Consider the following 65,565-nt stretch of genomic DNA (forward strand, 5'->3'; position numbering starts at 1 on the left):
GTAAGGTTACCTGCCATACACACAAAATCCGTGTAACGGCACAAGATTGGAGGGGTCCGAGCCAAAACCCTCTCATAACATTAACACAGACGTATTCTGTCGCAGACTCATACGCACAGTGTCACAGACATATTAAAGAATGCACAAGCATTTATTAACCGTTCTACAATTAAATATTTGCAACCCCAACCCGTTACACAATACAAAAACTAATATGAACACTAATGCACGTACACATTCACGCGCTGGAGGTTGTACAAACGGTCTTTGCGGGCAGTAATGTTTCAGCACTGTGATACTGGACAGCGCAAATCTCGCGCCAGGAGCGTGCGAGTCTGACGTGGACTACAGATGTAAGTACTCTACGTACTCGGTGAGGGCGACTGAAGGGAACAGAACTCAGCTATCAGCGCGGACAAGAATATGCAGAAAAACCCACTTACTTCATCTGTTTGACAATAGTGCTCTTCCCAGACTCTCCGCCGCCTGCGAAAGCACAGGCTGTTAGCGTAGGTCTCTGTTCCACACACACACTCACACACACAATCCTTCGAGAAGTACTTATGCACACACCGGGAAAACTCTTTATGCGACTTTTCTGTCAACAACAATTAATTTTTCCAACAGTTCGACAACCGCGACATCTTTCCCCCTCTGTCTTACCCAGCAGTAGTAGTTTAACTACTTTGGCGGCATGAATTCCATCTTCTTTCAGGTTTTTCTCGATCGCTTTACTCCGATCCAGAGCCTCGCGCTCCTCTGCACTTAACGTGCACCCCATGGTAAGACTGAGACGGAGCACGAGCGGTATAGATCCAAAATTGCGTCCCTGTCTCCCCCCGACTCTCACTATTAAGTTCAGCCTTCGTATAACGTTGTTAGAGCATCCAATATGAATTTGGGGTCACTGAAGCTCGCGCTCCGGGCTCTGGGTAGGGAGGTCGTCCTGTACTCGCTCGCGGGATCGCAGGACTCTATTGGGCGGCGGCAATGACAACCAGCACGAGCTAACTCATCCTGCCGTTCTCTCTCGGCGCGAGAGAGGCAACCCCTCTCCCTGTGCTTACGTCAGAGCTGGTACTGCATCGCGCGAACGTCTGAGCTCCTCGAGCTGTTTGCGCTGGATGTGGCTGACTGTTGCAGGAACCCGTTACGGTCCGTTACGGTCAGTCAGCAGCTCCCGAGTCATGTGGACTTTAATCGCGTCTAACGTGTGGAAAAACATGTTTCACAGCTGAATTTAAAAAGTGTTTGTGTGCGGGGGGGGGGGGGGGGGGGGGGGGGTTAAAGCTAATGTGGTGTGACTTTAATGTGCATAATTAGGTCTGTTATGGACACCGTACGAAGTGTAGAATATGCAAACACAAACAATAACTGTTCAGCATGAGTATATTCCACGAGTGATGGAATCTCTACGGTTAGAGAAAAGAAAAATCCAAAGAGTCCTGTACCAGCTTCACCGGCCAAACCTGCAACCCCGCTCGCTCGCTCTCACACACACACACACACACACACACACACACGTTACTCGGATGGATTACCTCTCTGAGATTTAACCATATTGGTGAGCATGGTCTGCTTAACGTGCTTTTATGTTTATTACCGTCGACCTCGCGGATGCTCTTTGTAAGCTCAGGTCACACGCACGTCGAAAAGATGTTACATAAACGTGTAAACTACAAATGGTTTGTTGTCAGTGATCGAAATAATCGCAAACATTACAACAGACAAATAATATAGAGTTACAGTGCAGCAGTATCCCTGAGGTATTTCGCATCGCTGATCTTATAAATACAAATGTTAGATTTCACTCGAGACAGCGCCCGGAGAAGCTAAATCCCCATATCTGAAATGAATGTGATCGCTTAACCGTCTAATACTTTAATGGCAGAGCCACGTAATGCTTTAATGGAGAAGAGCCTCATCCATTTCATTAATCTAACAGCCCTCAACAGATACCATTAAGCTAAAATTAATTTCTAAGAATAATGGCAGGTCTCATATCAACCCAATAACGGGAGTAAAACGAGACATGAGTTGAATTTCGATTACCTTAAAATCTAAATAATACCTAAATATCTAATAAGTGTCAGTAAAGAAATGTAGAAATAATTCCCAACTAGACGAGCTAATTCAGTTTAAAATTCAGTCCAAAAATGCGACCATAAAACTTCCCTTATAAACAGGCAAACACACAGTCGTCCTATTAGTGCGGCAGCCCCACCACCACCCCATATTATGGCTGAATAATAGTCAGAAAGCTAAAATAGACCTTTTTATTTATTTATTTTTGAAATATTCGGAGTGGAATCCGTCATCTGTCATTTCATAGTCCCAATAATGAAGTCAGATGGCATAAAACTTTTTTTAATTGCTCCAGAGCGCGCATGCGCATGTAGAAAGGTTTTTAGACATCAAAAGCTGTAGAAACTACGCTGACATGATAAAAAATCAAATATGAAAAATGAATTTTAAAAAAAAGCTCAAACATCAAATTCTTTTGAAATCACAAACAGTATAGTTGCAGGTCTTTAAGTGGAAGTAGGGAGGATTGGGAGAGAGATGCATCTCTACAACTGTTCAGCAGCAATTTAGCCTTCCTGAGTTCTGACCCATTTCTAGCGATGGATGGATGTCAGAAAGTGGTTCACACATCTGTTCAGTCTCCTCTGTACATTAGAAAAAGGAACAACGGCCGGGTTGCTCTGATTAGCTCCAGACACCAGCGGGTGGGGTTAGAGCCAACATGTTACAACACGCTCAGATCCTGTCTGCCCAATCCCTGATGAGTTAATATTCCCTTTAAATTATGAACTCATTGCAAACAACTTCTGTGAGATTAATTGTACACTGAATGTGGGTGTACCAATCAAAGTAACAGCAGACAAAAATTAACAATGGATTATTATTATTATTATTATTATTATTATTATTAACAACAACAACAACAACAACAACAACAACAACAACAATAATAATAATAATAATAATAAGAGAATAGTTGCTGTAAGACTGCAGTTACCAGCTTTGCTGAGAGGATTAGAGTTAGCTCAGTTCCCATCTTCCTTCAAGGTTCTTCAGGACTTTACAGCTTTGCAGCTTTCATTATTTGGCAGGAAAGAATGGCCAGTGGAATGACTGTAAACCTGAGGTTGGGAGAATCTGGTTTAACTGGTTTACCACACAGTCACAGAGGACAATACCAGTACTGTACAATAACACAGAGCTCCTGAAAACTCCAAAGCCATTTGGTATAAAAACACAGACGCTTTTTATTCATCATTTCAGGTAGAAGACCAAACATTCAAACTGAGACCTGCCTTACTGAAAGCACAAGCTAAGGCCTGAGGACTTTGCTGATGAAAGTCAGTTGCTATATCAGTGAGATCGAGTAAGCTGGAACTGAGTAAGTCAGTGCTGCCTTACTTCCCTTAACACCTGACTCAGTTCATGAAGAACTTGATATTCACCTGATAAATGGAATCAAGGTGTGTTAGTGCCAGACAAGTGTCCAGAAGTACCAGCACTGTAGGATCACACACCCTTAAATGCAGCCGATTCATGAAAACTAGATATAAAACATGTCTGAATGCCCTTATAAAGGCCTGAAATACTAACATACATCACCATGGTAATCCTTAACACCTGCTACAACAGCTCAAAAGGGAACCAAGGTGCAGTATCACTTGTGCAGCTCAGATTTGAGAGATGATGGAATGGGAAGCAGCCGTAGAACTCACCGTGGAGAGGGATAACTGGAAAGGTCCAGTGTGGTACATGAGCCACCCAGCCTCCATTCAGTGACAACACCTGTGCACCCCATTTGAAACAGCAGCCAAAAGTTTAAAAGAGCAGAGTATGAATGACCTACTTAAAGGACCAGATGTCCTAAGTCCAATCAGAGCAGTTTCACAGAGGTTCAGAAAGAGTGTGCAGGCAGTCCTGGGTGACATCAAGAAAATGTATAACTCAGTGTGGCTGGAGCATCTTACACTGCAGGTTTCTGAGAGAATCCAAATGAAGACTTCTGTGCATACAAAATCACTAGGGTCAGTACTGGAGACTGGCCAGCAGGATGTATTGCTCAGTTAGCCACTCAGGAGACAGTGAAACTGCCAGGGTTTGCTAATCCAAAGAATCCTTGAAGAGGATTGCAGTGTGGATATTCTCACACCTCATAACAACAAAGAAAGACTCAAGGGGATAGAGATTTTTCCTTCAACCAAGGGTCCAATCAGGGCAGAGTGGAAGGAAGAAACAGCAGCAGACTTTCTTGGTGCTAAGAAGTCAACAAGGAAAAGCAGAACCGCAGTACTGCCAAACCAAAGGAGAGAGAACGATAATGGTAATATTATACTGTGGAGCTTTTGCTCATCATGAGAAAGATTTGTTACGATGAATAGTTAAAATGGCCCAGTGAAGTCCAGTCATGTGTCGATAATCTGCCTTGGCCTTCGTTACAGGACAGAATCTTGTGTCCACATGAAAAGAAATCCTATTTACAAACATGGCAGATGAGACATTCAAGGGATAATCCAGGCTACATGTAACAACCTTTATCTACCACAACCTCCTATTACCACAGAAATTTCACATATTTCTGTATAATAACAGAAAAGGAACCAAATCATTTTAAGTGTGTGGTCATTACTCCTAACAAAGTAGTGCTCAATATTGTAAATACACTTAAATTATGAGACTGCACAATCCTACAGTGAAACGATAACCATTACACTTACAAGTGCCAGAATAAGACTGCTCAAACAGAATCTCAAGATTATTCATACTAAAATTCTGTTGCATCTCTGAAACAATGAACTGCTGTTTTTACAGCTTAATGTACAAATACTTTGGACACAACATCAGAAGAGTCTTCTACAGAATATCACTTTTTGTTTGAAGTGTTTATTTAAAATACTAGCTGGTTTCTATTTTGAATATTTTTTTCTCCTTAATTCATGGAGACATTTTGAAAATGTGTGTCTGTGACAACAGACAGTTTGTTACATAGATAGGGGTTAAGTTACAATTAGCCTGTAAAATACCTTTATGTTAACAAATAAATATTTTTTAAGTTGCAAGGAGTTTACAACTCCTGCACATTAATTAACGTTCCCACACATTCAGGAGTGGCCAAACACTGAACAATCCACGGACATGATGCCCACTTGCAACCTTCATGTACTTAATGTCACTTGAAATTAAAGGTAGAAAACAAAATTTCAAAAAAAACTTTTAAAAATACAAAACCATACCCCTAAGTACCAGATGGAGATGCACACGTGCGCGCGCATGCACACACACACACACACACACACACACACACACACACACACACACACACACACACACACACACACACACACACACACACACACACACACACACACACACACACTTTTCAAGTCTCTCACTCTCGTGGCTGGATGTCCAACATGATCTCAGCCATGCTGATTAACTTGCTTTCCTCCAGTGCGTTGATGAGGCGTCCAAGCCTGGCACTCCGACCCTCTGATTGGATGAAGCGTCCCATAAGCTGATAGGCCTGTTCGTAAAGCCCCTCCCTCTCATACTCGTAGGCAAGGTTATCGATGGCAGGGCCCTTCAGGGCTCTGCAGCTCTTCTGTAAAGCTCTACCCACTCGCTTCCAGTCCCGTCCCACATGAGCAGCGAACCGCTGCTGGTCTGCAGATGTCAGAGGCCTGTCATCTTTACATTAGACACAAAAGGGAACACAAGAATGATTAAAAATGCTGGTCAACTGCTGGTCCTCACCAAAAGGGTGAATTGCTCATACTCACCAAACACACGTTTCTGGAACAAGAAGCAGTTCTTTGGCACTTCCTGTGATGTAGGAGCAGGAGAAGCATAGCTATTCTGTAGCTGCTGCTCCAGTTGTGTGACCTCATCATCTCGCAAATGTACTGGCTAGAAAGAGCCAATTAGACAAAAGCATACACTATAAACAGCCAATAAGACAAGTGTACAGGCAACAAGGCAAGCTTCAGGGCTTGTGAATCAGGTTCTGATTCACAAGACAACACTGCCACAGCATGACTGCTGCAGTAGGATTGTATTCCACATAAACCTGTTAATCTGGTAATCTATTATTCTAGTAAACCGTTTCACATACACTACGAGAGCACTTGCACATTTCTCCAACACATTATCCCACGCCCAATGTCTCTACTGACTGCATATGGGTGCTTCTGTGACTTTTCTGAACAGAAAGGTCCTTAGTTTTAATTAATGTCACATCAAAGCATACAATGAAAAAAATATATCCATAGTCTTATTGGAGTTCATGTTTCACTCCATCTGTTGGTGTAACTTTCTCCTCTGACGCAACATTCTACTCTCGTCCAATTGGTTAGATGCAACGCGGAGGCCATGCTCATTTGCATAAAGTTGAAATCTGATCCACTTTTTCATTGAGTGACAAGGCTTCATTTGCCAGAACCCCTCACGCATGGTGCAAATGTGTCACTGAAACCAAGAGCATGTGGTGCAGTGAAGTGGGCAGTGTGCTCGCTGTCCTGGGTGTTCTGATGTCACAGAAAAACTATGAAATTTATAACAGCAATCGCTTCTATACTAGTAAAGCTATGTGTAGGGTTGTTTTACTGTCTTGTTGGGATGTAATGACCCACTTGATCCACAAATGTGTCTGGCTGGGATAAAACAAACATTTTGCTCGGTAATAGCGCAGGACATGGTCAAAATAATTAAACCAGAAATATTTTGGTACAACTGATTCAGCAAATATGACAAATTCATACCTTGAAACAATAAAGTGGAAAAGCTGAACAGAAGCAGTGGAGCTGACATCTAGGGCTCATTCTATGCCAACTCACCTAGACCTCCTAGTTAATGTCACAAATTGTGAAGTCTTCTATTAAAGGATCAATAAGTCACCTTTACCACCAAAAGATAGCAAGCAATATTTATGAAGGTGATTATGTATCAATTTTTAAAAAATATTCCATAAAGTGCAGCTGATCTGACATTAATCACTTTGCAGCCCTTAAAGTTTATGCTCCACAGGGTAGGTCCACACGTGGAAACTGTCATGTTAAACATAGAGCTAGTACTAAATCTCTGAAATATACAGTTTACTATGTGTCAGAGTAATGGCTGTTTCATGATCTGAAGAATCACCGGAAAAATTACTTATTGATCCATTAAATTCATGAAACCTTGCAAAATCCTACAGCTCTACTTGAAATACTTTTTTTAGTTATGAATTTCTGAAATTTAGACCTCTGAGGTAAATTCAATCACTTTTTCACTAGCTTGGGTTGACATTTGCACTGAACATCCAAAAAACCCTAAGAGTAATTTGTAACGTTTTCATGTTAGTATTTGTTGCAGGATGTTTTACAGTAATCAAATAAACAATTTCTTTTCTCTTTTACACGCCCCCCCCCTTTGATTTACACTACCTGTTTTTCCTAAAATGAATCTCTCAACTAGTTTTCACTTTCTTGCAACTAAATCTAGTTTCTGTAAGGTATGAATATAGTTCTGTCACATATCGTTATTGGGTGCAGCATAAATGAGTGCTACAGATCTTGCTAAATGTACCCTGAGCGCTGAAAAAAAAACCACACAAAAGATTACTCCAATTTCCTTGAAACCTTTTTAACAGGAAAGAGTTATTATTCATTGTTAATATATAAAAGAATTAAAACCCATTAAAAAGTATTTGTAGTAGGGCTGTTTTGCTATTCTCATGAATTTAACAGGTTTTCACAAAATCTTCTTTCAAGAAAACCCATGACATTAACTAGGAGGTCTAGGCGAACTGGCAGGGAATGCCACCCCCCAAAAAAACAAACAAAAAACCCAAAAATAAAACAAAACATACCAACCACGTTTAATTAAAAGGCAAGTGTAATGTTACAGCAGAATTAACAAGCACTTGCTAGAAGAAGGATTCCCACCAGGGAAAGCAAGAGTGACTCCCGAGATACCAGTAAGTGCCTACCTGAGACTGGTATATATAATGTAAGCAGAGGTCTGGGTCTTCAAGGTTCTGGTCCAAGATGTGTGTTCCTGCCTGCAGCCTGGCTTCCATAGGAACGCCATCTGCGAGTTCGAGCAGACGTGAAGCATGCTGGGACAGGAACTGCAGAAGCGAGCCACACGCATAGCTGTCCAGGAACCGTTTACAAGAGAGGAGGGTCATGAACTTCAGCTCCACCCCCAGGAAGGGGTCAGCATCATGCAGCTTCAGGATTTCATACCCATCAAGCCCACCTACAGCATCTGTTCCAGCCTCAGGCGCACACACAGAAGCACAAGTACGTACACACAGTGAATGTCTTATCCTCCATTTGAGGAAACCACGCATGCACACACAAACACAGTGAATGTCATGCTTAATTTGAAGAAATCACACACACATATATATACACACACCTCTCTTTCCTTACACCCACCTGTAAGAGTGAGTTTGATAACTTTAAACAGGCTGAACTTTCCATGCTTATCTTTGTAGAAGGTGAGTAGGTCACATCCTGGATTTCTACACTGCAGGAAGAGCACAGCACATCCTGACCAAGCACAACTGTTTGTGCAGTTCACTGCCAACTTCTGCAACCCAGAGAGACAAACAGTGATGCACTAAACAACAGCAAACATGTACATCACACCACTGATGACAGTAAACACTGCTGCTGAAAAATGCAACTGAATAGCTGAAAATGCATGCATACCCTGTTTTCTGTACTGTCCATTCTGTGATCATCCCAGGCACCTGCGCTTGTCTCAGTGCCTGCAAAGACAACTTCAGAGGTAAACCAGGTGAGGAGTCAAATTCTCTCTGCCGAGGCACAATGTAACATCATCCATATCTGCACAGGGGTCATTCCATGCCACTTCACCTAGACCTCCCAGATCATGTCATGGATTATTGCAATTTTCTTGAAACTTTTTTTTTTAATGGGAAAGTGTAAATATTCAATATTCAATCCAAATTTAGATCAAAGGGACAACTTAAAAGTTTCATAACTGAAAAGGTATTTGAAGTACAGCTACAGGATTTTGCAAGTGCTCATTAATTTAACAAATTCCCCCACCCCCAAGAACATCCATGACATAAACTGGGCGTTGAGCTGGCATGGAATGACCCACAAGGATCAATAAACATGTTCACATTGTTTATTAATTAAAAAACACAACTGGCTCCTGCCACAAAAATGTGAAGGATCTTTGAAACAAAGCAGTACAAAGTTCTTTTTAAGGAGATGAATCATCTGATGTTTGAAGCTGAAATGTGAATTCTAGACTGGATTCTTGCTTGCACTGAGAGCAGGTGCAATCAGGATTGAAGTCACAGGTGAGGTTTTTGAGAGGTAGCATTCTGGACACTATAAAAAAGAACAGTGATAAATGTTCCGTTCCCTCCCACAGTCCAAAAACATGAAGATTAGATCATTTGTCCTGGTGTGCCTGAATGCCCAGTGCCCTAATAAAGTTATCCTTGGGTGAGTGTGTGTGTGTCTGCATGCCCGGTGGTGAATGGTGCTCTGTCCTGGGGGTTGTCCCCTCTTCTCTCCCCTCCCTGCACCTGATTCAGTGCCCCAGAGGGCTGAGGTTTCTGGCTGAGAGAACGCTGTATGTATGCGTCCCAGGGGGTTGAGGTTTCTGGTTGAGAGTACGCTGTGTGCAATTGGCTGCTGCTTCTCACTGGTGTGTGACTGGATGTAAAAACTGTGTGTTAATTGTAATGCAACTTGGGTTCATTGAAAGGTGCTGTATAAATATAAGTTCATTCATTCATACATTCAACGAAGACCAAAGATGACTAGTGTCATCTCTAATGTTGCAGAAAAAGAGAGCCAGCAGGTCCTATGAGTTCATGTACCCAGTTTGGAGAGGTTTAGTTTACTGAAGCCATTCCAGCGTTCCAGACATGTACGTTTGGAAACAGTGAGGTCCTCATTAGTGTTGGATGGATCAAGCATCAAGAGAGAATTCCGAAGGTTTGTCAGCCAAATTCCACTTAATCCGGACTAAAAATTAGGATCTTCTGGCAGATTTGGAATGTGGGTAGGATAACGATCCTCTATTGGTAGGGAAAGTCCATCTTTCTAGCAATAAATCTACAAAAATTAAAAATTTAAATTACATTTGTCTATACACACTGACAAACAGATACATAAAAGCCCCGTTTTCATTAGATATCTCTTACGATGGCAGGCAGAAGCAGAAGAGAAATTATTTCGCATCAACAGCTAAATCTAACCACTTCCTCCAGAGTCAGAAACTAAGAGGTATTCATTAGCCAGAATGAACTGGGTCACGCTGGCCTGGGGAGACAACTGTCACGTGACGACGAAACTGCCCGCGTTACGCGGATGTCGGTTCCAGGTGGTTAGCCAGCTAGCTAACGCTTTAAAGCTCTCGTACACTTATCTCATCTTTGGACGTAGCTTTGACATTTGATCACAATCAATGTCTGTATTTCATTATTTAAAATATCTTAAAGTGAAAAGCTAGCAATAAAACACAAAGTTTTGCAGTCGTATGTACTTTTAATTGTCTCCTGCTCTGAGCAGTCTCACACAGCTAACAAAGCTAACGCTAGCTAGCCAGCTAACAAAAACGTTCACTTCAGAAGGACCTAGCAAGGTAACAATGTGCGTCGACAACCAAATGTAATCAAAACTGTCTAAATGTACTTACACAACGTTGTAAAGAGCCGCCTTGTCCACCTCACACGAACACGTTTGTAAAGTTTGGTAACTAAGTCGAGTAACGAGAGAAACTTTCTAAAAACTGAGAGTAGTTGGTCGATTAGGCCACACCCACGTCAACACAGGCTATTCTGATTGGAGGAGGTGCCCACACTGAGCAATCCGATTGGCTGAAGGATCTGCTCTCGTTCTGCAATGTGTTTAACAACGGATCTCTTGGCTAAGAGGAAGTGAAGAAAATACTTGATGGATTAGAGAAGAAATGCCACCTTCGTAGCTTGTAAAAACGTCCAAGTTTAATAAATAAAGCCATCTGTCTAGCGTCTTAGCTGTTGGAGATTTTGTAATGGACGTGATAATATCGTTCTATGTATTTAACCTGAACGTCCGCTAATGGCAGTGCCAGAGGAGATCCTTGCGCACATTTTCTCTTTCCTGTCTTTAAGGGATAAATGCAGCGCCTTCGCAGTGTGCAAAGCATGGTCCAACATCATGACACATCCCAGTGCGTGGACGCAAACTGAAATCAAGTAAGTAAACGACTGTGCCAGAAATGAAAAGGAAATTGATATTACTCGAAGTTCTGGCAGATCAAACTTCATTAAAGCTCTTTAACCATCAGATGTTTGTGTCGACTGAAGCTTGTTAAACGGTGCTTTTGTTGCTCTGCCTCTACCAGTGAAGTTGCTACTTTTTCTGAGCTGTAATAACATGTTAAAGCAAGGTGATATGGTCTTACAACCAAGGCCATGTCTTCTCTTACCTTATCATATATCCCCGGACTGAGTAATGTATTAAACTAGACAGGCAAGGCTTTTACCTAGTTTCTCTCTTCTTTTCTCAGGTGTGATTCCGGAGCAAGCATCCCTCAAAGATTGTCAGTCCTGCTGCCAATGGTCAGACACTTGAAGCTGTGCATCAATGTGACTGAACCAGCCAATCGAGAGGCAGGACTTTGGGTCCTTCGGCAGACTGTTGCCAGAGGTGACAGTCGGCTGTGTGCGTTGTGTGTCAACTGTTTGGGAAATCCACCCCTATTTTATGCTGGACAGGATCTGCTCCAGGGTTTGTTGGACATTCTGACGGATGGGTCATCACTCACTGTGCTTGACCTGAGGGGTGTTCCCTTTACCCTCAACGATGCCTTCGTCAGGAGTGTGTCCACACTTTGCCCTGCCCTCCAGAGTCTGTTCATCAATAACAGTTCACTGGTGTGCGGTGTTGTCGCGGAGACAGTTAGGGACGTGCTGAGGCTCTGTCCTGCTCTTACTACCATTGGCCTTTTTCAGGCCAGCCTGTCCCACGATGTCCTCAAAGATCTCCTGTTGCCCCAGCGACCAGCACTGAAGCAGATTGAACTGCGTTGCGAGCGTTCACTAAAGTATGTCATGCCCCTCTGTGACCAAATATGGGCAGAGGTGAGACAACGGCACCCTACTCTACGGGTAGATCTCGAGCTGGACCACACCCTCCCAGAGCTGCATGTTACAGGAGTCCTGCAGCCCAGCATCCCGGTCCGACACCTTCGTCTTCTCACCTGGACGTGGCTTCTAGATGAGGTGTGCCTGGTTGGGCGAAGTTATGCAAACACACTGGAGACGCTTGAACTGCAGACCACGCCCTCCCCAGAACTCAACTCTGTGCTGATCACATTGGCAACACAGTGCACAAAGCTGTGTGAGGTGCATTGTTTCTGTGTGGTGTCCCAGGAGGTGATAACAGCATTCTGCACACATTGTCAAGGTCTGCGGAAATACACACTCAAAACACGCAAAGAGCCACACCCCTGGACCTGTACCACACTTACATAACATACACAGGCACTGAATGGTCAGTCAAGTAACTAGCAAATAAAAAAACTTTTATTCACCAAAGTGTCACAAATGATGTACAGTTCAAGGTCATCACACTGTACCATGTTAGTTACAATTTTTATTGATTGACACCAGTTATAACTAATAATATACATTTTGAGACAGACCTCAAAAATATTTGTAATTTACAAAACCAAATTGCAATCAGCAATCTACGATGTCCCCTATGTTACCTGTTACCTGTATGTTAGACTTGCTATTAACGCTCTACAACCTGGCACGTAATGTATTTTAAGTGCTGTATGAATTTAGTGTATCTGTATAACAGATTTGAATCTTTATTGTCCATGTTTGACATGTAGTCCCATTCACTCGTAGTAGGTGAATGAGAAGTCATAGTAGGCTGTGTGCTCAGACTGTGCACTGCTGTGGTTGATGTGTTTAATGAACTTAAGAGTTTCTTTGTCTCGGTAGACTAGAGACAAGGAGTTATCCTCTGGATACACAGTGAGGAGCTGAAAACACAAATGTGTGCACGCACACACAAACACAAACATACATGAAAGTTTACAGATTGTTATAAAATATTTGACTAGTATGATAAGCTATTGGTTTAAGCTTTTGCCTATTTAGCATTGCCTGTTGTGTTTACAGTGCAAAGCGGAGTACCGTTTTATCTTGATGAATAAAGTGGATATTTGATGAAGTTGATAAGAGCACTTTGCCAAATAACACTAAATGAAATTATTCTGCTTAAGAACAATTTCCAACACCATCACTGACCTCTTCGTCTTCGTCGTGTGCAACATAGGAAGTAAAGCCTCCAAACTCCGGCTTCCACCCTACAAACAAAGATGAATAATCTCTGCTCTCTCGTACACTGTGGTTTAGATTAATCTCTGTTTCTAGTACACTGTGGTTTAGATTAATCTCTGTCTCTAATCTAAACCACAGTGTACTAGAGACAGAGATTAATCTAAACCACAGTGTACTAATCTCCGTCTCTAGTACACTGTGGTTTATTACTGCTATGGTTTGGGTGTTTAGAACAATCACTGCAATACCAGAGTCTGACATATTTGATCATGACACCAAATGAAGAGTGATGTTGCAGACATGCAGATCAGTGGGACTACAGTGAAATCTCCCCACTGACTCATATCTGCTCATAATGTTACCTGTTAAGGTAAGTGTGATTGAGCGGTATCTGTTATGAGAGGAGCATGTGAACAGGTGTTACCTGTGCAGCCCAGGTGGAGAAGCAAGTCTAGTGCAAACTCCCTTTTTGTGGAGTCGTGCAGGAGAGTGTAATCACCGTGAGCCCAGCGTCGCAGTTCACCAACACAGCTAGGAGGGCCTGAACCAGACACAACCACACACACACACACACCTAGTACGCAGCCAGACAATCATATCAGCTAGAACAGGTCAACTCAGGCATCAGAAGAACATTTCAGTACGTGAAGTAGGGCAGACTACCATCACCTTTGTCTTTTTTCTCAGCCGGTGAAGAAGTACTACTTGTGTCTGGTCCACCTGTGTCGTTTTCCTCCGCGTCCTGTTCTCCATCCTCGCTGTCTCTCTCAGCCAAGTAGTGCAGAGAAAGACCCGTCAGGTTGGACAACAGCAGGAAGAATGGCTCAGAGGACAGCAGCTCCCAGCATTCCTTTAGGCATGCTGGGACACTCTGCAGCTCTGCAGATGCATAGCACCTACACACACACACACACACAGGTTAATGTAGCCAGTGGCGTCCTGCATTATCATAATAACTATGAACAGACTAATTAATTATTGCACATAGAAACAGACTCTGTACGGTCCTACCCGAGTAAGACAACTAAATACAATAAATTAAACTGGCCTTAAACTTTCAAGAGTCAAACAATCAAATTAGTATCGAATTAACGTATGGAACAAGCACTTACACGTCTTAAACCCTTCTCATATTAAAATAATATATATGTAAATATGTGAGATCACATTAAACACAGACTCCTCTGTATTAGTTTGTATGTAAGGAAACTAACAGCAAAAAGGTGTTTAAATGTTGCTCCTCTCAGATAAGATTCAGGGCAGGTGTGAGATCCCCTCCATGGACCCAGACCTATCTAGGAGACGGGCCTTTATATGAGCCATGTCAATGTGGACAGGAGTTTAAAACAGAGGATTATGGGAATGATTTACAGCACGTTTACAAGCTTCAGTGTGTACAAGTTACAACAAGATCTCAAAATAAAGAATCTAAAAGATACCTTGCTTATTTTGACTATATATGAGTTGTGTGTAAACACAAGACTGTCATTTGTTCATAAAAGGAACAAATAAATTTTTGAAAAGGAAACATCACTGAGGGTAAAAGGGAATTAAACAAAACTTGCTTTAGATGTCTCTGATCTCGGCTGTAATTCCTAAAACAGAAACACATTCATACAGAGGCATGACATTCTTGATAAATGAAACTTGGTGCTACACAGATCTCACCTCTTATTGGGTGGACCTCTTCCCTCCCACTGGATTTCAGCCAATCGCAGAGCATCACACACTTGCTTCAATTTCTCTTCCTGATTAAGTGAGGAATGAGATGTGAATGAACCAATTACTTTCCAACCCAAAAACACGGTGGTTTCTAAGTGTGTCTGCTTTATTTCTCCATGGAAACAGTTGCCATGTTCAACCTTTTTACACGTGCCTCCATTTTATTTCATTCTCCTGTGATCACTTCCATACCAAACAGAACTGAACACACACTACATGGACTAAAGTCTTGTCTATACAAACGTATTTGTTTTCACATTGTTTTAGCACCCAGGGGATAAAGAAGTCTACAAGGTGCATTGCACTGAACTATAAAGCAGTATTTAAATATTTAGGTGTTACTCCAGCTCCATGCCTCTAGCAGAAGTGAGAAGTGGCTCCTCCACATACATTATCTATGAGCTTCCTCAGAAGTAAGTAAGAAGTGAAATAGTTTCTCCTTCAAGTGTGACAGTAGAAAAGACCAGATGTGTTCTGAACCTTTGAACCTTGCTGCCAAGGGTAGTTTGTTAATAAACTGTAATCAGATCATCACTGGTGTACTGTGAGCTAAAACCAATGTACAAAGATGTGTAAGTTTTTGTGTGACACAGACTTACCTGTAGGAAATTTGGTAAGCGAATTTCTGAACTGCTCTCAAATTCCTGCTGCACTTGTGCCTGATACAGCGGTTCCAGGTACACCTCATTCACCCACTCAAATAACACACTTTGCTGAACACAGACAGAACTGTATTATTTGACACATCCTACAGAACACTTGTGAGCACACACCAGCCTGGACTTACATCTCTGGGGATGTGTGTGTGACAGGGGACTGGGGGCTCTGTGTAGCGTGGGGGTCTTTGTAGGGAGGGGCCATGAAACCAGCCACTAATAGAGAGTCTGCACTTCCCTTCTGCAAGCACCTCGGACACCTGAGAGACAGGGAGGTTTCTGCTGAATGAATGAAGAATCACACAGACAAACCTACAACACATCAGGGACAGGGCTACAGTGTACTGAGATTGCTGCGGGTATAAGTAAGTCAGTGTGTTTCTAAAATGGTTAAAGTTACCTGGTGGAAAGAGACAGGAGACACTTCAAAAAACATCAGGGTATTCCAGCATGGCAGGAGAGACTTCACTACGCTCACTGGCTGGTAGTGCTCTGCACCAGAAACAACCGTGGCATGATGAAGAGGACACACACACACACCTACACTTACAAAATTATAAAGGCACCGCTCAACATCGCCAGAACATCCTGACCACGCGTACATTTTTTAAGTCTTTAAAGTCCCAGTAAGGGTGACCAATATACAAAATTATACATAGCATAAAGAATTAAACACATTCCTTAATTGTTGTTAAGAGCTATGCTAATCCAATAACAAATCATTCATCTTAAAAGTCCTAACATTCACGGCATTAAAACGGGACAGTGCTGAGCTTACACCGCACCCGACGCTTTGTCTCCAATAGGAACAACCACTTTAGAAATAACAACAAAGTTCTTCGTCGTATTAATTCCCACATACGTGGGCCACCCGCACACACCATCAGTGCTGTACAGGTCCAGCATCCCTCCATCACACACGTCCCAGGTGGGCACAAGGTAAAGGATGAACGCCACCCTCCGGCCTTCCAGCTCATCATCGTGACACAGCAGCACATCTGCAGGAAGAGGGGGAAAGAGAGAGAGAGAGACAGAGAGAGAGAGAGAGAGAGAGAGAGAGAGACAGAGACAGAGAGAGAGAGACAGAGACAGGAAACAGAGAGAGAGAGAGAGAGAGACAAAGAGAAAGACAGGAAACAGAGAGAGAGAGAGAGACAAAGAGAAAGACAGGAAACAGAGAGAGAGAGAGAGAGAGAGAGAGAGAGAGAGAGAGAGAGAGAGAGAGAGGAGAGAGAGAGAGAGAGAGAGAGAGAGAGAGGAGAGAGAGAGAGATGCTAAGAAACGCCTCCCACTGCGAACCTTCACCTCACCAGCTCTCCACAGGTCACTGACAATTACCTGTGCGCTCGTATTTAGCACATGATAGGTCAATGGTCGGCTCAAAATCCACTTCTAACACCTCAGACAGCCATGAGCGAAACTGTACAAAAATGAGGGACCTAACACATGGGTGCACACACACACAGTGAAATTGGTTGAAACAAACAAACAAAGGTTATAGTGTAGTCACCTCATGATTGGCACCGACACATACCTCATCTCAGAAATATGATGATCATTTCGAGTCTTTAGATCGTCAGACTGTAAACACAACAGTTCATGTATTCACTAGACAGGATCTGGAATTATGCCACCAATGAAGAACATCTGCCCATCAGTAGTTAGTTAACTAAGTACCTGTTGGAATTTGTACAGGTCGTTTGATTTGCCGTTGAAATTAACCTGAAGTAGCTCATTTTTCAGTCCCTCAGCAAAACTTTCATTGTGAATAAAGTTACTGATTTTACAATGTGGAAACGGCTCACAGTCCAGCTGGACGCTTCCTGTACACAAAAAGACATCGCATTCTCATCTCTTAATCAAATTACATTTATGGCAATTAGCTGAAGCTTTTAACCAAAGTGACTTACAGTTATGACTGAGTACAACTAGAGTAATTGAGCGTTTAGGTTCTTGCTCAGGGGCCCGACAGTGGTGAGGCTTGAACCAGCAACCTTCCGATTACAAGTCAAGTACCTTAACAACCACTGAGACACCACTGCTTTCTATGTCTGTTATTACTGCCCTTCTTCTCTTTAGTCTGTAGACGTGTGATTACAGCTCAGTAACAACAAGCTAACGTGAGTCACCCGCACGTGCGTGAACTACACACGAACCGTGTGAGTAGCGCGACCTCTTCTTCCACGCGCCTGTCATCCCGTTCCGAATGACAGTGTCCTCGAGGTCGGGATTGATCATGGCAGACTCCCCCCGTTTGTCTTTTTTGATACACGCTCCTGTGCTTGTTTCGCTCGACCGCCGCTTAGCAGACATAGTTAACCACGGAGCTCGAGATAAGTAGGTCGCGTGTGTATGACGTCATCAAAACACAAAACTCAACCCTTTCCGTTCACGCCACAGACCACGTGCGTGTGCGGTCTGGTTTGTGCGAAATAGATTTTTAGCGCAGCAACAGTGGGAGGGAGGTTGATGTTGGGGTTAGGGTAGTTATTGTTAGTGTTGGTGTGATTAGGGTGGTTAGAGGTAGGGTAGTTAGGGTTAGTTAGGGTAGTTAATGTTAGGGTGGTTAGGGGTAGGGTAGTTAAGGTTAGGGTTAGTTTAAAGGAAGCTTCTGTTGACAGAGATCTTTAAAGTTATTCCGACTAGTATGAGTCTATGCTACATTGCCATTGCATCTTTTTCTTATCACGGCATTATTATTTAGCTCCGTTTGTGAACGCAAGACGTCGTCGCCTTCAAAGTGAGAGAATCAGAGAACTCCGGTACAGATGATAGTGACTGGTAGACAGATATCCGTACAACACACAAAAGTTGCCTGACAATACATACAATAAAACCTGATTTTTAAAAAAGCCAGTCTTTAGTTTCTGTTTATATAGTTATTACATTTTGGGAAAACATTTTTCATTAATGTTTTATAAATGTAAGATGCAATACTGTACTATAATTGAGAAAATGTACTGTAATGTTATAAACTTTAAACATATAATGACCTTGAATAGTACATAGCTTCAGTTGTAAGGTGTTCTGTCAACAAATCGCAATTCATTTAATATTGCATTTCAGATTAAAATGATAGATTTAAATCCATATTTTCCATCGATGTAGTTCATCAGTGAGGGTTTTGATTTTTTTCTTTTACCTGAATGAAAAAGAGTACTTTTACTTGATACATTTTTGTGTATATGATGGCATGTTCCACTCCAAAAAGTAAGAAGTTCAGGTGGCAAAGTGATGCACTTTGTGCAACATTGGAATTTTTCATTTCCCCCCCTCACCAGTTGTGCACTTGTGTTATAAAATACAAATATTTTGAGGGTACCGTATCACAGCTGTGATCTGGGCTATATCGGGCATATGGGCACTAAAGTTTAGATGAAACTGTTACATCCATTTAGCATGTTTATTTACCACTTTACTCTGTCCCCATATCTTACAGGTACATTGCAAATTATAGCCCATCTATTTATTATTAAAATGTATTATTACAGTCCTCAGACCCCAGTATTTCTTAAACCACAGCACTAGAATATTAGTAAACTATACATACATTATTAAAATAAGGACATTTGTTTTAGCACCAGTAACAGTGAACATAACACTTCATTGGTATAGTTAACATATCATAAAACCATGAGTCCATATAATACTAATTACAGAATTCTGACATGTACAAAATGTATTGTTTCAGTGTTTTCCATTTGTAATTGTGTGTGGCAGCAGGGCTCTGTCTCTGTGCTCTGTTCCACCACTATGGTCCATACACATACGCCCAGGGACCCCGAGGTAAGCCATCGCCCACTGCACTAACTCCTCTGGGACTCTAAACACACACACACAGTCAAGTCAATCTACTCCAGATACTGACTAAGTCATAATGTCAAACCTGCCAACACTCAACCAATTTACCGCACCCAAAGAATTCATGGAAACTCATTGTAATTTGTTCATTCACAAAAAATAAACACTAACGTGTTACTATTTCTAGTATTCTTCCAATGCTCTAATTATGTTTAAGTCTGTTTCATAGTTTGCTTTTTCATTTCTATTCAGTGAAGGTAACAAATCCTGAGGAATCTTGGGCCAAACAGGCTAATATGTTTTTGTAAAATGGCAAACAAAGACAATTGTTTTTACTTACTTGAAGTGGGTTAGAGCAGAGACGACCTCTGGACTTGGTTCATATGTATATGAGAAACCGCTGCCATCTGAATGCACCTGAGGGGGAACAGGTGGTGAGGGCAGTGTGCAGGGTAGTTCATTGCCTGCATTAACCTCTCTCAGTGTAAATATTAACACAGCACTAATTATTTTAACGTACTCTAAGATAATGACTGCTTGTGCCCACCTACCTGGCCTGTTTTGGTGGGTGGGGATACAGGAGGGGTCTTATTGTGAATGGGGCCCCCTGGAGTGTTCTCTTGAGTGGACAGCACTGTACTGTGACCAGTCCATGTTGGTGGACTCAACACCTGCTGCTTGACTTGACCCTCCTCAGGTGTGTCTGTGCTGGTCTCATCACTCAAGCAGGTGAGGCTGTGCAAAGGTGGGTGTGGTTTCTGATAGGGTGTAACACTGCTCCCTGATGTCTCTCCTGTGCTGGGATTGGAGCACTGGGCTTGGGTGCTTGTTGCCATGGGCACTTGTGGCTCTGTGATCATCAGTGACTGGCTGCCATGTTGTGAGAGGGGCTCGATGCTGACTAAATGTAATGAGAATCATAGAAAAGGGGAAAAAACACATTCAAATATTATACAAACCCTGCAAGATGGTTATTTTTTTTTATTAATGAAAGGTTACAAACAAGAGTGACGTTAAAAAGAAGCTCAGATATTCATCAGGTTGTTACTTTAAGGTTAATACTTTTCTTTTACCAATGTTAGTTTAGCAGAAGAGTGTGGAATTGCAGATTTTGATCTCTCATTAGCAAAGCAAGCAGAGACAGTAGGTGTGTAAACACAGACAAAATGTCCATAATCTCACTAGCAATGTACATTTGTGTTATTGTGCAGATGTGTGTTTAGAATGATGAGAGTAAAGAGGAAGTCACTTTCTGAACAGGAGGACGGGGTTCCTAGCAGGTCAGGGGCAGGGCTGAACATGTCCCATGGGTTCACCATCTCTCCACTCACGCCTCCACTACAGCAGAACCCTGAGAGACCAGAGCAAAATACAATAACACCCCAACTAGGTCCCTGGAGTGGCATTTATTCTCCTCAGCATTTCCACCTCACTGCTTGGTTCTACTACCTGGTCCCATGTGGTGCAGGGTGGGACGGTCTCCATCTGTTGGCCTATCAAATGCCATGGTAGGGGAGTGTCTCTCTTGCTCCTGAGCAATGATTGGCTGGCATTTCATCACATCTGTATGGGGAGGCAGCAAGCCACTTGGAGTTTCACTCCCACTAGACTTCCCTGGGTACAAGAACATTTAAGGGAAAAACATGCCCCATGAGCCTCATGTGCACGTCTAGTGGAATTCTCAAGGGATCTTAAAGATAAGGAGCAATTAATTAGATGGCAGACAATACCAAGATCAGCTGTCAACAGCTCCTTCTGCTCCTCAGGGATTAGGAGATGAGACACAGGAGTGCTGAAATACTCCTCGCCCTGGAAAAGAAAAACACACACACTTGGATGGTGCTACTGACATCTGGCGCCACTTGGTAGCCATGGATACTCATTTACCCTGCAGCGAAGTCTCTCTCTGTGCCAGTAAGTAGGCGTGGCCACATTTGAGTGACACACAGTAGATGGGGTAATTCTCTTTATTGCATCATTCAACAAATCCATGATGATGTCACTGTGCCATGCTCCCATTAGACAGGAAAGAGGGAATCCTGGAAAACCAGGAAGACAATATTTTTGTTGACCACAATAAGGTGTGTATTTGATTGTCCATACAGGTAAATATTTAATGAATCAGTTTTTTTTTTTTTTTTTTTTTTTTTTGGTGGGGGGGGGGGGGGGGGGGAGATACCAACCTGACTGGGAGCTCATTGAGTTGAGAGAACATTGTTTCCTTAGGGATCTGAGGTGAAAATAGGAACTTAAGATACAGGCAACCTCACACATTACTTGCTGAAAAGTCTCAAGTAGGATCGTCATAGCATGTTACACATAAACACACATTGACCTACCGCCATGTTTGTAAGATTTTTTGTTTAACTGAGTGGAGTGTTGTGCTGAAAGACAGAAGAACACATAGCTAATTCAATTAAATAATGGGGCAAATGAATATTTGAAAATGCAATGTTTGTATACTTGCTCTGCATATGGACATCATACCAGCTGGGTGGATGGTAATGTCTGGTGACTTTGCCCACAGTGATGACTTGACTCATCCTGAGATAAAACTGACATGACGTCTGAGACATACAATCAAATAAACATCAAAAACCCAAACAGATAGATCAGATGTTTACTGGTAGTATCTTATTTCATCACAAACACCTTTTAAAATAGTGACATACTAATATTTGATGTTAACAATGGCATGACTGACAATGTACTTTTTGCCATACCAGCTCTGGGTCCATGTGAAAGTTCAGCTGAAATTTTCGCACAGACACTGTTGTGTTATTCAGCCCCGAAAAGGTTTCTCTCTCCTCCAACCTGATATACAACCCACAAGAATTTCAAACATCACATTTCATTAGTCAGGCTAAAACAAATGACGCTGGCTTCTTTTCCACATCAAATAACCCCTAAAATAACCGTTCCTGATGTGAAGTGAGGACTGGATCGATTCATTTGACGAAATAGACTGATGACCTAAAATCACCACGAGGGCTCAGGTGTTTAGTCAGTGGTGTCATAACATCTAGTCAATAGGTGCCCAGCCGTGCTCACTCCTGCATACGTTCCCAGGCGGCTGCGCTGAGCACAGCAGGGATGAAAACAGCTCCGTCGGACAGGAACAGCATGCAGGCGTCAGGCTCATCCGTGCACTGTGCCGCAGCCACGTCGCCGACCTATACTCGGACAGAACAATTATTTCAGGGACTATTCTTCAAACGATCGAGTTTATAAACGGAAGAATATTATAAAAGGTAGCAGCGCAATCACCCCCACAACATGCGCTCTGAAGCTGATCTCCGGCTGGTATTTGTCGTAGTTGTGTATGAGTTGTTCGATCCATGGCTCCATTTCCGTCTCCGTCCTTCTGCTCCGACGCATAACGCCAGCGTTCACCAGTACCCGCAAACCAACTGGACTTAGCAGCGCTTTTACAGCAGTGCGATATTATGTATACAAGCTCAGCTGTGATGTTTAATATCCGCTTATGTTTATATTAACAGAAACATTAGTTTAACGTAAATTCCAACTGAAACTCGTCATTTCGCGGTTCTCTCGAGCCGTACGTTCATGTTTGCATTCCGTGCAGAAAACAGGCTGCAACATTTCGAGTTCCATGTGCTCGCGCGGGATTAACACACTTTGGATGCCCCCTTAAGGCGAGTAAACGCACAGCCACGTGCGACCCTGCCCTGACTGCAATAGTGCGAACACAATAATCCTTATTTCATTATGCTTGTTTGGATTTTTATTTATTTGTATTTTACAATTTCCGAATCAATATAAATGATTAGCAATATTAACAACTGAGAAGAACCAACAATGATGAAACAGAAGCATATAAACAAAATATTAAGTAAAATATCAGAATTTAACATTACATTTCTTCACCCAGTGTGATTAAAAACTCTAAGCACATCGCATTGTGTTAAACACTGAAACACACTTTAATTTGTCATTAAAACCATCTTAAAGTTCTAAACATGAACATAATGTCTAAAAATCCATCGTCATGCTCACATTGGCAGTGTCAGCTCCTTTTGGGCTGTTCCAGGTTTACCTGTAGGAAAACACACAAACACACACACACACACCTGTAACACAAACTGGACCACACCCACACATTTCTTTTCCACCCTTGGACATGCAGGTCTCCAGACGCATCTCAGCATGCTTGACAGACATCACATCATGGATGACAGCCCACCACTTGAAGCTCAACCCCAGTAAAACAGAGCTTCTGTACATCCTAGGTACTCCCAACCCTTACCATGACCTCACAGTTCCCTACAAGAACTCCCTGGTATCATCATCTGAAGCTGCCCGTAGTCTGGGCAGAACTTTGGAAAACCAGTTCTCATTCTCAACTCATGTTTCTAATCTAACCCGGTCTTGCAGATTTCTCCTTTGTAACATACAAATTTGGCCCTTTCTCTCCCAGGAAGCTGCCCAGGTGCTTGTGCAGTCGCTTGTGGTCTCAACGCTTGACTACTGCAACTCACTACTTGCTGGTCTTCCTCCAAGAGCCTCTACAACTTGTCCAGAATGCAGCAGCATGCCTGGTCTTCAATCTTCCGAAGTTCACACGTTACTCTGCTACTGTGCTCCCTTCATTGGCTTCCAGTAGCTGCACGCATCAGATTTAAAACCTTGCTGCTCGCCTACAAAGCCAAAAATGGACCAGCCCCTTCATACATCAGGTCAATGGTCAAAACCCAAGCCATACCTCAACTACTTAGAACCTCATGTATGGCTTGGCTTGAAATACCTTGCCTCAAGTCTCTTGGAAGATGAGCATCAAGACTATTTTCTGTTCTGGCTCCAAGATGGTGGAATGAATTCCCACTTGCTGACTGGACTGCAGAGTCCTTTGCAGTCTTCAAACATAGACTGCAGACCCATCTATTTGCAGAATATTTAAAGGCCAAATGATCCTGCTCCCATATTGACTGACTAAATTTGTACTTAATGTAGGGTATTGTTTATGTTGTTTAACAAATTCTAGCACTTATTGTTTATTGCATTTATCAATCATTTAAGATAGACCTTATGTATTTTGTATATCTAGGTATCAGCATTGATCCCTGTATTCTACAGTATTCTAGTTCATTGGTATGTTTAATTCTAATTTACTGTACTAGGATATATTCTATGAGTAAATGACAGCACTTTTGTAAGTCGCTCTGGATAAGACCATCTGCTAAATGCCATAAATGTACATATTAACACAACTGGACCAAACGTGGCTTGATGGGTGTAAACTGGAGATGGAGGCAGAACGTTGGAGTATTTACATTACCTGTAAACCAGCGGATCACTCACTCTTCCACCCATCTTCTGCAATGATTCATTAAGCCCAGTTTTTAAAAGTGAGTAGTTTGGCTTTTCAGTATAGTTCAAGCCCATTGCCTGAGTCAAGTAGCACTGCAGCGCTCCTAGAGACACATTCATCCCACGACACGAATAGAGAAAACGTACTCCAGTAGCATAAAGATGACCACACTGTGTTCAAACATCTGATAACTTATACTGGCAGAATAAGACAGTAATTCCTATATCTGTTAATACAAACACACACCTGAAACTTTCCTCTTTTTAAAACAGTAGCTCATCAGCCCATGAATGTCAGACATATACCTGTTTGAGGAAGAGAGACAGCAGTTTACTTACAAATACATGAACATAAGAACATACAGGCCTTAGGAATGTACTACACTACATCCAAAATCTTAAGAATTCTGTAGCATTGTTGTCTGTGCAAGGTTTACCACATATATGATTAGACATCTTTCATGCCATGGATGAGAAACTGTGTTTTGTTTTTTTTCACCTCTCCTTCTCAGCAAAGATGGCTGAGTTCCTCTGAGTGATGCCACCCCAGGGTAGTGTTCCTGTCATCCATGAGAGCAGGCAGTAGCCCAGAGACTGCACATCACTCCGGCGGGAGGGACCTGCAATGAATATGTACACACACACACACACACACACACACACACACACACACACACACACACACACACACACACACACACACACACACACACACACACACACACACACACACACACACACGACGCTGGCTGTGAGTGGGCCACTCAGACCATGCCGCATGATGGGGCCTGTGGGATCTACTCACCAACCCCTTTGTGTGAATCAACGCTGATGAAGTTGAGGTTTCCTTGGTGGGGGGTTCTGCTGCTCTCACGGTACTCCACATGATTCCCTCCTGGACAGAACCTGAAGGCGTGACCAAAGCCCGACAAGAACACCTGAAAGTACATGCACGAGACACACATTCTATAAGAAAAACTGAATCCTCCATCCCTGGAGTGGAGCAGCAAATTTAGTAACAATGAACAGTACACAGAACACGCTGACCTTTGTCCTCTGTCCGTTTGTGGTGACATAGATGTTGCCAGCGTGGAGGTCTGCATGGGCATATTCATTCTCATGTATGAACTCCAGAGCATCCAACTAAAACATGAACACAGAAATACACACTCTTAAAACTAAACAAGCATCCTGTATACACACTTTGGGGAGCAATAAGATGCAATGACAATATTCACACAGATGCATAACCTCAAACACTCACGAGCTGTATTGCCAACTGCAGGACAGCCCTCTCAGGCAGGGACTCCTCTCTGTCCACAACTGACTGTAGAGTTTGGCCCATGTCAGGAAATATTAAAAATCTAGAGGGTGAAAGAAGGTGATCTAACAGTTGAAGGGATTTTTGTTCTCATCACAAAAATACACACACACACACCTGTATGTTTCATAAATCCCAAAGCCCACACAGGCTGGAATTCCTAGGAAGTCCATACTGTATTTTTTCATCCACTTCTCCACTGAAGAGAAACACACACACACACACGCAGATCAGTGAGAAGTCCTAAATAATTTTCTGACAAAGAATCATGTGTGCAGACAGACCTGCAATGGGTTTGGCTGCTCTTTGAAGGAAATTCTGTTCAACAAACATCTGTCCATCTTTAGTGCCCTACGGAGGACGCACAGACAGATACACGGATCCCTCAGTGTGTTTACACGTTCCCTTTTGAATGGGGTCACATGTTGGGGGCTAATCTCACCATTCTCAAAATGTGCATCCAGTCATCAGAAGTGGTTCCCCTACTGGCTTGCTGCACTACACAAAATATCCTGAGTTTAGATCCTTAACCATGTTTAATATATGAACAAAGGACAATATATTTTAAATTGAGTTTTCACTACACTATCCATTGGTTCAATAAACATCAGCAGTAGAAAAATGTTGGCCTGGTTCAAGTGAATATTCTACCTTCATATGTCAGCTCCACCTCTGTCTGATACAACAGTTTCACCAGCCGCCATTTTTTGCCTGACTGGTCACAAACCTCCGTCCCTTCCTGCACAGGCTCCACGGCACACACTCTCTTAGCTCGCTTACCTCTGCCTTTGGCTGAGAACACAGACAAGAAAACATTTACTACACAAAACACTCAAGACTGTAGGAGAACTCCTCAAATGGAGAATCCAGAACTTTATGTGTTTGTTTCACTGCTGACCTGAAGGAAGACTCTGTGAGGATGGAGAAGGTGGAGTCTGAGATGGCTGTGGAGTCTGAGGGGAGGACACTTCATTTGGCTCTGACTCCTCCAGATTATCAGGGGTTGTCTTTCGCTTACGTGGTGATTTCAGAGTCTTCTGGTCTGAAGGAAGATGACAATGTTTAGCTTTTTTTGTGGTTATCTGGACTAACAAACCAGTTAAGTCCATCCTCCCACTTCACCTGCATGTGGGGCTGTCTGAAGCAGAGCCACAGGTGTCGGCGCCGGGCTACTCGGCATCTTGATGGATCTTCGGCGTGTGGTTCGGATGGGTGAGCGAGTTAGTGTCGAGCTGGCAGAGGCCTTAACAGCTCCTAAATTAACTGGCCAGAAAGAATGTAAATCTAATCGCAGATTTCTATTAATGGGCTGTAAACCAGTGTCTTTCTTCCTCAGATCTGAATGACCTCAACACAGTGTTCTCTCTGGCAGCGCTCCCCAAACTAGTCCTTGCTACCAAAAGGTGTATGGCAGGAGTGTAATGACACAGATATATTCAAGTTCAAAACAACTTTTTATTATGAAATGAAAATTAAAACAATGTATTTATTCTATAAAGCACTAATTATATACTACACGGGTTGTTTTGGTTCAAAGCTTGTATTTCTCAGGGAAGCCTGCAGGCAAACGTAGGCGTTTCTAATAAACTATGGTTTATGCGTTCAGAGCACGACCGCCGTGTGCGGAGCAGTTTACCTTCTCTGGTACCGGCTGGGTGCGGCGGGCCGGGAGCAAGTTCGGCAGGCTCAGCAGGGTCGACCATCGGGCAGGGGAGCTTTTCCCCGCAGGCTGGACAAAATTTAAAGCCAGGCTGCAGCTTTGAGCCGCACTGCGGACAGTAATGCAGCAACATGCTGGCTCTGATATAAGCAGGGAACCGTGTCGAGGTTTCGCAGCACCTTTGACAGACAGGAATCGTATTATTTCAACGATAACGTCGTTAGCTGCAGAGCTATAATTTACCTCAGGGTTACCTGACTTCTTCTTGTACACTGGCTTGTTCAAATGGATTAAAAAGGGAACCTTAAGTGCGGAAGTGAAAAACTAATATGTAAAAACTATTAAAATATAGCATTAAAATCAGTAAAGTTAGCTATTTAGACTCGTTAGCCATGTTGGCTACTTTTTTTAGAAACGACGGAAACGGAGCGTATGACGGCATAACGGAGGCCGTTGAAGGCCAGTTCAAACGCGTTTGTTAAAGGACTGATAAACGTCTCACTCTCCAGGCGAGAGGCGCAGGGGATACATGAGAAATATGAAACGCAGGGAAATACTCACAAAATAGCAGGGGACACATGAGAAATATGAAACGCAGGGAAATATCCGCAAAATATTTACAGATGGACAGGCAAAGTCTGTGGCGCAGCTCGAGACAATAGCGGAGAACGTCTTTGTCGCTTAGATTACCTCCAGATCTCTAAATGAGAGGGCAACACCTGACACTAAACACATTCATGAGCAGGTTTGAGTTTGCTGGAGGATCAGAAGGGGTGAGATGTGTGTTTGATGCCCACGGACCTGCAGCTGCAAAACACACCCAAAGAAACCTTAAAGCTCACTGACAGTAGACTCAATGTGTATCTTAACGGGGTGACTTTCACTAGGATATTATGTACACGTCCATTAACTACTGTAAACACCTGAAGCTCACAAGTTTTTTTTTAAGCCTTCACTTGAAAATATCCTTTTGCTGCTCAAATATGCTCAAATTGTCTGGCAAGCAGTTTTGTAACAACACCAACAGTCTGGAGAGAATGAACCCAATTACCATAGGTTTTGCAATGACATCTGGGTATGGTATGTTGTCATTTTACTGCAGAAACTGAATCTTACGAAAACTGCCTGCTGCGTGCAAAAGAAAGTAAACGTCTTACCACTTAGCATTTCTCTTTTCATTACTAGGTTTAATGCAACAGTAATCGAACATACACTCCAAAATGTAATTGCTGTTTTTGGGTCTGTGCAGGTGGAACATAATTGGCTGTAAATTGAGATTACCTCCAACCTAACAATCACACACACGCACTGGTTAAGGTACTCAAATTGTAATCGGAAGGTTGCCAGTTCAAGCCCCACCACTGCCAAGTTGCTACTGTTGGGCTCCTGAGCAAGACCCTTAACCCTCAATTGCTCAAGTTGTATTCAGTCTTAACTATAAGTCGCTTTGGATAAAAGTCAAGATAAATGTAATGTATAACATTATATTACATCTACAGCTGTCAAGGGTCATTAGCCTTACAAACGTCACTACAGACATAATTATTCGACTTTCTCAGCTCTAGCACTGAAGACCTCTACCTACCAATAAGGGTTTCTGCTCTCAAATAAAAAAATACCAGAACATACTTGTAAAGTATCACTGTTTTTAAGTTACTGAATAAAGACAAAAGATCAGCAGAAAAACAGTTGTGTCTGATAGTAAAAAAGATGTTTACTAAAACACTGGCTGGAAAGTAGATCAACTCTTAAGTGGCCAAACTTTATTTTGTTAATAAATAAATAAAAACCCTCATCAGCATGAATGTGTGGTAAAGTTGTATTGAGTAATTACTTTTTATACAGATCACTGCAATTCTTCCTTTACATTAAATACCCTTCCCCCACCTTTTCCTCTTATTATGGATCATTGTGTCCATAGGAAAAGGCCAAAATTACTAAATTTCTCATCAACTACTCTCGCTAAACTTTTATTACCATAAAAATAGAAAATCAATTTTTGTTGCCATAAACCAGACTGGTGATGTACAAAGTTGGATCACTGGATTTTCAGTCAACAGCTGTACAACCTAGAGACCTGGCCCTGTAAGTGTCCATCTCCGGAGGCCAGCTCCTCCCTCGCTCTGCTCAGCTCCTCCCTCTCTCTCTGAAACTCCTCCTTTGCTTTATACAACTCCTCCCTCTCCTTTTGCAAATCCTCCCTCTCCTTCTGCAGCTCCAGTCTCGTGCTCTCGAGCTCTTCTTTTTCCCGCTTCAGTCTGTGATGTTCGTCCTCCTGTTCGCGTTTCTGGGTCGTGAGAGCCCGCCTCTCTGCTTCTAACTCACGGATCTGTTGGATAAAATCCCTCTGCTGCTGTAAGCTCCGCCCCTCCTCCTGCTGCACGCGCCGGAGCGCCTCTGTCAGCTCGCGCTCGCGCTCCAGTAACCTGCGCCTCTCGCACCATTCGATACCTGGAACAGGACACTCAACACATGAAAGTTCAGTCGAAGTCAAAGGCGATTTTAATGTAGCAGCACAAATGTGGCCCAAATTAGATCACATTTCTGTCTTTCTTTTAAACTTTATGGAAATTATTAGGATTCAAATGACAAATGTGTAGAGACAAAGACATGGCCATATATAAATACCTTACACCATATGAGGAAAAATATACCAATCAAATTCAGTTCTCTGAGCTAAAATATATATTTAAACACAATTGCTCTACTCAGGAATACATTTAGAGGCCAATATTAAAATGAAAAAATGTACACATTTGAGGCACTTTTAGCATATATTTACACTACACTGACAACCACACACTTTAAAATGTGATGAGAAAATAGGGTTCAAATAAGATGGTTAGGATTTAGGGTTTAGGGGTAGGGTTTAGGGGTTAGGGTTAGATGCTCCTGTTTGGATCCTGAAATATCCTACATATGACATGGTAATAAGGTGTAGGTTTTTGAATTTTGACTGTTATTCATACTTTAAATTCAGGTTAGATTTACAAACATGAGGGTAGAGGGATGAACACATCTGCAGACTGTACCTGAATATTTGTCTGTGTGGCTGCTGTTAAGATGCGACTGGATGCTACGATCCGAAGTCACAACACGACTTTTGGCACGACTGGTGGGGAAGTAGTCCAGCTCTTCGGGCTTGCGTTTGGGGGGCCGTTTCTGCGGGTGGTCCTCCAGCTGTTGGTACTCGGCCGGGTGCTTATTCTGCAGGTGTCGGATGAGGTTGCTGGTGCTGCTCTGATGCTGGATCTTCTCCATGCAGAGGAGACACAGCGCTTTCTTCTCCTGGTCCACTTTGCGGTAATGCACCCACACAGCGCTCCACTTGCGGGTACTGGGGTTGGGGTACCGGGCACTGGGTGTTGGGTATTGGGTACTGGGTGTAGGCGAGGGCACGGGGCTGCCCTCCTGTCCTCTTGTCCCCTCTCGTTCACATCCAGACCCCTCCCCCTCCCCCGCCGCAGCGCACAAGATCCCTCTTATGGCTCCGTCCATCTCCGCATCGCCCACCTCCGACTGAACCTCCACCTGTTGCTCATCCATCACTACTGTAACTGAGAGAGGGAGTCAGAGACATGGCTTTAATCAAGCGGCTAATACAATCAAGATCCTTCACCCCTATGTAATTAGACAAATGCTACAGCCTGGAGAATCTTTATTTGCTCTGCTTTAAATGCACACTTTGTGAAAAAGCTACTATGGTTTTCAAAAAACAAAACAGCTACATTGTCTCCAAACCTGCTGTTCTTAGATTTTTCCACTTAAACATTCTACCAGATGTGCAGCATGACAGTTGAAGTTTAAAAGCATTCAGGCCTTAAATTCAGGCTTCTCAGACCTCAGTCCACCACATATGTATTTCTAGTGCACCTGAACCAAGGCATCAGTCACCCTGAATACCTGTTTCAGGTATGTTAGGATCTGGGTTTGAGAAAAATGTGGATAGTCTGGTTTGAGAAATGCTGGTACAGACCGCTAATCTATAATTACAAATACATTTATCATACATCAGTGCTACAGACTGACGTTAATATATGTGGTGAGAACTGATCCTGTAATGCTCGTGTACACAGACAACCTTTGATTCGGTTGCTCTAAAGAACCGATTCGTTCAATATTCATTCATTCAGGAAAAGCACAACCATGGAGAGTAATCCCTGTCTGCGGATGAAAACTGGACCAGATCCTTGCGTGGCTTTGCCGTTTCTCGCCACCAGTCCCCATCAGAGCAGGTGTGTACAGCTGTCTGATAACGGACCGGTCAGGATAAACCACGGACACGTTAGGAGACAAGTAATGCTGAACAAGTTGGTTAGCCTAGCTACAAACAGCTAGCCAAATGATCTCGGACCAGCTAGGACAAACGGGACCAGCGGTAATGACGCATATATTTAAAAAGTTTATTCAGCAAGAATTCACACAGCTAGTCAACGTCAGACTGATGTACAGTGAGGACAGAGCCATGGGTTAGCCGAGCTGGCTAGGCTATCTTAGCTAGATCTGACCAGCACATGGAGTAAATATAAACACGTGTTAATATAACAGCGTGGTTCAGTCAGACATGCAGGACCAGTATCCAGGACCAGTATGAGACCAATATGAGTCCAGACCTTCCACACAGCCGCTGTTGTTGTGGTGAGCTGCGGGTTTGTCGGTCTCTCTCCTCTTGTCCAAAGCCGAAAAATCATTCGGGTGTTTCGCTCGTAAATGCCGAAGCATGTTCGTTGTGTGACCGAAGTACAAAACCGTCTTCATACAGAGAAGACATAGTACGCGCTTGTTGTCCTCAGCTTGGAAAAATGACCACACTATGCTCCGCTTTCGTGCCGCCATTTGTGAGTCGGTTTTGTTGCGAACACTTTACCATTTACTGGCGTGTTGCTCTCTACTGCCCCCTTACGGCGGGAGGGGGAGTTTTCGGTCATTTCGCTCCTGTTGCAGGTTCATTAATAACGATCACTTTGCATGGAACTATAAAATGTCTGAGATTACAAAGATTAGGGTTTATAAAACTGGTAGGCGTGTATTCCTATTATGTTATGGCCACAATTTTGTCTAGTTTACAACAACTGAAGTAACCTTTTATATAAGCTGTGCCTTTAACTAAGCCACAGAAATGGGTACTGATACTATATGAACCTCTTTGCAGTTAGATACAGAATTTACAGTTACCTGGAACATCCTTGCAACACAGTGCATCATACACAAAGAGTATGGTTTATCCAGCCTGCTCTTAAAAAACAAAACTACCCATTGTATCCTAATTTAGGTACAACACAATAAGTCAACACCATTTTATTAAATTAGGAAAACATTTATTAAACCATAAAAGAAAAGTTACTGACCTCTCTGGTATTCACAGATACACTACATTTGTGTGATGATAGTCACATATATACACACACATACCCATGTACACCTTAAACAGTGCAGACAATGATTAAAATCCTCAAATAAAACTTAAATACATTCTGCAAACTCTGCAGCTTATTAAAATATTAGCTTCTAAGAGACTATCAGTAGACTACAAGTCACAGCCATAAGTACATTACAGTCACATAGGTGAAGCTCCATTACTGCTACACATCTTTGGCGAGTCCCCCAAACATACAGCAGTGCTGAGATCATAAGATAATATATAGAACATAACAATTCTTCACCTCTCCCGAACCACTAAAGCTCTGGTTTAGCCAACACAGCATGACGTCTTATTCAAAATAATAGCATCAAACCTCACTGTCAGTGTCAAAATATTCTGGCCTGTCATGTATTACATGGTTATTCATTTTTAAAACTGTGCAAATAAAATGCATAACAGACCTTTTTCACAGCTGAACTTGTAGGCTACGGTAAAACGGATACAAAAACTATAATAAAAACTTGCTTCCAGTGATGTGACTACAGTGTTTCATAAGTCCCAGTCAAGAAAACAGCAACAAAAAAAATTGTTTGCACCGAGTGTTTTTTTTTTTACACTTTCAGAATAAAATCAAACCAATGTTCTGAGTCTAAACAGAAAGTGGACGGTAAATGTAGAATAGTTGTGCCTGTTTTTCTGCTTTAGTTTGTAGGAGTTCTGTGGTTCTGGTTGGGATCTACATCGTGGTTCCTGACCTCTACAGCCTCCCATTCTCCAGTGCGATTTGACCGTTTGATAGCATCGACGACGGTCTGAACGTACAGCCCGTCCTCAAAAGTAGCTGCCATGGAAACCGGATGACGAGCCCACGATCGCCTGTCATCTTGCGCCTGGAAAGACATCCGTAACTGTGTCACCATAGCGATCATTCCCATGACCGCAGGCCCTGCCCCTGACGGACTGTTGCTTAGAAGAAGTTCCTCGTGGTGCACGGTGTTACGCTGGCCGTACAGCTCGGTTCCACGGGCCACTATTCTCCCAGATGACCCCACCAGCATGACCTCATGCAGGTCGGCACCTGGGAGGTTAAAGTTCAGCGTAACGCTGCAGACAATGCCCCCACCCATCAGCAGCTGGAAGCAGGCATAGTCGTCGGCTGTAACTGAGCGGATGCCGCCTCCTGTGCCACCCTGGCGCACGAAGGTCCGCAGCATTCCGTGCGCACGCACGGCTCGCTCGCCCGTCATGTGGCTCAGGAGGTCAATGATGCAGGAACCAATCGTATGAAGGCCGCCGCCCCCCATCAGCTCCTCCCACGCCCAGCCGTATGACTGACTAAGCAACGAGCCTCCATATACCCGCGCCTCACACACCTGTCCAAGAAAGAAAACATGTTAAACCTTTAACTGACTTGTCTTCACATCCACAATGGATTTTTGAAGGACAAGATTACAAATGTATGCAAAATAACCTATAGCCCTTCAAACAGCCATGAAACTGCGTGCACCTGCAATGTCCCACAGTAACCCTCTCCAAGGAGACGCTTCATCAGGATGAAGGCAGGAAGGAAGCGCAGGGCATTGTTTATGATGCTCATGAGCTGAGGGTAGTAGCGTGCTGCCGTCAACATCTTACAGGCGTCCGTTAGTGTAGCTGCCTGCCCACTGATCACATTCTTTCCTATCCCTGCAGACACAGACACAAACAAGCATAAATGTCTGTCTGCTTACATGAACCACAGAATGAACTCTTATGTTAGTAATAAGAAAAAAAGAACAATCTTTTTGTGAACAGTTAAATCAGTTCAGTACTTTCATTACGTGAAGAACTAACAGCTTGATAAAAGTGCAGTTATGTAAAGGAGTTTCACAGCATTCCTCCTGAGGAACATATCCTATCAGCAAAATCTCTTAATCCCGATGAACTCAAGCATGGTTGAGTTCAGGAAATGTTCCATGAGCACTGAGGAAGCTATTCCCCGGAGCAGCAGTTCCATGTTTGTGTTTGGTAAAGTATTCAGTCAGGTGGGGTCCAGGAAGGAACCCAACCTAATCCGCTCAGTACACAGATGGTTAAGATAAAGTGAGCGTGTGAAGTCTTACCTAATGCTTTCACAGCTATCTGGCGAGTGTGTGGTGGCGGTGTGAGTATGCAGACAAGGTGGACCTCTGGATGCAGAAGGACATCATCCGATTGGCTGGTAGAGAAGGGAATGTCCAGCTCATTGGCCAGACACTCAGCTTCCTCTCGAGTCCTGCCCCAAACCGCCTGAACAGGGAAACCTTCTTTTTGAAGTAGCGGTACCAGGGCTCGGACAGTCCGCCCGGTTCCGAATACACCCACGCCCGGCAACATGATGCCGATGTGCACAGGCAGAGAACACACTCACAAGCCCACTGGTTTTAATTCTCTGCCATTACGTTAATGCCATCTAAACACTCCAAGCAAACCTGGGGGAAGAGGAGATATTAGGTTTACACACGCAACTGATATCACATATCACACCTGCGAACCAGTGCCGTTACAACTTATAAAGAGGAACCAGAGAACATTGCAAATTTCAAAGACAATGCAGTTTTGGTAATCAACAGCAACAATCTATACAGCGTGGAAAACATGTACCTGTCTGAACACAGCAGACAAGGATCAAACTAAATACAAGCTAAAATTAAGCTCCTTCCCAACCTGTTCAGATAGGACATAGGAGCAAAGTTAGCTAGTTCCAAAAGCACTACCAGCTGTCGGGGTGGATGCACTAAAGCCCGCACAACTACCCACGACAACGAAAACACGTTTTGTAAAAGTCACTGACATCCAAGGTTGCGACACGTTCACAAGGAAAAAAAAAACCCAACATACTTTTGTTATCATATTGGCCTCAGGTCAAGGACTCTGAAGGCACTGAATGTCTGGTTTGTAGTAAGTTATTCCCCTGGAAAGTAGCCACTCTTCAGTGTGTTTTGTTGGTATTGGTATAAAGATATTATAACTTAACTACTTGTATGACAAAATGCACTCGCTAACAGCTAACCTGGCTATGTAGCGTCGCTGTTAGGTTACCAAAGCTAAAGCTAACGCATCTAAACTCGATATAAGAACCTTAGCGAGCTTGTTGTCTAAAAGTCACAAAACAAGGAGTCTAGCTGGTGTGAAAAAGTTGGACAAAACGACGCGTAGGCGCTAACGTTTACTACCGGACCTGATGTAACCTGCCCCTAATCTAACTAACCTAACTAATATAATCTAATTTAGCCCAGCTGTGTAATCGGGACTGAGCTGCTCCAGGTTTGTTTTCAGCGCTACCACAGCCATGATGAACGTTCATGTCGGAGTTTACTCACCTAAACCGACTCTTTCCGACTCCTCCACTAAAGCAGGTAAACCTGGAGCTATGTGGAGGTGTGGGCCTGCAGATGTTCGAGCCGTCTGTAGGCAGGCGAGGACCTACGCTCTTCCTCAGCTTTAGTCCCAGTGCGGTATTGAGTCTCCTCCGTGGGGCAGAGGAGTTGTATACTGGTGTATAGTAATGTATACTGGTGTATGCGTCTTCACCCTGCTCATCCCAAACCGGGAAACTCCTAAGTGTAATGGGTTGCTCACGCATACCATTTGCGCATGCGCATCACGTCCCGTTGAATATTGTTTTCCCCGCCCAGGCTGAATAACTACATCCTATAATAGAACTTAAACTTCGTGGATACACCAATGATGAAATAATGCATTGGTCGAAACCATGTAAAATTATGGAAGCCATAAAAGGTCATTTAACTGCATCCTATTTTACTCCTTTTTAGCATGAGTTAATTTTTTTCTTTTTGAGATCTAGAATTATGTGTTGCATAACCACGACATAAAAATGGAAATAGAAAATAAAGATTCGTTTTCTGGATACGATAAAATTATTCCTTTTCTTCACGAGAAAACATTATGTCGTAATAATGAAATTAAGAGGTCTCGTTTAAACTAATAAAATTAACTATCACGGTAAAAAGGAATAAAAAGATGGAAATCTACGGCCTTTTAGGTCTTCCGTATAAAACATTATTTTCTTTATTAAGCAATTGTCATTAAAGTGCTTAAACACTAGTAGGTTGTAGCGCGTGTTGTAAACCTCTCATCTTTACTGGTTCCACGGCCAGTTTTATCCCAGTTACTTAGCACAGGTGTGCAATGACCAGCTATTACCAACAATATACTTCAAGTTTATTGGGAAGATTATATAACATCAGACCTGATCAGAAAAGTAAAACTGTGACACCTCCAGTCTATTTGTAACGTTAGTGAATCCAAGGTAAGAAATATCTTAATAAAAATACACCATTCAAAATAAAAAAAAAAAAGTTTATATTTAGGGAAAACATGTTCTAAAGAAATATGGAAGAGAAGTGGTGTTTTTTTTTTTTGTTTGTTTTTAAATTATCTCTTTTGACTGGGGATGACTTTATTTCCACTGGTTGCTACGGGGATGAGAAGCTTCCTGTACTCAAGTGGCAAAAACTTCTCAATCAGCACAGTGAGTGGGGTTCTGTCAGTCACGAAACCCTGCCTAAAGACAGATACAAACGTCATTCAGATGCTGTTTTTTTTTTTTTTTTTTTTTAAGTCACTCAAATGTCCAACACACCTCTTCATTAGGAGCTCAACATCCTCAACTTCAATGGTTTTCCTCTTGGCATGTGCAGAATAAACCTCCAAATCATCAGCTAGACGACTGAAGTACTTCTGGAGTCTGATGTGTCTCACACACACACACAAAAAATTTTCAATTTAAAGATAAACAATACTCATCATTAAGCTACAGGAAAATGATCACTTACATGTCATTGATGACTGGGTAAACGTCACTGGCCACCCTGGTTTTGGCAAAGTGTTTAAAAACGCTCATAACGTAACTCTTTGGGAGAACATTATCAGACTCGGTCTGACGCTTCTGTCTGGGGCGGGGCTTCACCACCCCACCGGCAGGTCTGAAGAGGGAATGCCAGACAGAGGGCTTAATGGTTTCTATCTGAGGAAACGTAAATGTAAGTGCAAATGTCTTTGACCATTACAGTCAGTTACCCAGGGAGAGTTCTGAATGCAATCGGTGAAGCCACTGCACTGGGACTTGCCACCTCTTTTCTTTGTCTGATGAAAGCAGGGGTTTGCATGGAGAGCTCTGGAAGAACAAACAGAAACAGCCACTAAACATGACAATGTTCACTTATAACTCTCAGGTTGTGTTTATGGAGATCTTACCTTCACTTTGTGCATCTTCCTCATCCTCCTGCTCTTCCTGAACCGCTGGAAAGTGCGGGGCAGGGCTAAGGTGGTTGGGAGATGGCACCATCTCGTCTTCTGACTGGTTGACATCTCCATCAATAATCTCTAATTTGCTGACATTGTTTTCAGCAACACCCTTCCCATCATCCACTTCTGCTAAGATGGTGTGGCATGTCCCAGGTGAAGGGCAGACAGATAGTGGAGGAGGGCTAGGACTTGGGTCCTTCGATGCAAGGGACTCCTCTGGAATAACGCCAGTGAAACTCTGCAGTTCTACATACAAACACACAAATTCCCAGAACAATTCAGACTCTACAATAACCATACAGTTCCCAGTTGGTGGAATGAATTCCCACTGACTGTCCAAACAGTTCCTTGCTGTCTTCAATCACAGACTGAAAACTCATCCTTTAGAAAAACACAAACCTAATCAGGAACTTGTAAGATTTTTAATTTACACTTGACCTCTATTGTTTAGTAACTGCTCTCGATTTGTGTTGTATTCTATTGTATATATTATATTGTATCTCTGGTTCTGGGTTTCAGCATTGACAACTAGTAGACAACTAAAGCACCTTTAGAAGAGGCTCTGGATAAGAGTGTCTGCTAAATGCCATAAATGTAACCGTATATACTGTTGACTGGTGTTTACCATTCTCTGTGGTGTACTGACCTGCCCCAGTACTCGTCCTCCCACTCCCACTTGCTGTTACTCCAGGCAGGATGCCTCCGCCTTCGGAGTGGGAGTCTCGCCAGATGATTTGTATATCCGATAGTTGATATACGAGGCCCTCGTTCACACTTCCTCTCCAGTCCATGCCTTCCACTTCTGTCTGCTCCATCTCCTTTTCCTCAGCCATCATCTGAGTTGGAGCCAGCGCTCTCTCATCAGGACTCAGAGTGGCTGCATCCTTCTCTTCTGATGAAGGCACCTTCTCTTCCTGTGACTGAGATGCTGGTTCTGCGTATTCCATCTCTTGCAGAGGCTCTGGTTCAGTTTTAGATGTTTCACTCACATGCTCACTCTGTTTATCATCCTCTAGAACGTTTAGATTTTCTTTATCTACTTCTTCATCTCCCTTCGCCTCTGCCTCGAAACTTTTCTCCCGCCTGTTTTCTGAAGCCCCGTCCTTCTCTCTCAGCTCAGTAGCGGAGCTTGCCAGCTGTCCATAAAGTTCCGTGTTGCTCATGACGACACTGCTCAAGCCAAGAGTGAACTCCTGGATACTCTGATTGGCAGGAGTTCCTCGGGCCTGCACTACTGTATAATCTGGAACAAAGAGGGGGTGAGAGTAGTGTGAGGAGAGAGAGCGAGAGAGTGTGAGTGTGGTGTGAGGGGAGGGTTTGTAATGGATAATGTCTCTGCTAGGCAGCTGTGTCAAACCTTCACTGCGATGCCTCTCCAGCTGTTTCTCTACAGCCTCGTCAAATTCATGCACAGAGGGCTTCTTCCTCTGGGCAGCCTTTCGCTGCAAACCTGCCCTCTCAGTGCAATCACTCACAAACGGGGTCTTCAAGGTAAGACTCAGGACACTGTGACACACACACACACACACACACACTAAAATCAAGCACTACCTCCATCACCGATGTCCTGACCATCCGAGCAGCTGTGTGCTGTGTGAGCATTCACCTGTTGGTCCCAGCTGAAAGGTTCTCGGTCACATCTGTGTTCTCATGATTCTCCTCTCCTTCACCTTGGGAGACACAGAAAATGAGCAAAGCATGCTTATGCAACCTGGGGATCTCTCAAGTGTGCAAGTCTGTATAATGTAGTACATCAAGGACTTGAGCAAATATAGTAGTAAAAAATAAATAAATAAATTTTTTTAAAAAAAAAGAATCAATATATAGTTTGGGCCTAAAGGATCACACTGGAAACAAATTATGACGTAGCTACAGACATACAGAACAGAACCCCACACTCAAATAACATTTCTGGATTGGCATTATGGTGTTAAATGGCTAAATTCCTATGGATTATTATGGTATTTGCATGTATAATATAGAAGGCTAATTTAATATCTGTTGCAGATTGGTACCTGATTGTTGGTCCAGTTCTTTCTCAAAGGCTGATACACTGAAGGTGGGCGCAGGCCTCCTACGACTCATCCCCCTGATCACATGACTCAGTGGCTCTGTGGCCAAGTCAGGCAAATCGAAGCCATTTCCCCCTTCACTGAGAGTAGACAGACCAGTACACAGACCAGTTAACCAACAAATGTTATCAACTATTTTTATTCTGTAATTTATGTAGGTATGAAAAGTCTCAAGAAACAAACTTAGGTCTCAAGTCAAAGTTGCTGTGGTTGTTTACAGGCACACCTTTGTCTGCTGCTATGGTTACTTGTTTCTGCAGGTTGCAGGTGTGCCTTTGGCAGTGCAGGTTGTCCAGACAGCAGCAAAGACGCCTCGGCCTCTGAAAGACATCTCACGAGAGTCACACAACGAGCAAATCCAACACAGCTAAACGGCGATCACGCCGCTACGGTAGCCCGCACCCACCCGTCTGGATGAAGCCTCTGAGCAGGCGGCGAGGTGTGACGTCCGTGTCGCACAGCGCAGAAGATGCCGCCGTAGTCTTCCCCTTCCTGCCCATAGATCTGGGCCTTTTGCTGGGAGGGAGTGGTGACTGGGTGGCAGTCTGGAATCAAAAGCAAATGTTAAGGCATGCTTTCAAAAGCAGGCATCAAACACAAAACATTAACGTGCATGTGTGCAGTTTTACCTCATGGAGCTTCTGTTTGAGTTTGTGTCGGAGTGTGAGCTGTGGTGTCTGGAGGCCAGAGCTGTTCTTTCCTCTGGGGGTTCTCCGCAGACCCAAAACCTGCTCACGGGACACGCTGCAAGACACAAAACAAAACTATGCAGTCAAGATATAGTGTTAAAACTTAATGTTATTCATTTCATGTGTGTGGACTATGATCCTGTGATGATGCTTAGGCCACAAATATATACCATTACATAATGTCAGTAACAATAGTCAACAACTAGTGTAAAATCAAGTGCAAAAAACACACACAATAAAAACCCATTAAGACCCACAAACAAAATCCAAACCGCAAAATATCTTTCTATGGGACAACCTTTCTTCTGGGAGTCTTAACAATACCTTTTCTGTGTTCTGTACGACACTGAATTATCAGCTAGCTAACTAAGCTAGCCAACTTAAACCGATTAACGCCAACTACTTAGCGTAAGTAAATGTGGCGACATATCGACATATCATCTCGAATGCTGTTATTTAAAAGCGAAGTTTTGTTTATTTGCACCTCCTGGTGAGGGGGGAGCGCGAGGGCTGCGAGCGCAGCACGTTTCTCAGCAACACCCGAGCAGACACGTCCTCCTCCGCCGGATCCATCCGCGCTGAGCGCTCGGCTGAACACTAGAAAACTAGAAAACCTGAAAACACGGCAAATAAAGCTGCTCGACACACAACACGCCAGGAAACGTAGTAATGTAGTTTACGAGACGACACATTCAAACGAAGTTCTAATGACGCATTCTCCCGCCCGGATGTGCGCTCCTGAGTGGCTCATGGGAAATGTAGTTTTGTAATTGCATTTCCGGGGTTTACTGCAAGGTTAATATGCAATAATTTAGAGGGGAATTGTATACATCTGTTCTTTCAGAGCAGTTTATTGTAGGTTTTAGCGCTATAAATATTGCTTAATTTATTACTCTACTTCAACAGACGTCTTTTAGTTGTATTACGTAATTAGATATTAATTGCTTTTACTTTAGTGCCGCAATAATAAAAGGTAATGCGCAATGAAAAAAAGTTTGTATTTTTAATGAGATTACACGAGTGTCTCGTACAAATTCTGCTAGGCGTGCGTCATATGTAGAGTCTAAAATACAACATTAATTGTAATACACTTTTCAACAACGTAATTTTAAACGGACACCACGTATCCCACCCAGCGCGTATAAGACTAAATGCGCATTTTCACGCAGACTTTGCTCCGTTAACCCGCTTTGAAACCAAAACAGGATGTCGTAAGCATTGTGGGACGTGTAGTTCCGCTTCTAGGCCGCGGGTCTCGCTAACAGCACGCGAAGGAACCAAACAAAACCAAATTAGCAAAACTTGTGCAGGATTGTTGAAATACTGGCGACACCCCCGCCCCATCATGCCTGGGTTCACGTGCTGCGTGCCTGGATGCTACAATAACTCCCACCGGGACCGCGAGCTGCGCTTCTACACCTTCCCGAAGGATCCCACTCAGCGCGAGATCTGGCTGAAGAACATCTCGCGGGCCGGGGTGAGCGGCTGCTTCAGTACTTTCCAGCCCACGACGGGGCACCGGGTGTGCAGCGTGCACTTCCCCGGGGGCAGGAAGACGTACACTATACGCGTCCCGACTCTGTTCCCCCTGCGCGGGGTGAACGAGAGGCGGAGCCGGCGCGGCCGGAGCAGGAAGGTGTCCGCGGTCGTGCCCATCATCACGAGCGTAGTCTCGCTCTCCAGCGACCCCGCTCCAGCCGACGCGGAGGCAAGCGACCCCAGCGTGGTGCAAATTGGGCAAAACGGCCAGTATATCAGTCCCGTGGACCTGACCGCAGCGGCAGACGCGTCCTGCACGAGCGTGCTCCCTCACGCTGAGGATTTTGAAGGGCCCGTGCAGGCCGGGCCGTGCCTCGCGCTGGGCGGAGAGGACCACTCGTACTCGCTGACCAACGGCACGACCTCCGCCGAACTGCTGCGGAAGCTGAACGAGCAGCGCGACATCATCGCGCTCATGGAGATCAAGATGAAGGAGATGAAGAGCACCATCCACCAGCTGCGCGTCACGGAGGCGCGCCTGCACGAGGAGGTGCGCGAGAGGGACCGTATGCTCTCCGCTGCTGCTGCGCTTCGGAAGAAAGTCTGAGACTGCATACCTGTCTGCACAAAGACCCGTGGGTGCGAGCGAGCACAGCCGCCGTTTATCGTAGTTAATCTGATCGGCCGATTTCTGTTGTTTTTAGACGATTTACACATTCAGTATGTAGGCGGCGTGCGAGACCGGAGCGCAAGACCAGACCCATGTACACGCGCGTTGAACTGTCCAAACGCGCAGCTCGGACTGACACTTTCAGTGTAGACTGGTTTTTTTTCTTTTTTGTTTGTGAGAAAGGGAGATTTTCTTGTTTGCAGCAACTCGAAATTCGCCAACTGCTTCCTGATATGAAATAAACACAGCCTTCATTCACACAGACTGTTCCTCGTTGTGTGAAGGCATTTCATGAGTTTGAGTAATTAACTTCCTTTATTTTGAAGTTTCTGAGTGGAATAACTGAGTGGATTTGTTCCAAACCAAGGGGTCCTCACATGATGTTTGAAACAACTGATGAACTGGGGGAAAAAAAGACTCATCATTTGAAGGTCTATTTCTTGTAACACTGGTTTTGTAGTTTCTTAAATAAATGCTACAGTAGAGGTATTTTCTAACAAGGTAATGTGACATGGCTTTTTGATCATTCAGAATGTTTATGGAGCTTTTACACAACAGGTAGATCTCCTGTTCTGTTGCGTTTTAGGAACCGTACTGCAGAGATCAACATTCGATCAAAGACTGGGACATAGAAATGGGTTATCAGTAAAAACAGTAGCAATTTATTTACTCAAAAGACAGAATCTTTTAGGCAAAGTCTGTACACAAATCTACAAAGAAGGATCCCATGATTTAACCCTTTCACCTATACTAAAGTTCAAACAACAGGGCTAGGTGACAGTGTCCTACATGACTGGTCAGTAAGTGTGTGTGCATGCACACGTATGTGTGTTTGTGTATATTAAAGACGGAGTCTCTTGATGTCCTCATTACGGAAGTCTACTCGGAGTGCCAGAACCTGTCGGACCTCGGCAGGCGTGAGACGCCAGGTGAGGGGTCCTGAGTTTGGCCCCCAGTAATCCAGGATCTCCGATACCTCAATCAAACAAACAAAAACTCAATTACATGTTTCTCAAAATAAAATGAAACCAAATATCAATGACTTTAAAAACTGGGGTCCAGGAGCTTGTTAATAATCAGTATAGTTCGTTGTAAACAACCACACACCCGCTCCAGGTTCAGAATCGTTGCCATCTGAGTAAGACGTGCAAATTTATCCCGGATGGTCCAGGAGGTGACGGAGGACAGATATGCAACCAGTGAACGCAACTCCTTATCGAACTGCAGCCCCCCCAGCTGTATGAGGGATGGATAACAGTGTGGAGATTAGGCAGCACTCATATAGAGAGAGAGGGGAAGAAAAAAGACTCACCCTGCTGAATGTACACTTAAAAACAGTCTTCTCCATCTCCATGGCGATAAGACTGGTCATCAGGCTAGTTAAAGTATCATAGATCAGTGGAGACAGACTGGCCTGCAGACAGGAGGAGGAGGAGGAGGAGGATGAGATTTCACCCTGATTGCTTCACAGTGAACAAGACTGAAGATTTCATACCTTAAACTCAGACATGAGCTGTTCAAGCTGCACCACAAGCTGCTGAACCCAGGGGTCGTTGGCCTCGTACTCGCTGAACTCTCCCTGGGAAAGGAGTTGAAACGCCTTTCAGAGGAGCTGAAACACTGAAAACGCGTGTGGTGTATGATGATCTATGTACAGCTGGCACCAGCGTCCTACCTCTTCAATATTATGTGAGACTGACAGGAAGTTGGTAATCCAGGGTTTCACCTGTGGCTTGATCGCTGTATTATTCAGATCCTGAAGGCCCTCCTACTCAAATATAAGCACAAATACACACAAGGAAATATTCTGAAACATTCCATTTTTGATACATGTGAACTTCAGACACAGATGGGTACACACACGCACAAGCCAATGCTCAGTTTCTGACCTGGAGGAGATCTTTGAACTTGCTGGAAGTATTCACCAAATCTGAGAGACAGCTGTCAATCTTGGCCTGAGCATGTTCTGAACCCACCCCCTGACTGAACAGCCTGGCACAATCACTCTGAGAGAGCGAGCAACATGTCTTATTAACTTTCAGTTTTTAACTTTTCATTTATGACAATAACTAACCATAATATAAGAATATTACAAATAATAGGTTATAGTAGGAGACAAACCTCCAGGTTCTTTTTGAGAGTGCTGATATTCTCACTGCACATTTCCACGTTATTCAAAGTCACCTGAAAAAAAAGGCAGTCAGTAATGGGAGATAAGGAGTGTACAGGTGTGTGGAGGAGTACAGAGTGTGTAGAGGAGTGTAGAGTGTGTAGAGTGTATAGAGGAATATAGGGATGCTTAGAGGAATGTAGGGGTGCGTAGAGTGTATAGAGGAATATAGGGGTGCATAGAGGAGTGTAGGGGTGCGTAGAGGAGTGTAGGGGTGCGTAGAGTGTATAGAGGAATATAGGGGTGCATAGAGGAGTGTAGGGGTGCCTAGAGGAGTGCTGGTCACCAGGTAGGTGCTCTTGGCCTGTTCTTGGCTCTCGATGCCCAGGGTCTGAATCTTTCCATGCTGTAAGCTGCTCTGCATCAGACTGACAGCACTGCTGACCCCTCGCTGCAGGTCATGCAGCGCACTGGCTGGGTAACCTGCACGCAGCTTACACACCAGCACCTCCCTGCACACACACACACACGCACGCACAGTGTTATGCATGTGCTATGTACATACAGGATTACACACAGATTGCAAGGATGGATCTTGATCTGACACATTAGTAGTAGTAGTAGTAGTAGTCACATTTATATAGCGTCTTTCTCAAGCTCAAGCACACTTTCCAGACATGGACAATACTATAGTGTATGCGTTGCCTGGTTCACCTGAAGTCTGTCTCCAGGACGCTAATGGCGTGGTTAATCATGGCACACACGCAGTCCGAGCTGCCGCTGGCCAGAGCTCTGCTGATGCACTTCTTCACGATATAGAACACATCATCCACCATGCTGGAACTCAGCTGACCCACCTCTGCTGTGTCCATGGCGACCGCCTGGGCAAAGGCCAACGTTACTCTTCACACTCGCGTTGGAGTTCAGTGAAGTGGTGTAGATCTCACCCTACTGGGCATTACCTTATTGACAGTCTCTCTCATGTAGTACTCCTCCATGGGGATGTAGAAGCCAATCAGCTCCTGCATGGTGCGACTGAGCTGACAGTCTTTCAGCAGGCGCTCCAAACTCTGCTGGTGTTCTGCAACACAACCCCACATGTGCTAAACTCACACACCACTAAACATGAGCAAGAGTGAGATGTTGGGTGAGAGTGAGATGTTTGGTGTTTACCAGAAACAAGTGACTCTGGGGCTGCTGCATCTATGACCTCAAAATCTGCTGCAATGCGGCGCCTTAAAAAACGCAGGTACAGCTCAGCTCTGGAGTTCATCAGGGTGACCTCACACAACACTGGATCCAGCTCTCTGAATGAACACACACACACACACACACACACACACACACACACACACACACACACACACACACACACACAAGTTTCCACTGCAGTATTTATCCTGTCAGTCAGGAGACATGCAGGAGGCATGTGAATCGTACCTGGGCTCAATCTTCTCAGCAGGCCCCACCCTCATTATGCTGCCCTGCACAACCTGGAACTGCAGACACAGTAGTACAGACATGGAGGAACTGGACAAAGAGATGGCAGGACTACAGTGGAATTACAGATACAGAGATGATTTCTCACACATCACCAAGAACAAAGTTAATTCAAGAACCAAAAAAAAAAAAAACCTGTTAAAGAACTTCAACAAATTACACAAAGATCCAAAACCAGTGCACACACACGTGTACCTTGTTGCGATAGTCTCGCTGCTGAATGAACTTGTCCACCACTTTCTGTGCCTGCGCATCACACTCTCTCTGAAGGTGTGTAAGGAGGCAGTAGAGGTGTCCCGGGCCGTAGTACGTCTCCACAATAGGCTGGTGAGTCTCCACAATCCGAGCGATGCCTAACAATTCAGTCCTGGTTCATTATATGTAGATTTGATGGTGCGGCCCTTATATATTACTACGAGTGCAGTAAGGTAATAGTCCAAAATAATAAACCACATAAGCCCAGAAACATCCAAACTAACATGCTGTTTTTTCCCTTATACATTTTTCCATGTTTTATTAAAAAATTGCAGACTGTTTCTGGCATCCCACAGCCTGGAATGGTACTGTAGGATTCACAACACAAAGATGGATGTAGCCTCACCCTCCAACAGCAGCGTGAGGGTGTCGGCGTAGACCACGGGAGCCCGGCGCTCGCTCACGTCAGAGCCCGATGCCACCAGCAGATTCTGCTCAGCTTTACACGCCAACTGAGAGGGACGGGGAACCCCAGGAGATAAGAAAGAGTTACACACACACACCCATGTGCACACACCCACCCACCCACCCACACACACACCCACACCACACACCCACACACACACACACCCATGTGCACACACACACCCATGTGCACACACCCACCCACCCACCCACACATGTGCACACACCCACCCACCCACCCGCACACCCACCCGCACACCCACCCACCCATGTGCACACAACACACACCCACGTGCACACACCCACGTGCACACACCCACGTGCACACACCCACGTGCACACACCCACACCACACACCCACACCACACACCCACACCACACACCCACACACCTGGCTGCAGAGATACTGGGAGAACTGGGCAAGTCCTTGCTCATGGAGTCCAAGCAGGGGGAGAATTTTAAAGAAGCGCTCCACTTGAGGCAGGTCGCTTGTAGCAACTGCCTCCTCTAATCGCTTAGTAACCAGAGCTTTCAAATTTAGCTCCGCCTCCTGCAGCAGAGCAAGACTGGCATCCACTGCAGTGCCTGCAGATTAACATAGCAGCAGACATTAACCCAGGAGAAAACTGCAGTGTGTGTCATGCACATGTGGGACATTATAACAGATGAGACTCACTCTCTCCACCCTGTCTGCTCAGCTCAATCACTGATTGGTCGAGGGAGAGGTATCGGTGAATGTGTGCAGCTGCTTGCTCGTAGTCCTGGTTACGCATGGCAGTCTGGACTCCATCTGTGCAGAACTTCAGATCCAGAATATCGTCTGCACGCTGGATTGCTTGGTACAGCCTTTGCTGAAACAAACACACAGTTTCTGTTCAGTTCATGCTTTACAAGTGATTCATGTTCTTCAACCTTGAAGCAGTTCAGTGCCGCTTGTGTGTGTGGATTTAGTGAGAGTGTGTATGGATCACTGTGTGTGGGGGGTGGGGGGTTAGTGAGTGTGTGTGTGTGTGTGTGTGGGGGGGGGGGGGGTTAGTAACTGTGTAGATCACCTTGGTAAGGTCCAGCTGTCTGACTTTGCTGCTCACATTCTCTGCCAGACTGCAAGTGAAGTTGATCATACCAGACAACTGTTCAGCATCACCCTCAATCAGCTGCAGGTTAGGCCTGAGAAACACACACACACAGAACAGGCCACAGAAACATGGACACCAAAGAGTCATGCTGTACCTAACAACATTTCACAGAGGATCCAAATACAATTGCACTGGACAAAGCAAATGTGTTATTACAATGACAGCACTTTCAGTATACAGAAATAAGAGCCTGTCTGATATGGTTTGACTGGGGAGTCAGCGTAGTATGACAAACACCCTGGTAGGGGCGGCTCAACAGTTAAGGTACTGGTCTAGTAATCAGAAGGTTGCTAGTTCAAGCCCTGCCACTGTTGGGCAAAGCTATTAACCCTTATGACTTACAGTCATAACTGTAAATTTACTAAATGCATGGAAATACCGCAGACTGAAGAGATGCTGCTGCTGTTCGGTACAACCCACTCACCCCATTCTCTGGAGAACCAGCATCTTAGTTTCGATGTTACTCTGCTGCCCAGCAAGGGTCTCCAATTGTCTCTGCACATCCGCCTGCAGGAACATTAATCTGTCATGTCACTACATGAGCTGAGCTGCCCGTCATGCTGAGCTCTTGGCTCCCAACTACACCTCACACTAATGTCCGGTTACCTCCTCAGCGCACAGCTGCGCATACACGCGCTCCAGGTCTTCCAGTTCCGTCAGAGTCTCTATGGTCTCGGTCCGGACGGCAGACAGCCCCGCTGGATCCCCTGGTGTACCGGACAGCCCCGCTGGACCACCGCGACCGTGCGCCGGAGACCCCGCTTCCTCCATCACAAACCCACATATACACAAACGGCGTCACTTCCGCATTACTTACTTTCTTCTTCGATACACGCCGATCTAACAGCCAGCAATATCGCCATCTAGCGCTCATCAAGAAGAATTTATATTAGTTCAGGTTGAATTCACACACCAGGTTGAATTTAGTCATCTAATTTGTTTGTCTTGTAGGATTTAAATGGATATAAATAGAAAGAGTTGAAAGAGGTTTCGAACTAGGGCTTGTGTGACGGAGAGCGTCTGAGAGAGAGGAGACAGTCCCTCCTCTCCCAGAAGATTCCACACCTGTCACTCAAATAACTAGGTCCTGTGTGAGCCATGCCAGTGCGTGAGGATGCTGAAGTGAAGACTAATGAAATGCTGAAACTCTTACTCCAGTTATGGAGTTTCCTTTGATATGTGTAAAAGAGAGAGAGAGAGAGAGAGCACAGCTTCATAGATCAAATGCTGTGAAGCTTGCAGACATTTGTGGAGTTATCGTTCTTTTTCAGCGATTATGTTCTGAGCAACCGGAAATGATCTTTAATCCCAGTGTTTTTTTTTTTGTTTTTTTTTAATAATCTGATGCCTCTAAAATCCTCCCTGCTGTATTCCATTAGCATGGCTACTGGAGTGGATGAGATACCAGCACAGGCCAGAACCGCCTCTGTTTGGGAGTGCTGGAGTCTGTCAGCACATTGCTCTGGTTTCCAGTGCATATAGGGTGTGCTGTCTTAGGGGTCAACAACTCAAGATTTGAGCTTTGCAACAGAATGCATCAGATGTTCTTCTCATTCTGCCTCAGTGAGTACAACTCTTGCAGACCATCCTGTGTGTTTCTGCCAACATGGCCACAATAATTCAAGTTTATATCTTGTTAAATCAATTAATATTGTTATTTTATATTACAGTGTAAGTATATTTTTAGAAATATTGCTGTTGGAGTGCAAAGTAGCCTCTCTGTGCTTAGAACATAATCAAGCTATAAGTTATATGTGCTAGTGTTTATAGATAATCATAAAAATTGAATTGAGCAGAAAATTCAAATTGGAAAATCAATAATGAATGCATTCAGATTAATGAACTCACTCCAGAGTAGGAATTCCTTTAATGTAATGAGATAAATAATGTAATAAATGAAGTAAATGACTCTAAGTTTCAATGTTTATCAAGAAATTATTACAGCAGCTCTCATCATAATGGAATGCAAATGAGTGACACTTACACACATACACAATAAACACAAACACCTTCACACTCATACACAATAAGTGAATGACAGGGACAGTGGAAAGTAGAAAAATGAGAAAGATGTGTGTGAGTAGCTATGGAGTGGGATTAGGGAAGGTTTGGCCTTTGGCTGTAATCCCCAGATTAACCATCACAGACAAGCAGTTTTTCCACCACAGAGCAGCTCAGACATGCAGTCATAAAGCCCTCATTCTTCCGGTGACACACACACACACACACACACACACACACACACACACACATTAGCACCCCCAACACATATAGATAAAATACATAGAACAAAATAGAGATGGTGTTAAATACAAAATTAAGAGCATCTCAACATTCAGACATAAATTCTAAAACATCACATTTTCTCAGCAAGGCTAAAATGCTCCAGTTGGACATGTAGTCTGTGCATGTAATTTGCACATGCAATCCGACAGTAAAAGGTGCCAACAATGTTGAGCATAAATAAATGTCTTGCTTTATTCATATGCAGTCTGAACAGTAAGTATACAGTAAGTATATAAATATATTAGAATTACATTAAACATATAGGGCATGGTCTAAATGATACACATTGAATGCATTGTGAAAAGACTTTACGGTAGCATCCCCTCGTCGTCTCTCTCTCAGCCTGTTTGTCTCTGTCAGGTCTCTGCTGCTCTGTGCTGGGGGCCGCAGTTTCTACTCCATGCAGATCTGTGTATAGGGGATTTGCAGAGTGCTTAGTTACTCTGGGGGACAACATGAGCAGTCAGCCAGACAATGCTCAGGACATCACCGCCATCTGCAGGTACACACACAAACAGGCACACATATAGTATATAAAATAAAAAGAAATTAGAAGATGGCATATAAAATAATGTGTGACATATTACTGTGCAACAAGATAATGGAAGCACTGCATTATGCCAGATCTTGGGACGACTTCCAGATGTGTGTGAGCGGCGTGCTGTCCCGCTGCTCAGGTGATGCTGCAGACATCTGGGAATCCTTGAGGGCGGAGTCTCGCAGGATGCAACTCTCTGGCAACCTTTATGAATGGTGTGCCGGCCGCACTCAGGACGCCATCATGACCACTCCCCACACCTCAGACAGCACCAATCAGGAGTCTTTAAAGGGGCACGCTGCTTACATTGACCACACCCACTCTCTGCAGCTGCTATTAGTTTGCATCTCTCTTCTTTTGCTCCAATAGGAGATCCCTGCAGACCAAACTGGTTAGTGATGACAACAAACCCCTAAAATAATACATATAACGTAAGATATTCAAGACAACAACTCGGTTTCACAACATCTGATCCTTAATTGTAATCTGTGGTATGGAATTTGGATATGCAGAAGCTGCTAATTTTGACACTCAGTGTTGTTAGTCTTAATTTAATTGACTTTGGTTTTTGCTGTAGACAATAGAATATCATGTCAAACATATTTTAAGCCCCAGGGTAGGCAGTTCCTGCCATCACACGTTGTGAGCCACACCCCCACAGATTTACTGCTTTACAGCTAACAGTGCAGTGCACAAGGATAGGCGTGTTCTCCCAGTTCAGTTCTGTTGTGTGTTCATGTTCTCTTTCACTCAGGTGCTGAGCCCACACCTGATCAGAGCTCTGATAGACTTTTTTAGGTTGAGTTAGTCATGTTATCTTTCCCCTTAGTCAGGTTACGTTAGTTTTATTAGATAGGATAGCCTTTTTTAGTCTGCTCATACAGCATAACTCGTTTGTTATAAAATCTGTGTCTAAGGTTATTTGTAAAAATTACAGTATTTCTCCATTCTCAGTGTTCACTACTGTGTTTACATTATTTTGCTAAATAAAGTGTGTTCAGTTGGATTTTTCGATTGCAGTTGCTTGTTTTTTTGACACTGACAAAATATTGTTGGTTCAGTCTGTCAGCTCAGACCAGAAAACTACATCCCAAATATTACTTCACTTAGAAAATGAGTTAGCAAAGAGCTAGCAAAGAGGAAAACGACATGACTCTACTGTGTACACTAAAGCTGTCAGGCATTCCCTCTAGCTGTTATAACCTCCAGTGGAGCTCCAGTGCCACCCATGTGCAGTGAGACAAGTCCAGACCGAGCTATCCGTCATTACCGACCAGTCCAGACCGAGCTATCCGTCATTACCGACCAGTCCAGACCGAGCTATCCGTCATTACCGACCAGTCCAGACCGAGCTATCCGTCATTACCGACCAGTCCAGACCGAGCTATCCGTCATTACCGACCAGTCCAGACCGAGCTATCCGTCATTACCGACCAGTCCAGACCGAGCTATCCGTCATTACCAACATGTCCAGAACGAGCTATCCGTCATTACCGACATGTCCAGAACGAGCTATCCGTCATTACCAACATGTCCAGAACGAGCTATCACAGCACGTTTACAAACACCAATCAGAATACAAAACGTGGAACATCACACGCTCAAATCCACTTTTCCGCATGGTCCTAGTACCAGTCATGTGTTTGGACAGATTTCAGTAGCACTTTATTATACATGTTTTGCTTTGTATTCATTGCATAATATATTCGAGTGACATCAGGTCTTAGATAGTAATTTTAGTAGTCTCTTCTAAACGGCTCCTTAAGATGAGGACTGAGGATAATATAAATTGCGATGATAACAGATCATGAAGTCAGCCCTTAGGACAGAGACAGACTGGCATTAGTAATGTGACTGTACAGGCACATCATCTAATGAAACTGTTACAATGTATGAATGACAGCGCGCTAAATAATACAACAACAAAACAAAAACAAACAGAAAGAACTATGAATGTCTCTGTTTGTGGTGCTACAACATTTTATATATATATATATATATATATATATATATATATATATATATATATATATATATATATATATATATAATTATTATTATTATTAAAGCTTTTCTAATAATATTCAGTAAAACCTTTATAAAAACCTTTAGATATTAATAATGAAACAATCGCAACTTTAGTCAAATAAGCAGCAGTGTGTGTGTCAGTCTAGCTCTTCAATAAGTCTTTTTTTAGTGTTTTCTTCTGCTGTGGGCAGGGCATCACCTGCCTCAGGGTCCACTGCCTGTGCTATCTGGTTGGATGGAAGACAATCATTGTCTCTGATTGACATTCTTTCAGCTGAGACACCAATGAGCCGGGCTTGTTCTGGAAACCTGAAGCTTCTCTGAAGCCCGTCACACAAAGTGGGTTCTAGGTCGGAGTCGCTGTCAGTACCAGACACGACCTGGATTTTTGGGTGGAACACCTGGGGAAAAAATACATTTTGAAAAGGCAGCAAGTAGAAGGTAACCTCTGTAGGCTGATTATTAGACTGCGTATGGTTGCGATGGTTCTCTACCTGTGGAACTGTTGGTATGTATCTGGTATCCACATCCTCCAGATCAGGCAGATCCTATGGACAAGAAGCCAAAGAGAAGTTACCAACCAAAGCGTGTGTCCATGATTACTGCTAAAAGTGTATACCTGGAGATCAAATCCAACGTTTTGTTGTTCTAGCAAGAAAGTGTCCATAAACCTCTCACAGCTAACGCTCAACCCTCAATGCCGTGATTAAGGTATTCCTTAAGCAGAGGTGAATATTTAGGATGCAAGAGCTTGACTCACATTGATAGTGAGTGATGGAGGGTCAGACAGGATGATGGTCTCTATTTCATCATCTGGGATCAGTTCAGTGACAGGGCCATCTCTGCCAGGCATCAGCAGCAGATCTTCAGACTCAGATTTTAACCAAGATGGTTCTTTGTGTATCTTCTTCTGATCTCCTGGTGTTAACTTCACAGGAGGCATCCTCTCCTGGCTTTGTTTCCTCATCCCCTGTCCTGACTGCACTGCTGCAGGCAGAATGACCTCTGACTGAGGAACCTCCTCCGTCTCACACGCTGCTTGATCAACCTCATTCGCGTTTGACATTGCCTGGGGAATCTGCTTCAGTCTTGATGCGGAGTGTAGATTAGGCTCCTCGTCTGCTCCTGATTGGTTAGTCTGATCTTGCTCTGCTTGCGCTGAAGCAGATTGTATCGTTCTGTTATCCGATGCTGTCTCTGATGCTAATGAATTGTGCTCATCTTGGTCAGTCTGCTCTGTTTTTAATGTAGCCAGGTTAGCATCCTCATGCAGCCTGTTCTGATCTACAGCAGAACTCTGAGGCTCAAAGATTCCTGAAGGCAAATCATAAGTATAAGAGTTAGAAGAAAGACAAGGAGAAAAGGCTGTCCTCTGACTGTGTTTCCTCACACCTTCCTCCTGTTGCTCCTCAGCTTGTCTCCGCTTTAGCGCGCTGTCTCTGATAGCTGCCATAGCATCCAGACCGTCCTGGATCTTCCTCCGCTCTCTGGTCTGCCAGAGCTCCATCTCCCTTCGCTCAGCCTCCAGCCCCCCAGTGGCCCAGGCCTCGGAACAAGCCCTGCACAGCGATGCATGTGCAAAGTTAAGAAAAATACCTTCAATCACACTAAATGATTTCTGTGTATTGTGACAATATGATGTATTATATATATGCAGACACCAGATACTCCGACATATATTAGTGTGCTGTTGCACCCTTAAATGCTGCATTTGCTCCATCATCCAGAGATCATGAATTTGATCCCTGGTGATGCTACAGGGCAGTCCTCCCGGTGTGACTCTGCCCCCTGACACTGCATGAATGGCAGCATGAAAACACGTGTTGTTCGGCTGTGCACACTTCAGAGTAAGGCCTTGTCCTCCCTGTCTTTCATACAGCTCCGATGTGCGTACCTTTCCTTTGGAAACACAGGTCGGTCATCCAGATATGTTAGTTGCTTTAACCGAACAATCAGTGACTTCCTGTAGTTTGGAATTTTCTTTATGACTTCATTACCCATAAGGTTTAGCACTCTCTGAAATAAATAAATAGTTATTAGCTGTCTTTCCAGCCTTTTTCCAGCTCATAATTCAGTCAGTATCCATTCTCTCATGTAGTGCATTAGCACATGGTTCTGTATCTATGTACCAAATTTGGCATCTTTTCCAGTACAGTGATCATTTCTGGATCATTGAGCTGGTTGTGTGACAGGTCAAGAACACTGAGAGAGGGGCAGTGACACAGCTCCTCCACATCGCACACACGCTCCAGTTTATTATGGGAGATCTGCAGTGTAGTCAGCTCTCTCAGGCAAGCTGCAAAAGCAGAAATGCAAATGTTAAGAGGGACAGGGAGACATGTTTACTGGGGAACAAGGCGACAAGCTTGTAGGCAGAACTGATGGCTTGGGAAATGCTTGACCGTGTGTGTGTGTACTTACATATGTTCTGGATGACCCTGATATAGTTGTTGGACACATTGAGTGTGCTGAGCTTGGCCAGTGGGTCGAGGTTCTGGAGGGTGTGGATGAGGTTCTGCTGTAGGAACAGGCAGCGCAGCTCTGTCTGATTCTGTAGGTTCTCGATTCTCTGGAGCCCGTTGCACTCAAACCAGAGGCATCGCAAACCAGTATACTCCTCTAAGCTTTCTATAACAGAAAAACCTGACAGACACACATGATGCTGACATGTAGGAACTATTGTATTTATGTATTAAAAACCAAATGGTCACAACAAAGCTTAGATAGACTAAAAGAAAGCTTGTAGCCTACACATGAAAGTCAAACCTTTGTAATGGAGGTATAGGGTGTCATTCAGACTTGGCGTGAGGTACAGTTTGTTTTGTTTGCAGTGGTTCCTTAAAAACTCCTTTGTGATTCTAAAATAAAACAAAGAAAGACGTTTAGTGTAATTGGGCTCAAACCGACAGCCTACTGGGTGAGCTACCACGCTTTAATGATGGTGGGCTCGTGTGCAAAACAGTTCGATCTTAGAACAGGCAAAACAAGAGAAGTAAAAAACCAAAAGGTTGGGAAGTTGAACCCCAGCTGCTTTGCTGCAATGCAAACGAACTCCTGCTAGACTGTGGCGGCCATCAAAATGACTTGCGTGTATATTATGCTTCAAAGGAATGGAGGATCACAAAACGAGAGGAAAAACTAACCACCGCCCCAAGTGTGGAAAAAGGGAGAACAAAGGACACCACAGGAAGAATGGCAGCCCCGATGCACTGGGGAAAACCAAACTAAAACTTCCCAAACAAAACCAGAAAACAGGGGGGAACTTTAAAGGCTGAGGGGAGCCTTGGGAAAGTGACGTGTAAAAACACAGACACTCTCGCAGATCAGAAGAGAGGTGTGGCAGAAGGGCTCACAAACCTCAATACCCAAGCTAGGAGCTTGGCTCAAAACTTTAGCAAAGACCCTGAGTGACTGGGTCACTGGGCTTATATAGCTCTAGCACAGCTGTTGGGCACCAAGCCTGATTAGTAGTGTGCCTGAATCGAGGTCATCCTCTGGTGGCCGGAAGGGGCCTCAACCTGGTGCAAACCCTTACATTTAGACTTAGACATTTGTTTTATGTGTGTGTGTGTGTGTGTGTGTGTGTGCTAATTTCAGAATAAGGAGAATTAAACTCTGAGTGTTATTTGTATCCAGATGGACTGAGCTGAAGTTACTGCCGGTGTTTGTTCAGCACTGGGGATTTTGCTGTGTATATACATTCACCTGCTACTTCACGAGAATCTTGTACAGTGAGCCCATGTCAGTGGTGAGGAGTGTATTCTGCAAAAGGGCGTAGAGGTTTTCATTCCAACCCAGCAGGAGTAGCACCTGATCTCTTGTTCAGTTAGTGATCAACAACTTTTCTCTGCCTTGGTCGGAGTGAAAACCGTCAGACACACTGGGTCGTTCTGGAAAGGTCCAGCTCCTCTCTTATGTGGTTCAGTCTAGTTAACTGTACACCTATGAAATACACCTATAATAACCTGCCTGGTAAAGTGGCGATGCTTTTGTAGAACATGTTTCTGTGAGTGCCACATTACCTGGGACCTGAAGGTTTTCTCTCGGTATCCGATGCTGTAGGTTTCATTTGACCATTTTCGGTACTGTTTTCTGAAACATCCGCTTCTGATTGCTGATGTTCTATGTCTTGGAGATAACAACCGTCATATTTTAGTTATAGGCAACGTAACATAAACGAAATAATGTAGCAATCTAGATATGTGACCAGGGCTGGGATTCCCAAACGCATCGTAGACCAAAGCTCGTCTGTGCGCGGTAGAGCGAGTGTTTCACCGAACTCTGTCTCGTTAAGGTGATCTTAACATTGCGACGCTTCTGGAAACCCGGGCCGTTAGCAGGCTCGGTAGAATAATGTTAAAGAGAAGATGAGCTGGCTCGTTTAACCTGGTGTGGGGGACTCGGGCTCTCCGCTCCGGGGCTCTGGGGAATCTCTCCGCTGGGTTCGCATTTTGGAGCTGATGCACTGACAGCAGACGACGTAAGTTAACTTGTGTGTACGAGGAATAAATAGCTAGACAGCTAGCTAGCTAAATTACAAACACCAAGTAAAGTTTGCCTTGTTTCTATAGAGACCAGTAAGTTTGCCATGTTTCCATAGAGACACCCGCTGCACTGTGTGTAATGTAGGCTAACACCAGATGTATATCTCTTTTTAGTTTAACAAGAGGATTGCATACACTTGCACAACCTACAGCATGTACAGAATATTCTGCAAAATGGAGCTACACAAGTATCTGTGTTTTTAGATAGATAAACTAGACCCCATCCTTTTATTGGTCTTACTGCAGTGAAGGAGGAGACATGCAAACAAGTCACTACACGGCGATTACATTTGTACAGTCTTATAATTAATAATAATGGATTAGCTTAAATGGGGTGAATACATTCTTAATTGAAAGAGACCTCTAACCCAAGAAAAAGCAACCTACTGTATGCAGAAAGTACTATAAAGGGGGAAAAAGTGGTTTCATTAAAAAATAATTATACCTGGTGAGTACAATGCTTGGTCAGAGAATGGATGGAAAATATAATAGCCTAAAAATGAAAGCTCTTGCCCATAATTCAGCACAGTGATTTTAGTTATTGTTCATAAGATCCTACTAAAGACTAGAAATTACTCTTCTGGTGGAGGAGATCATATGTATCTTTTATCTTCACACTAAGGCCTTCTATCAGAGGTCTGGTGTGTGTGTCACAATCAGTCCCTTCCATCTCCCATGTTTTCAGTTTAGAACCGTTCCATAGTATTTAATGTATTTAAACCCTGTCATGGATGCTCGTTGTTTGAATGTTTGAATTATTTAATTTGTTTCATTATTGTCATTTCTTTGTACTCCGTGCCTTTGTGTGTATCTTAGCCCTGAGTTTTACCTTGCCTGCTTTCCCGTGTGCCTTCATGCGTTTTTTGTTTTTTTGTTTTTTTTTTGAAGCCTCTCCAGCATAGGGCTTATTTATTGCATTTAGCTGACACTTTTATCCAAAGCAACTTACAATTATGACTGAATTCAATTGAGGGCTAAGGGTCTTGCTCAGGGGCCCAACAGTGGCAACTTGGCAGTGGCAGAGCTTGAACCAGCAACCTTCCGATTTCAAGTCAAGTACCTTAACCACTGAGTTGGAGTTGTTTTGTGCACAGACAGGTTGTTGACTTTGCTGAACTGAGGTCTAAGGTTTGTAATTAGTTAACTTTGTTAAGTAGTTATTATACAGAGCTTAAAAATTGCCACAGCAAAGATCGTTAATATGGTTAGAACTTCCTCCAGTGCGCGATTTATTAATTAATTGTGTAGCGGGTAGATGATGCATGGTTTTAGTCTTGAGGATATACATATTTTTAATTAATTAGACTTAGAATGGTGTTTGACTATTATATGCTAATATATAAATGTGTACCCTTTCCCCTTCATATACAGTGAGTTAGAACATTTTACAAAAGGATCTGGGAAACAGAAACAACCCCATGTCCACTGTTCCCACCCTGTCCATCTCTACATTGCTTTAATTTGGCAGAAGGTGGCAAAAGGAGATTTAAATTGTTATCTGATCTAAATTCTAAATTTTTGTCTGATTCTTGCTCACCTTGCACAACAAACATTTCAGTGTCTTCTGTTCACAAGTACCTTCGCCAGCTTTGTTGCTACAGAACCCTACTAATATACTATATATAGTATATAATATATGGGATATATGAGATACCTCATATATACCTTCCCATGAAGGTTTCTTAATCTTGTTTTTTGTTGAAGCATTTATTGCAAAGGCTCTATATTAGTTTAAGATTAAGAGACCTTCGTGGGAAGCCCCTTGAACTCTCTATTTTCCAACTCTGCCTTTTTCAATACACCCACTGCAAAGATACCAGATTAGAAACGATGGTGGAAGTATATTGTTTCTGCAGACCCATAAAATTCCTGCTGGTAATTTCATACCTGAGCATTATGCAAGGATGGGAGTGTTGGCGCGAGGTGTTGGTCTCTCTGGGAAAACTGATATTATGATAAGAACTCTGAGGACTGTGACCGAACTCTGCTATTGTGCTTTGATAAATTCATAATCCCACCAGCAGGCACAAACAAAATTCCCTTGTTTACCACATTTATGATACTGAGTAGCAGCAGGTGGGATGACCGGCAAGACTGCCAACATTAAGATACAACTCTGGAAGCTGCATGCAGTGACTCAGATCAAGTTTCTTATATGATGTGCATAAGAGTTAATTGCCAAGTTGTTCATTAATTAGTTACCAAGGTGTCAGAGCAGTGCATAGATACCAGCATACTATTGTTGTGGAGCACCACTATGTATCTGCTTCAAGTATGATACATTATGAGACACAAATTATGAGACACACATTATGATTTGCATTTCATTTCACCCAGTTCTTTTTAGGCTTGTTAATAATTTACATTAGATTACAATAACAATATATAACAGTAGTAACTGACACTAATTATGTAACATGCTAGAATAAATAACATTTATTGAACATAATGGTGCATATATATTCAGACTTTTTAAAACTGAACTGGTGATCAGACCACTTGCTTTGGATTACCAGACACCCACTTATATAAATTTTTTTTGTTCATCAATAAATACTTGGCCTATATAAACCTCTATATGATCATAAATATTAATCTCATATGATGGGTTTATGCAAGTTGACAGATTAGCAAAAAGATTTCATAATCCTATTCATGTTATGAAACCCAGGAACAACCATCAGCCCTGCACAGCAATGCCCACTCTCACACACCCTCGATCTGACACACCGGAATTCTAGCACACACCTGATTCCCGTTCCCCTCATTACCATTCCCTTTGTAAGCTTCCCTTCCCTGTGCACGTTGCAAAGTATTGTTTCCATGTGGCGTACCGAGTGTTTCCTCATCCTGTGTGCCTTCCTGGTTACTGACTCCTGCTTGCCTTCTAGACTTCGTCTCCTGCCTGACCCTCGGACACCTCCTGAACGCTACCCTGTGCATCGACCTCAGACCGACCTGACTACGCTTACCTGTGTTACTAAATGTATCCATTTGACTGCAAGAATAAACCTCTGCAACTGGATCCACTTCAACGTGTGTGCAATCGTTACAGAATACTTCGCCTTTTTCATGGATCCAGTGGAGGTACAAAACAGACTGGTCCAGCATGAGGTTTCCATGGCTGAGTTACGAGAAACCATTCAGAGGCTTTCACAGGTCGTACTTACTGTGACTTCAGTGACTCCTTTGCCGTCCACCGCAGTTACTCATTGCATTCCCGTGTCTGTCCCAGAACGATTTGATGGCTCTCCAGATTGAACTTCCTGATGTAGTGTTCCATGTATTTCTCTTATTATTCCACACAATTCATCACCGACAAGGACCGTGTACAGTTTGTGTTATTGCTACTAACTGGTGAGGCAGGGGCTTGGGGAACCGCCCTATGGGATAGCCAGGACCCTACATTACAGTCTGAAACGGAATTTGATCATCCTGCGAGTGGTCGGGATCCCGGAACTATTTTATGCGAGATACGTCAAGGGAGGCGCATGACAGCTGACTACGCCCAGGAATTCCGCCAGCAGCAGCTGGAGCAAAACAGTGTTGAAAACCATGTTTTGTCGCGGACTTTCTCCAGGACTCCAGACAGAACTCGCATGCCGAGGGGAGTTGACTACACTGTCCGAACTTGTCAAACTCGCCATTACTGTGGATAACCTACGACGGACCCATCAGCCATTACAACGCGCATCCCTGGCCCATACTTTCGTATCAGTATGGCCTACTCAGTTACCCTGGTAACTGCTATACATAGTTGGCCTAAACCCACCACTGTCAAGGAGTTGCAATGTTTCTTGGGTTTTGTCAACTTCTACAGAAGGTTCATTCGGGGGTTTCCTAAAAAATAAGCAGTGCAGAAAGCAGCTGCGGTGGACCTCGGCCACGGATCAGGCTTTCCTATCCTCGAAGGGCGCCTTTGTTTCAGCACCCATTCTCCATCAGCCCGACCCTTCTCTTCCTTTTGTCGTGGAAGTGGATGCTTCTGAGGTAGGAGTGGGGCAGTTCTGTCCCAAAGACAAGACACCCCACCTCGACTGCACCCTTGTGCCTTCTACTCCAGGAAACAACAGCTTGCCAAGAGGAACTATGATGTAGGGAACTGGGAACTTCTCGTGGTCAAATTTGCACTTGAGCAATGGAGACACTGGTTAGAAGGGGCTGAACATCCCTTCTTGGTATACACGGACCATCGGAACCTGGAGTACCTACAGTCCGCTCGACGACTCAACCCAAGGCAAGCTAGGTGGTCATTGTTCTTCTCCAGGTTTAACTTCACTGTGTCTTATAGACCTGCTTCCAAGACTCAAAAGGCGGATGCCTTGTCATGCATCTATGATAAGGGGGCGACCAACCCAACTCCAGAGACCATCTTACCTAGTAGTTGCTTCCTAGCTCCCATACAGTGGGGCTTCCAGGATGACCTGGAGAATGCATAAAAGGATGACCCTAGTCCAGAGGAATGCCCCTCAGGGAGACAATATGTTCCAGCTTCCCTCAGAGGAACATTCCTAGAATGGGCTCATACAACCTTATGTAACGGACATCCTGGTATTACTCGTACCACACGCATGTTGTCCCATAAGTTTTGGTGGCCCTCCCTTCATGACGATACATGTGACTACATAATGTCTTGTGTAGTGTGTGCTCAGTCTCGCACCCCTCGCATTCTCTCTTCTGGGAAGTTACAGCCCCTGCCTGTGCCACATCGCCCCCTTGGATGCACATCACCACAGACTTACCTGCCTCTGAGGGGGTTATATTGTTATATTTGTAGTAGTGGACAGGTTTTCGAAGATGTGCCACCTCATTCCTTTTACTCAATTACCTACCGCCTGGGAAACAGCAGAAGCCATGTTCTCTTTTGTGTTTCGCATATTTGGTCTACCAGAGGAGATTGTGTCCGATCGTGGTTCGCAATACACGTTGCAGGTCTGGAAGCAGTTTTGTAGGAAGTTAGCCATAATTATGAATCTCTCCTCTGGCCACCATCCCCAGTCCAATGGGGAGGTCGAACGCGTTAATCAAGAGGTTGGAAGGTTCCTCCGTCAGTACTGTACATCACAATCTGACTGGCACAAATTCCTCCCTTGGGTGGAATACACCCGCAATTCACTCACGCACTCCTTCACTCAGCTCACCCCCTTTCAAAGCGTCTACGGTTATCAACTGGCCCTCTTCCCATGGGATGACTCCCTCACTGACATACAAGTATTGGACCAATGGTTTCAGCAGAGTTCCCGGACTTGGGAGGTCGCCCACGTTTACTTGCAGAGGGCTTTGCGCACCTGGCAAATGTTTGCCAATTGTCACCATAACCCCAACCTACAACTGCACCCTGGTCAGAGGGTCTGGGTGTCGACTCTCCACATGAGACTTGGACTACCCAGCAAGAAACTAAGCCCCTGGTACATCGGTCCATTCAAGGTACTTCAACAGGTCAACCCCATGTCCTACAAGCTACAGCTTCCCCCCAGGTATAGAATCAATCCCACCTTCCATGTTTCTCTGTTAAAACCTGTGCACTATAATCTTTTGTTTGCAGCCACAACCCCCATCAACCTTCTTGCCCCTGTCGAGATCGATGGTAAGCCGTGCACTGTTGGATTCCTAGAGACGTAACTGGACCCTTCAGTACCTTGTCGATTGGGAGGATTATGGCCCTGAGGAGCAATCGTGGGTCCCCAGGGTGGATGTCCTGGACCCCTCTATGTTTGCAGACTTCCATGCTGCTCACTCTGATCCTCCGGGCCCTCGGGGCCGGGGTAGGCTTAGGACTATCCATCCTCGGGTGTCAGGTTGCCGCCCGTCAAGTGGGAGGTACTGTGACGAACCCCAGGAATAACCATCAGCCCCACACAGCCATGCCCACTCGCACACCCTCGATCAGACTCACTGGAATTCTAAGACACACCTTATTCCCATTCCCCTCATTACCATTCCCTTTATAAACTTCCATTCCCCATGCACACATTACGAAGTATTGTTCCCATGTGGCGTACCAAGCGTTTCCTCATCCTGTGTGCTTTCCTGGTGACTGACTCCTGCTTGCCTTCTAGACTTCATCTGCTGCCTGACCCTCGGACACCTCCTGAAAGCTACCCTGTGCGTCAACCTCAGACCGACCTGACTACGCTTACCCCTGTTACTAAATATATCTGTTTGATTGCAAGAATAAACCTCTGCAACTGGATCCACTTCAATGTGCGTGCAATTCAATTCTACCAGCACTGAATGTGTTCTTACACGTCCTCTGTGTTTCCATCAGCTATGGTGTTTTACAGTTTCATTTCTGCCCTAGTTACAGCATAAATATTATTGAAGGCCTTTGGTATCTTTCCTCATAAACACATACAGCAAACAGTCCACAGCTGGGTTCAGATATATTAAGATGCTACCCATAAAATGCAAATATTTTAAGGAGGATTTTTTTTCTATATTCCAAAGATGCACTGAGAATTAAGTTACAAATAGTAACAGATAAAAATATGATGGTGTAGTAGTGTCACAGAACGCTCGCCTCCCGCGAGCTGAAGCCAAGGGTACCCCAAAATCAGTTGCAAGTTGGAAGTGTGGATAATAAACAGCGTAATCTGTTCAGTGTGTGGGCCGACTCGCAATGTGACGATGAGTCTGATGGCTAACAACCCCTGGCTCAAGGGACGGACCATAGATGGCAGCAGCAGAATAGGTAGCGGTTCATCCAGAGGGAGCAGCAGCAGGGCTAACTTGTTGGCTATCCCAGCATCAAGAAAGTTGCCTGCTGCTCCCGAGTCCACAAATGCCTGGAGATGCATTTCAGACATTCCCCAAGCAATTGTGGTACTGAGGAACAACCCTTGAGCTTGGGGAGAACTGGTTGAGTCCGTCAGAGGTCCTCCCTCCCCTGACAAACATGGTCTTTTCCCCTGGAGCTCAGGACAAGCTGGGCGAACATGACCCAAGCTTCCGCAATACAGACACCTCCCTTCCCGCGTCTGAAAGTTGCGCTCACTTTGAGAAATGCAGGTGTGTCCGAGCTGCATTGGCTGGGGTATGGACTCCCCCTGCTTGGCAGGCAAATGAACAGGGCTCAGAGTGTGTGAAGCTCCACGAGAGCTTCGACTGACATCTGGTCCCCGTGTTCTGCGCCTCTCCTGTTCGCGATTGTCAAGTCGCAACACCGGATCGATCAGGTCGTTGAGAGAGGCGGGAGTATCTCGGTGGGCCAGTTCATCTTTAAGCTCCTTGGAAAAGTTCATCAGTTCATCTTTAAGCTCACTGGTGGAAAGTGGCCATCAGCGCCGTGGGATTCCACCCACTCTTGGCCGCCAGAGTGCGGAATTCGATGGCATAATCAGCCACCGCTCTTTTTCCCTGACGTATATTAAGGAGACGGGAGACC

At 44.0% G+C, this 65,565-nt stretch overlaps 13 protein-coding genes across 21 annotated transcripts in view; 3 read left to right on the forward strand and 10 right to left on the reverse strand.

The window, feature by feature from the left end:
- Positions 1-1,001, reverse strand: part of gnao1b (guanine nucleotide binding protein (G protein), alpha activating activity polypeptide O, b) — a 10,557-nt gene extending 9,556 nt beyond the window's left edge. Inside the window, exons 1-2 of the mRNA XM_027012855.2 lie at positions 664-1,001; positions 444-486 (exon numbers count right to left, since the gene is read on the reverse strand). Of these exons, the coding sequence (XP_026868656.2) occupies positions 444-486; positions 664-781 (161 nt within the window). The 5' untranslated portion in view covers positions 782-1,001. The remainder of the gene's footprint in view (positions 1-443; positions 487-663) is intronic.
- Positions 1,002-3,252: 2,251 nt separating this feature from the next.
- tradd (tnfrsf1a-associated via death domain) lies at positions 3,253-10,793 on the reverse strand. 2 transcript variants are annotated; one of them, XM_027012857.2, is made up of 6 exons: positions 10,690-10,793; positions 8,718-8,776; positions 8,442-8,595; positions 7,988-8,268; positions 5,802-5,928; positions 3,253-5,709 (listed from the first exon to the last, which is right to left on the reverse strand). In XM_027012857.2, exons 2-6 carry the CDS (start codon positions 8,736-8,738, stop codon positions 5,411-5,413), a joined length of 882 nt encoding a protein of 293 aa, XP_026868658.1. In that variant the 5' UTR covers positions 8,739-8,776; positions 10,690-10,793; the 3' UTR covers positions 3,253-5,410. The 2 variants fall into 2 exon arrangements, with proteins under 2 accessions (XP_026868658.1, XP_026868660.1); XM_027012859.2 differs by having other exon boundaries at positions 8,718-8,788; positions 10,690-10,785.
- On the forward strand, positions 10,142-12,526 carry fbxl8 (F-box and leucine-rich repeat protein 8). 2 transcript variants are annotated; one of them, XM_027012854.2, is made up of 3 exons: positions 10,142-10,635; positions 11,147-11,230; positions 11,545-12,526. In XM_027012854.2, exons 2-3 carry the CDS (start codon positions 11,193-11,195, stop codon positions 12,509-12,511), a joined length of 1,005 nt encoding a protein of 334 aa, XP_026868655.2. In that variant the 5' UTR covers positions 10,142-10,635; positions 11,147-11,192; the 3' UTR covers positions 12,512-12,526. The 2 variants fall into 2 exon arrangements, with proteins under 2 accessions (XP_026868655.2, XP_026868654.2); XM_027012853.2 differs by lacking the exon at positions 10,142-10,635 and having other exon boundaries at positions 10,921-11,230.
- Positions 12,527-12,544: 18 nt separating this feature from the next.
- On the reverse strand, positions 12,545-18,052 carry ogfod1 (2-oxoglutarate and iron-dependent oxygenase domain containing 1). 2 transcript variants are annotated; one of them, XM_027012850.2, is made up of 13 exons: positions 17,865-18,052; positions 17,386-17,531; positions 17,243-17,289; positions 17,047-17,147; positions 16,590-16,706; positions 16,109-16,200; positions 15,840-15,968; positions 15,652-15,765; positions 14,999-15,078; positions 14,000-14,226; positions 13,755-13,871; positions 13,298-13,356; positions 12,545-13,029 (listed from the first exon to the last, which is right to left on the reverse strand). In XM_027012850.2, the coding sequence occupies exons 1-13, from the start codon at positions 18,019-18,021 to the stop codon at positions 12,883-12,885; spliced, it is 1,533 nt and encodes a 510-aa protein (XP_026868651.2). In that variant the 5' UTR covers positions 18,022-18,052; the 3' UTR covers positions 12,545-12,882. The 2 variants fall into 2 exon arrangements, with proteins under 2 accessions (XP_026868651.2, XP_026868653.2); XM_027012852.2 differs by lacking the exon at positions 17,243-17,289 and having other exon boundaries at positions 17,047-17,128.
- Positions 18,053-19,097: 1,045 nt separating this feature from the next.
- On the reverse strand, positions 19,098-23,160 carry acd (ACD shelterin complex subunit and telomerase recruitment factor). 2 transcript variants are annotated; one of them, XM_027012827.2, is made up of 13 exons: positions 22,777-23,160; positions 22,561-22,682; positions 22,233-22,323; positions 21,997-22,076; positions 21,849-21,893; positions 21,693-21,739; positions 21,397-21,548; positions 21,240-21,318; positions 20,959-21,123; positions 20,759-20,860; positions 20,061-20,410; positions 19,850-19,926; positions 19,098-19,531 (listed from the first exon to the last, which is right to left on the reverse strand). In XM_027012827.2, exons 1-13 carry the CDS (start codon positions 22,885-22,887, stop codon positions 19,396-19,398), a joined length of 1,557 nt encoding a protein of 518 aa, XP_026868628.2. In that variant the 5' UTR covers positions 22,888-23,160; the 3' UTR covers positions 19,098-19,395. The 2 variants fall into 2 exon arrangements, with proteins under 2 accessions (XP_026868628.2, XP_026868629.2); XM_027012828.2 differs by having other exon boundaries at positions 22,483-22,682.
- An 81-nt stretch (positions 23,161-23,241) lies between these two features.
- Positions 23,242-28,251, reverse strand: vrk3 (VRK serine/threonine kinase 3). Of its 3 annotated transcripts, XM_035530646.1 has the most exons (15): positions 28,073-28,251; positions 27,795-27,997; positions 27,281-27,421; positions 27,057-27,200; positions 26,810-26,950; positions 26,601-26,683; positions 26,443-26,509; positions 26,276-26,357; positions 26,102-26,201; positions 25,885-25,980; positions 25,643-25,775; positions 25,337-25,457; positions 25,085-25,143; positions 24,806-24,941; positions 23,242-23,566 (listed from the first exon to the last, which is right to left on the reverse strand). In XM_035530646.1, exons 2-15 carry the CDS (start codon positions 27,949-27,951, stop codon positions 23,563-23,565), a joined length of 1,464 nt encoding a protein of 487 aa, XP_035386539.1. In that variant the 5' UTR covers positions 27,952-27,997; positions 28,073-28,251; the 3' UTR covers positions 23,242-23,562. The 3 variants fall into 3 exon arrangements, with proteins under 3 accessions (XP_035386539.1, XP_035386541.1, XP_035386536.1); XM_035530648.1 differs by having other exon boundaries at positions 26,601-26,656; positions 27,795-28,251; XM_035530643.1 differs by having other exon boundaries at positions 27,795-28,251.
- A 1,310-nt stretch (positions 28,252-29,561) lies between these two features.
- On the reverse strand, positions 29,562-32,679 carry LOC113579108 (trichohyalin). Its single transcript, XM_027012819.2, has 3 exons — positions 32,432-32,679; positions 30,851-31,375; positions 29,562-30,269 (listed from the first exon to the last, which is right to left on the reverse strand). The coding sequence occupies exons 1-3, from the start codon at positions 32,652-32,654 to the stop codon at positions 29,872-29,874; spliced, it is 1,146 nt and encodes a 381-aa protein (XP_026868620.2). The 5' UTR covers positions 32,655-32,679; the 3' UTR covers positions 29,562-29,871.
- A 441-nt stretch (positions 32,680-33,120) lies between these two features.
- Positions 33,121-36,772, reverse strand: gfod2 (glucose-fructose oxidoreductase domain containing 2). The gene is made up of 4 exons (XM_027012766.2): positions 36,522-36,772; positions 35,283-35,630; positions 34,688-34,866; positions 33,121-34,553 (listed from the first exon to the last, which is right to left on the reverse strand). The coding sequence occupies exons 2-4, from the start codon at positions 35,533-35,535 to the stop codon at positions 33,882-33,884; spliced, it is 1,104 nt and encodes a 367-aa protein (XP_026868567.2). The 5' UTR covers positions 35,536-35,630; positions 36,522-36,772; the 3' UTR covers positions 33,121-33,881.
- A 589-nt stretch (positions 36,773-37,361) lies between these two features.
- cenpt (centromere protein T) lies at positions 37,362-41,973 on the reverse strand. 3 transcript variants are annotated; one of them, XM_027012794.2, is made up of 13 exons: positions 41,715-41,973; positions 41,171-41,285; positions 40,948-41,086; positions 40,768-40,861; positions 40,485-40,621; positions 40,076-40,139; positions 39,827-39,975; positions 39,116-39,712; positions 38,419-38,715; positions 38,242-38,338; positions 37,998-38,147; positions 37,805-37,918; positions 37,362-37,726 (listed from the first exon to the last, which is right to left on the reverse strand). In XM_027012794.2, the coding sequence occupies exons 1-13, from the start codon at positions 41,801-41,803 to the stop codon at positions 37,597-37,599; spliced, it is 2,172 nt and encodes a 723-aa protein (XP_026868595.2). In that variant the 5' UTR covers positions 41,804-41,973; the 3' UTR covers positions 37,362-37,596. The 3 variants fall into 3 exon arrangements, with proteins under 3 accessions (XP_026868595.2, XP_026868596.2, XP_026868597.2); XM_027012795.2 differs by having other exon boundaries at positions 37,805-37,909; positions 41,715-41,972; XM_027012796.2 differs by lacking the exon at positions 41,715-41,973 and having other exon boundaries at positions 40,725-40,861; positions 41,171-41,257.
- A 474-nt stretch (positions 41,974-42,447) lies between these two features.
- Positions 42,448-43,884, forward strand: thap11 (THAP domain containing 11). Its single transcript, XM_027012797.2, has one exon. The coding sequence runs from the start codon at positions 42,576-42,578 to the stop codon at positions 43,314-43,316; it is 741 nt and encodes a 246-aa protein (XP_026868598.1). The 5' UTR covers positions 42,448-42,575; the 3' UTR covers positions 43,317-43,884.
- Positions 43,885-44,018: 134 nt separating this feature from the next.
- cog4 (component of oligomeric golgi complex 4) lies at positions 44,019-49,583 on the reverse strand. The gene is made up of 19 exons (XM_027012793.2): positions 49,392-49,583; positions 49,210-49,292; positions 48,702-48,816; positions 48,326-48,500; positions 48,041-48,234; positions 47,591-47,696; positions 47,185-47,342; positions 46,930-46,988; positions 46,663-46,796; positions 46,452-46,570; positions 46,204-46,370; positions 45,836-46,001; positions 45,501-45,563; positions 45,269-45,385; positions 45,055-45,147; positions 44,875-44,958; positions 44,692-44,793; positions 44,487-44,615; positions 44,019-44,355 (listed from the first exon to the last, which is right to left on the reverse strand). The coding sequence occupies exons 1-19, from the start codon at positions 49,554-49,556 to the stop codon at positions 44,221-44,223; spliced, it is 2,364 nt and encodes a 787-aa protein (XP_026868594.2). The 5' UTR covers positions 49,557-49,583; the 3' UTR covers positions 44,019-44,220.
- Positions 49,584-50,165: 582 nt separating this feature from the next.
- nrn1lb (neuritin 1-like b) lies at positions 50,166-53,149 on the forward strand. The gene is made up of 3 exons (XM_027012808.2): positions 50,166-50,198; positions 51,389-51,573; positions 51,696-53,149. Exons 1-3 carry the CDS (start codon positions 50,166-50,168, stop codon positions 51,976-51,978), a joined length of 501 nt encoding a protein of 166 aa, XP_026868609.2. The 3' UTR covers positions 51,979-53,149.
- Positions 53,150-53,697: 548 nt separating this feature from the next.
- On the reverse strand, positions 53,698-58,134 carry dnaaf1 (dynein axonemal assembly factor 1). The gene is made up of 10 exons (XM_027012838.2): positions 58,024-58,134; positions 57,660-57,765; positions 56,404-56,495; positions 56,059-56,280; positions 55,767-55,933; positions 55,532-55,653; positions 55,030-55,196; positions 54,398-54,951; positions 54,132-54,185; positions 53,698-54,038 (listed from the first exon to the last, which is right to left on the reverse strand). The coding sequence occupies exons 1-10, from the start codon at positions 58,085-58,087 to the stop codon at positions 53,775-53,777; spliced, it is 1,812 nt and encodes a 603-aa protein (XP_026868639.2). The 5' UTR covers positions 58,088-58,134; the 3' UTR covers positions 53,698-53,774.
- Between the last annotated feature and the right edge of the window lie 7,431 nt (positions 58,135-65,565).

The sequence above is a fragment of the Electrophorus electricus genome, chromosome 1 (assembly GCF_013358815.1).
Source record: "Electrophorus electricus isolate fEleEle1 chromosome 1, fEleEle1.pri, whole genome shotgun sequence".
In the NCBI taxonomy this organism is placed as follows: domain Eukaryota; kingdom Metazoa; phylum Chordata; class Actinopteri; order Gymnotiformes; family Gymnotidae; genus Electrophorus; species Electrophorus electricus.

Bases quoted from the DNA above. Each gene is read 5' to 3' on its own strand.
- tradd (XM_027012857.2), bottom strand. From the start codon at position 8,738: ATGGACAGTACAGAAAACAGG. The intron at 8,269-8,441 runs GTGGGTGTAAGG...AGGCTGGAACAG, and splicing joins TATCAAACTCACTCTTACAG to ATGCTGTAGGTGGGCTTGAT. The intron at 5,710-5,801 runs GTGAGTATGAGC...TCTAATGTAAAG, and splicing joins GTTCCAGAAACGTGTGTTTG to ATGACAGGCCTCTGACATCT.
- thap11 (XM_027012797.2), top strand. From the start codon at position 42,576: ATGCCTGGGTTCACGTGCTGCGTGCCTGGATGCTACAATAACTCCCAC.
- acd (XM_027012827.2), bottom strand. From the start codon at position 22,887: ATGCGTCGGAGCAGAAGGACGGAGACGGAAATGGAGCCATGGATCGAA. The intron at 21,549-21,692 runs GTTGGTATCTCC...CTGGTTTTCCAG, and splicing joins CTCAATGAGCTCCCAGTCAG to GATTCCCTCTTTCCTGTCTA. The intron at 20,411-20,758 runs GTGACTTCCTCT...CATTACATTTAG, and splicing joins CCCGTCCTCCTGTTCAGAAA to TCAGCATCGAGCCCCTCTCA.
- gfod2 (XM_027012766.2), bottom strand. From the start codon at position 35,535: ATGTTGCCGGGCGTGGGTGTATTCGGAACCGGGCGGACTGTCCGAGCC. The intron at 34,867-35,282 runs GTAAGACTTCAC...CTGTGTCTGCAG, and splicing joins GATAGCTGTGAAAGCATTAG to GGATAGGAAAGAATGTGATC. The intron at 34,554-34,687 runs GTGCACGCAGTT...TTTCTTGGACAG, and splicing joins GTTACTGTGGGACATTGCAG to GTGTGTGAGGCGCGGGTATA.
- ogfod1 (XM_027012850.2), bottom strand. From the start codon at position 18,021: ATGTCTGCTAAGCGGCGGTCGAGCGAAACAAGCACAGGAGCGTGTATC. The intron at 15,969-16,108 runs GTAACTTTAACC...CCTGTCTCTCAG, and splicing joins CTCCTGTCTCTTTCCACCAG to GTGTCCGAGGTGCTTGCAGA. The intron at 14,227-14,998 runs GTGAGATCTGTG...GTGTGTGTGTAG, and splicing joins AGAGGTCCACCCAATAAGAG to GTGCTATGCATCTGCAGAGC.
- vrk3 (XM_035530646.1), bottom strand. From the start codon at position 27,951: ATGTTGCTGCATTACTGTCCGCAGTGCGGCTCAAAGCTGCAGCCTGGC. The intron at 26,202-26,275 runs GTGTGTGTGTGT...TTCACCCTCTAG, and splicing joins GGGATTTATGAAACATACAG to ATTTTTAATATTTCCTGACA. The intron at 25,981-26,101 runs GTGAGTGTTTGA...TTCATGTTTTAG, and splicing joins TGCAGTTGGCAATACAGCTC to TTGGATGCTCTGGAGTTCAT.
- cog4 (XM_027012793.2), bottom strand. From the start codon at position 49,556: ATGGAGGAAGCGGGGTCTCCGGCGCACGGTCGCGGTGGTCCAGCGGGG. The intron at 47,343-47,590 runs GTGAGGCTACAT...CTGAATTGTTAG, and splicing joins CCTCACGCTGCTGTTGGAGG to GCATCGCTCGGATTGTGGAG. The intron at 46,571-46,662 runs GTAAACACCAAA...GTTGTGTTGCAG, and splicing joins CCCAGAGTCACTTGTTTCTG to AACACCAGCAGAGTTTGGAG.
- cenpt (XM_027012794.2), bottom strand. From the start codon at position 41,803: ATGGATCCGGCGGAGGAGGACGTGTCTGCTCGGGTGTTGCTGAGAAAC. The intron at 40,622-40,767 runs GTGTGCCTGTAA...GTCTACTCTCAG, and splicing joins AACCATAGCAGCAGACAAAG to TGAAGGGGGAAATGGCTTCG. The intron at 38,716-39,115 runs GTCAGTACACCA...GTTTGTATGTAG, and splicing joins GAGGACGAGTACTGGGGCAG to AACTGCAGAGTTTCACTGGC.
- nrn1lb (XM_027012808.2), top strand. From the start codon at position 50,166: ATGGCTACTGGAGTGGATGAGATACCAGCACAG. The intron at 50,199-51,388 runs GCCAGAACCGCC...ACTTTACGGTAG, and splicing joins TGGATGAGATACCAGCACAG to CATCCCCTCGTCGTCTCTCT. The intron at 51,574-51,695 runs GTACACACACAA...GCATTATGCCAG, and splicing joins GACATCACCGCCATCTGCAG to ATCTTGGGACGACTTCCAGA.
- dnaaf1 (XM_027012838.2), bottom strand. From the start codon at position 58,087: ATGCGAACCCAGCGGAGAGATTCCCCAGAGCCCCGGAGCGGAGAGCCC. The intron at 56,281-56,403 runs GTTTGACTTTCA...TGTGTCTGTCAG, and splicing joins CCTATACCTCCATTACAAAG to GTTTTTCTGTTATAGAAAGC. The intron at 54,952-55,029 runs GTGTGAGGAAAC...ATTTGCCTTCAG, and splicing joins TGAGGAGCAACAGGAGGAAG to GAATCTTTGAGCCTCAGAGT.
- LOC113579108 (XM_027012819.2), bottom strand. From the start codon at position 32,654: ATGGCGGCACGAAAGCGGAGCATAGTGTGGTCATTTTTCCAAGCTGAG. The intron at 31,376-32,431 runs GTCTGGACTCAT...TCCCTCTCTCAG, and splicing joins CAACAGCGGCTGTGTGGAAG to TTACAGTAGTGATGGATGAG. The intron at 30,270-30,850 runs GTACAGTCTGCA...GTCCTGTTCCAG, and splicing joins CCACACAGACAAATATTCAG to GTATCGAATGGTGCGAGAGG.
- fbxl8 (XM_027012853.2), top strand. From the start codon at position 11,094: ATGGCAGTGCCAGAGGAGATCCTTGCGCACATTTTCTCTTTCCTGTCT. The intron at 11,231-11,544 runs GTAAGTAAACGA...TTCTTTTCTCAG, and splicing joins TGGACGCAAACTGAAATCAA to GTGTGATTCCGGAGCAAGCA.